Source organism: Achroia grisella, unplaced genomic scaffold (genome assembly GCF_030625045.1).
Source record: "Achroia grisella isolate CSIRO2021 unplaced genomic scaffold, CSIRO_AGI_Agris_v1 utg1174, whole genome shotgun sequence".
In the NCBI taxonomy this organism is placed as follows: domain Eukaryota; kingdom Metazoa; phylum Arthropoda; class Insecta; order Lepidoptera; family Pyralidae; genus Achroia; species Achroia grisella.
The window spans coordinates 3,366,545-3,427,492 of NW_026712590.1; the positions used below are offsets into that span (position 1 = coordinate 3,366,545).

General features: G+C 33.0%; 1 long non-coding RNA gene across 1 annotated transcript; it reads left to right on the forward strand.

The window, feature by feature from the left end:
• Positions 1–34,116: 34,116 nt before the first annotated feature.
• On the forward strand, positions 34,117–37,230 carry LOC131852147 (uncharacterized). Its single transcript, XR_009357911.1, has 3 exons — positions 34,117–34,247; positions 36,538–36,617; positions 37,041–37,230. It is a non-coding gene; the product is annotated as an uncharacterized LOC131852147 (long non-coding RNA).
• The last annotated feature ends 23,718 nt before the right edge of the window (positions 37,231–60,948 follow it).

Consider the following 60,948-nt stretch of genomic DNA (forward strand, 5'->3'; position numbering starts at 1 on the left):
TCCTGGTTTTTTCAATTTAACATTGGTAACCCTAAAATTGTATAAATAATTGTTTAGTATTATACAACAATTATTTAGAAATATATTGTTTTTTACTAACATATTCTTCTTTTGTGATAGGCCCGCCATGTTTTTTATCTTACGTCTTGTAACTGGTACACGAGTTCGTCTGGATATTTATAACTTTGTAAGTTTTGTAGTATATATACATTGTAATATTAACATAATATATAGTTTATGTCACTCATGAATAACGTACCTTTTAGAATATGTGTGAATTTTAAGGATATAATTTGATCAAGAATGTGTTTGGGTTTACCATTACAAACATAAATTAATCTTTCCTTTTTATAACTATAATAAAGTTTTACAAATAAACCTAACCTAAAATATACAGTGTGTAAATTTGGGTACTGACGCGGTCTTTAAAGTAATATTGGTTAAACAAACATGAAAAACACTACTAGATATATTGTTAATAATTCAAGGATTTTATAAAAATATTCCAATCCCTTCAATAGTATGTAAGTAACTAAGTAAAGTACAGGTATGTAAAGGTGCTGTTCAAAGTCATCGTATTTCTAAGCAGTTTTTTATAATGAGCACAGGTGATAAGTCTTTACTCTGTATATATTATCATCTATACTCATAGTAAATAATTATCTTCCTAATTACATAAATGAATATACATTTATCTCATAGATATGAAATTAAAAGTGATTCGATAAGTAAAATAGCTTTAATTATACTAATTTAGACATTAAGAGTTCAATAATAAATATACAATCTTTTAATATCGCTTTATAACTGACACATGAATGTGTCATTTGTATTTATACATTATAAAAATAAAAAAGTAAAAATAATGTCCAAATTTAAAAATAGCAGTGATTACTTGCTCAGTGAACAACACGACAAGCAACCGAGAAAAAAACTAATTTAAAAATCCAACCCACGCACTGACAAGCGACAGGACAGTGAAATTTAAAAATGGAAATGTTTCAAAAATCGAACAGTTACATAACGCTGTGACGTCGGTACGGTACACGCGCGAAGTTCCTCGCGCTTTCCACACGTTTCCGCCCGCTTTCCCGGGGGCGGTGACCGCTCGTGGCGCGCTAACGTACGGGCGCGGTCCCTATTGCGTATTTTGTATCATGCCTTTGCCTGCATATTTTAGTATTTTGTACAACATAAAAAAAAATAGTTACATCACAATTATTAAATTTGTTTTTTTCTTCCTTTGGCAAGATGGTTTTTGTGGCCTTTTATGCAACTAACAAACAGGAATCGGAACGGGATAATGTAAAGGAACGGGTTAAATTATGGGTGCACTAGAAATTAGTGATCATATTTTAAAGTTTTATGTTATTATGGAAAATAATAATTTTACATATGTTTATAATATAGTAACAATATTATATCTGTATTCTAAAACTTATCTGTAATGTGACTTCTCATTATGTATAATTATTTAAGAATTAATAAAAAGAGGGCGTTATTTTTTATTTAAACATGTGACGTGATATAGTTACATTATATTTCAGACATTTATATAGATAAAGATATACAACATTTTACGAATTTTTTCAACGGTTATTGACCCAAACTAAATCTTTTATAACTATATTTCTGTTTCTAAAACATTACATGCCAACAGTAATAACACCTCATTCTTAACTCATTGCACAGATTAAAAAAATATATCATATGTACATAAAAAGTAATAATTACATAAAATGGCCACACTTGTGTACAAATATGGTATCAACAATTACAACATCCAGTCGACTAATCAATTAAATGGGACGAAATCGGCGGCAGTTAGGCAACACCAAATTAGGAGCGCTCGTAACTTTTTTAGGATGCCTAGGTCTTTCACCCACAGTGATGTCATACATAGAGCAAGTAAAGCTACGCTTTATAAATGCTGGCAACGTTCTTTGGAGATAGGAGCCAAATTTTAATCATTACAACCACTTGTAATTTTTTTTCATTAAATAGGAGATTGTTTATGGTAGGGATTGATGACTCCATTGCGATTGAAATGTCAGGATAATTTCTGTTTTATTTGCCACTATGAACTAACAGATCTGGAATGACAAAGTAATGACCTATTTAAAAAAATATTTTTATGTAACTGGAATCACAAGGTGATGATGGTAAGTGGCAGCCAAAACCTATATGGGTGCTGAACAAAATTTTATCAAGTAACCCCGGAATGGCATCGCATCTCTAGTACCTCAAGATGCATAGCCATTCCGGACCTTAATTTGTTTTGATTGAAAATTAATTTTAAGTCCCATTTAAGTTTCTGGCAATATTCGACAGTATAATGATAAAAAAGTATCGTATACAAATGATAAAAGGATGTCTAATATTATGAATGAATAACTTACCTTTGAAGTTTATATGATAATAATAGATAAAGTATAATTCAATGAAAGTATCACTATTTGTACTAGAAATGTAAAGTGTCATAAATTATTATTTAGGTATGTAATTTGATGAAATAGACCAATGTTCTCTCTTACTCAGTAAGGCAACTAAATTGGGAACACTCCGCCGTAACTTTTTTAGGATGCTAGTTCTTTCACCCGGCATGATGTCACAGCTAAATTGAATCGTAATTGTTCCGTACTAAATACGTCGGATTTTGATTTTTTTTTAATAAAATAAATAATTTTAAATTGACCATCCATAAACAATATAGAGTTAGTATGTTCCAATATTGTTCCTTGACCTTTCTTAAGTTCCACAACCTAAAAAAACCTTTTAAATAATAAGAGTACTTATTGAACTTTTATGAATAAAAAATTCCATCTTTTTTATGTAACATATACATAAAAAAGATGGAATTTTATTAACTAACACAATGCTATAAAAATAACTACTACCATACTAAATAATAAACAAATCTTTGTACCTATTTAGTTTACATCACATAGTATTAGTAATAAAATGTATGTGGGCTAATTAATTAAATGGAAAAAAATACAATTAAAAGGGGATAACAAAATGTTGCGACATCGATAAAAACCATATAAAAAAAATACGTTACACAATACAGACATAAAAACTGTTTGCTCAACTGAAGAGTTCCGTGCTCGAACTAAAAAAAATTATCAACAAATACGTTCAAATTTCAAGGTCATTACGATAATTATTTCTATTGGAAATATATTATTATGATGCAACACTTATTGTAATAGGAGACTACGGGAACAAAGCCCAAGAACTAAAGAAGAGTTTTTTATGTTATTAGCTAGCAAGCTGCCGTCCCGGTTGATGTTAACTAGTATTCGTCACCTATATATGATCATATATAACAACCATTCATATGATTATATGAAGCACTACGGCTTACCAAGAAAGTCTTTGCAGAAAATCGTATGCATGAGAACTTCTGTTCACCCAAATAGCTTTCATTATAAACTACATATACCTTAATACTCATGAATGAATACTCAGGAGGGTTACCTTAACTCTAAGTAACCAAGAAGCTGATGGAAGACTACCAATTATCATCAACTTGTTTGAAATTCCATATATATAAGAATATGTATATATGACGACCTAACAATTTCACATACTGCTTTACCTTCCTATGATCGCAGGCTACTAAGCAAGTAATCACTACGTTATTGGCGCATCCCATCTCCGTTGAATAATATTTATATTTATTTATATATAAATGCCTGGCTGTTAGTATATATATATATGAATATATAATATAAAAAAGTATTTTGTTTTAATATGTATCACTTATTAGTATCTAAATTACAAGTATTATTTAACTTGAGGCTGTATGAGTTATCTATAGTTGTTTATTTTTTACAGCGGCCAATATCCTCATTTCCATACACCGCGCGGATCTAAATCTTCGCGCCATAAATCTAATTTTTAATAGCAATTTCTACCGTGATCATATCGCGTTGGTGATGTGGCTGTAACTGGGTCTTGGAATCACGCACACTATGAGCAATTAACCTTATAACCGAACTCATAAAATATAGTCTTACAATGTATTACCAGTGTTACCATTTCCTGCATTAAGCTAACATTTTGGAGATTAGTAATAGTCAAACCTCCGTTATATTCGACCTACTTGAAAAATGAGTTCTCTATACGAATGTTTATTTATATGTAACGTGATATCCTTAGTGAGTTTTCACCAATACAGTACCCAAAAGTCCATTGATTTTTATATGACGATCTCAGCGGTTTATATCTCTCCTACTAATAGTAGTGGGTTCACTCTCCACATAATATATATAAATGTTTATAATCTTGTGCATATTTCTATATAAATTAAAAAAATACATTTTTGTCTAACACCTAAAGTACATGCTCTGGATAAATTTAATTCTGTTGTTTATGTACAATTCATCTAATATATAACATACTACAGGCTCTAATTAATTTAGAACTAGTATATACTTAACAATACCATAATTTTGTTTTATACGAAATTTAAGTACAAATCTATTCACAAAATAAAGTAAAGAATAAACTAGTGTCCAAACACACATGAAAAAAAAATATTCCTAATAATGGTGGTTAGTACTAATGTATATTATTAGGTTGGTAATAGTGTAAATAAACCTAGTTTCCAGCCAACTATTCCGGGTTCAATCCCCCGTGTAGCACATTTTTAAAGGTCAATGTTCGGTTGGAAAACTCACCTAGGCAGTTAAGGCGATTACACATCCATTTGCCACCTTAAATTTGTTAGTATTCTTCTTATTCGATACATTCTTGATAGAACAGTTGTGATCATTATGTAGTGGAGTGAGAGGCATGATTTTATATGTAAGTCAAAGTCTATTGTGTTATTTTTTTCTTATATATGTATAATATTATTTTCTTACACGTATATACTAGTTTATAACATATTGTTTGTAATATTTGTGATACAAATAAAGACCTTATGTATCTACTATGTCATCGAATTCACGACAACTCGCCAATTCTCCATACTGGCTGCCATTCTGGTACGCTCGTGGAATTGACCGCCTACTGCTGCTTTGATTTGGTCGGTACATTGTATAGGTGATAGCCCACAGGGTCTATTACCGTTAACAACGAGGTGTAGGTCTGGGTTCACAACATTTTTGTAATTTCACTACAATATCTCACCTCCGTACCGAAATAACTTACGAAGTAAGAGGCTTGGCAACTGAAATGAATGATACAAATATTTCATATAAAATCTACCTAAACCAAGTCTATGTATTTAATAGGTCAATCTAGCAATAGAACAATAATATATATGAATGAATAACTTTTTATTTAAAGATTTTTTTTATAATTATGGTTATACTCAACGTATTAAAACAGACTACTTGGCCTTAACCCATGGTCCACCCTTAACACGAATAAAGCACAACGCACCCAATAACATTTGCGTCACAGCGACCTCGCAACACAACACGGATGTAACAGACCGTTGCCCGTTCGATTCCCGATTTAGCCACGATCTGTTCCATCACCCGTCATATTAGTAGAAATTTATTGTATGCAAAGCGTAAAAGACGAGTAAGTACAGATCAATGGATAAATACAAATACCAGAAGTTTAGGCGTACAAAAATAAACTACAAACCGAAAACTGACGGCCTCATTGGTCTAGCGGTCTAGCCTTACCTACTTCTGGTGGTCATGGGTTCGATTCCTAGCACGGTACAAACATTTCTATTCCTGAGTATGATTGTTAGTATTTATCTCGGTGTTTTCGATGTATTTACAAAAAAAAGTTATCTAAGTAATTCCGTCAGTATAATTCAAGTACCTATAACAGAAGCTCTTCTTAGTTTGGGACTAGATGGTGCTAATTATAACAAAAATATTTCCATTTTTCCATTATCCTTATTTCCTTTTTGAAGTGTGTATTTAAAATATTAGACACAATTCTACGTAATCGGAAATCAAATTATTATATTTCTCGGTAACAAATCTTTTAAATTTTGATATAAAAGGAACGGGGGAAACGACAAAGGTTAAGGGTCACCCATTAGGACGTTGACTTTCCGAATATTATTATATATTTTCATAGCTGGTAACCCGGAAAAATTAGATTCCAAAGAGAATAAATTTACTTTTTCATTATACACATTTCGTTATCTAACAAAAAGATCAGAAGAGAGAAAAAAGTTAATTAAACATCAATGAAGCAATTCTTATTTTGCGTTTATTAAGAATTCAAAAAAGGAACATGGTCTAATTTAATAAAGGAAAAATAAATGGACAATTAAAAAAAATAAGATTATATTAATATGTGAAATATAAGATTGTATTAGTATGTACCAGTTTTTAAGAAAATTGCGGACGAGGGTGTGTGAACTTTCTATATACTACCATAGTTTGCTAATTTTAATTTTTTGCGTAAAATATAAATAATTCAATAAAAAAAACATTACACACACTACTATATATTTGATATACCAATAACAATTAATAAACAAAAGAATATATGTACTCTTTTGTTTAACTGTTGCTGGTTCGAAGATCTTTTTGTATTTTTTAATATGGTCTGATCTCAACCACTGGGCGACCATCAGTAGCATATGCGCAGTAGTTTCTACCACAGTACATAAACACTACTACTTTCTGTATCTCCCACAGATAAGAATATTAATAAGTTTTATAACTGTAAGCATATACTTTGTTTGCCAGGTTTTTAACCTAACGAAATTAGATACTGTTATGTCAGATAAAATATACACCGAAAAAAGTTGATAAAAATAGCATTCCAATTGAAGATAATTTACGCTTAAAGGAAATTGATAGAGACGGGAAAAAGTGGCTATCGAACAATATGCGATCTCAGACCAACCTACTACGTCAGGTCTACGTGGCTCTTCCGAAAAACTATCGTGGTTACTTTCTGGTGAATTCACTAGGATTCTAACTACATAATTAACTAAGCTACCTGATCTTACTTTATATTCAACGTATAAATCTCCACTGATACCTCCAGCGCATGCAGTTAGCGCAAGCGCCTGTAGCCTTCCATTCATCATCATCTGCGTCTTCTTTATCCCATTTATTTGTGGTCTGCATAATATGTTATTCCCTTTCATTCATCCCTGTCCCCAGTCATCTCCTTATTTACTCCCTTTCTTACCACATCTTTCATACAGTTCATCCATCTCTTTTTCGACCTTCCACTGCTCTTATAACCATTCACATTCATGTGTAACACCTTTATCGTTTTAAATAAAAAATATTATATTTTCCGAGTAGACAAAATTATTACACATCTGTTAAACGGTTTTTTAATAGAACAAAGCATTCATCACAATCATCAAAAGAATTAACAGAATGAAAGTCAACATACATACATACTTTGCGGCACTATAAGATTTATTGAGTCTGTCAGTTATTTTGGCCGTGCGTCAGTACACAAGTGTAATTTTGCGTCCATTCGTTTTGTTAGGAAAACATTTCCTTGACTTTTTTCTTCGCATAGTATAAAATAAAGTCGCCATAGCTGTCTGTAAAAGATATAAGCAAATGCTTATATCTTTTAAATTACGTAACGGATTTTAATATAGTTTTCAGCCATATATAGAGTCATTCAGGATGTAGGTTTAATAATACAGAACAAACCAGAATAAGCAATCAATCAAAAGAATCCGTGTGAAGCAGGAACGGATTGTTATTGTAAATATTCTGATAAAATTAACTGTCACGTCAATTCTTGTAAGGAGTTTGATTTCACTGCAATTAGGTGACGGTTACCACTTACCATCAGGTGGACCGATAGCTTGTTTTTTCCAGACACCAAAAAGTTTTATTATTCCACGCACCAAAAAAAATTATATTCTGTAAAATAGAACATTACAATTCCCCCAATAATTTTTTCATCAAACCGTAACACACAAACAAATAATTCGACAGTTTTTGCCTTGTTACGATTTATTATTTTACTATATTATTATATGTGTACTTACTACTTATAGAGGTATGCACCGAATATGACAGAAAGTTTATAGTTAATATTATCCTGTTGATTCATAAACAGTATGAATTAAGGTCATATTATTTCTAATTAGTTATTTATTTGGAAACAAATCTTATTTCACGTATTGTTTATAGGGAAAATTTTATAGTTTACCTTATAATAAATAATTAAATAATATTCAACAACTCACAAAGTATCTAATCCCAAACTACTTAGTAGTGTTACTATAGATATTAAATAACTGGCAGAAATACTTAAATATATATAAGACTAAACACATATTCGTACACCAGCCCCTCGATCACCGACGTCATGCAGTTTCTTTCTTTATTACTCGATAAGTTTTTTAACGTAATGTTAAATTTTTGCCCATAGGTCTAAATCCAGTTCCTCGGGGGTTGTTGCCCCCGAAGTTGATGCCGGGGCAAAGGGGCTCGCCCCGAGGCACCTGCACCCTGTTAGGGGGATGCTGACGACCCGGTTCTGTCTTTAAAACTAGTGTACTGTATGTATTTAATTAATTTCTACTTATGACGGCCTGAGCACAAAAAAGAGTGGTAATACAAGATGTTACTACATCTTGTATTCCGACTCCTAAACATCTCTCCTCTAAAATATATAATATATTTTGCAAATGGAGTCCTACGTAATTAAAAATGTTAATTTATATTATATACCTATATTAGAAAACTTAAATATCATAAATTTTCATTAAAAATATATCATATCGAACTTATGTATTGTCCACATTAATTGTAGCATTTGTAACAATTAAATAAACGATTTATCTATCAATCTATAGTCAATAAATATTAAACGAAAGTAAATATCTAAACGATTCCATAATTAGGATTATTGACATATATTAAATTAATAATCATTGTATGTAGGTATATTGAATTAATAATACAAAAGTAGAAAGGCATAATTTAAGAAGTTGTCATATAAAAAATATGTCATCACTGTTTAAAGTTTAGTAAATGTTATTCTAAAGCAACTAATGTAGTTAACATTACGGAAATGGACGCATACTGTCAGTTAGTCTTACAGCGTAACAACTTTGTAAACAGCGACCCAGTAGTTTCATGACTGACAAATTGCTAAATTAGCTGTCATCCAAGTCAACCTGCTCTGTGCTGTCACTCACGAAGTCCTGAAGAAAATAGATTAGAATAGACATTTCAGTGTTTTGGTGGTTACCGGGCGTTGACCCGGGTACGGCCGCCGACCTTGCGGCCGCGACCTTGTCGGGCCAACGACACCCGTATTTTCGGCCGTTTTTCTCTAAGGAAAATTTTCTACCGACCAGTTAGGCTGACCTATCGCGGTCCCCGCTGACGACACAACTTAAGGGAACGCAGGAGACAGGACAAGACGGTACAGGTGTCAAATACACTGGTCAAATGCGAGGGCAATGATTTCTTGTACCTACCTCACACCCACACGCAATAGACAATGTATAAATGAGCTAGAATATACGTCGTCTGTTTTCGGGTTTGTTTTGTATACTGTAGGAAATGTACCTGACGTGAAGGTTGTTAGGGCAACTGCCCTTTTGTTTATGATAAAATGTCTTTGTCTAGTAATACGCTAATCCAATAACAGATTTATAAATATTTGTCTATTTTGTGATTAAAATGTTAATCTACACTGTAATGACTGTAATACTATGACTTTGTTTTATATTATGTGAAGAAGCATATACTAATGAAAGATTTTAGAAAATTCTCATAACAAATAAATGGAATCGCAGCGTATGCCTACATACATACATAAATCAATAATTACAATTCTGCCGCGCTGGCCAATTGGTAGATACCCATCTACCAATTGGCCAGCGCGGCAATCTTACCACTACTTTTTTTTGTCTGATGCCCTACCTGATGGTAAACGGTGACTATCGTCTATATACATTAACATCTCTACTACCCTCGCCCGTGATACCTCGTCTGTAACTATTCCGGAGGACTAAGATGTTATGCCTGTACTTTTCTGCTTAATAATATACAAACCGACACACAGCATACAAAGCAAGCTGCTTGGCGGCCGAAATAGAAGACTTCTTCTTTTGTGTTCACGATAAACCTAAATATGTTCAGACCAGAACTTGGCAACCTCAATGGTAAATTAAGTCGCTTGTTCAGATGTTTTTCGTTTAAGACACTAGACACAAAGAGCACAACAGGGGTGTATGGGGTTGTTAATATCGCGGATTGATAACCCCATTGTAAGTAATATACTATGTTAGATTTACCACGCGGTTTCCTTTGGACCATCGTCACCTCAACCTCACCTCATGCTCATCTTATCATACTCCACTGATGCCCCGCCAGCGTATACCGTTAGCGCGGGCAAGTGCACCATTCCATTTAAAAAACTGGAGATGTAATAGGTAAGTCTGAGGTGCCCTTTTGTTTTCAGTACTTTGTTATCAGCCCTAATGGGCAACACAATACTTTTTGTAGCATCATCATTTCAGCAAATTATTCGCTTGTCTATCTTGATGCAAGACATTGCGTACTATGTTTGCGACATGATTCCAGCACCATATTGCCCAAGTGAGCCTTGAATTGTGATTGTCGCTAGAAACTAGTTGAGTTCGCGACATAACTGTTGCAGACTGCTAAATAGCATAGACTAACAAAAAAGTCATAGTTCTAAGTTAAGACATTTCCCGCGCTTTTTGTTTTTTTTTTTAATTTATTTTGTAGGCAAAAGAATCGTTTTTAAATCTGCTTAATTGTATTGGGATGAGAAATAGTTTATGATAAAATTATTACATTTTAATATTACATGAAGGTATTCAATTTAAACTTAAACTCTTTTAAATAAATAATCATTAGCGCGGACGAGAATTGTTATAAATATGGAATTATGACAAGATTTTTTTTTTATAATAATGTCATAATTTTTATATACTCTATTTATAATATTAATATAATAGAAACTATGCAGAAATGTTGCAAGTACTTTATAATACCAAGTTCGTAGTGTTTTATAAAACTGTAGACTAATAACTTTTTAAGATTTAATAAAACTAAGTTCATTATCTAAACCTATTTACAACGATAATAACTATATGAATAATAATTTAACATGTAGGTATATGTACTACATATGCTTTCATAATAAATTACGTTGCCACTTATCATATACTCTGGTTTCAATGTAACGACGCAATATCACTTGTAAATTAAAAAGTCGCAATTGTCCGATCTACCCACGTTGTATGTGTACGTGAAAACTGAAACTCACACACGTTTCAGCCTATCTGTACGTTGTATGTGTGCGTAAAGTCTATAATCGTTGTAGGCAGACGCGTCGCGACGCTCGTCAAAGTGTGCGTGTTGTTAGCGGTCGACGACCTGCGAATTTTCGGCTGTTTGGCTTAGGTATTGCACAATTACTAAAAGACCAATCTAATTAGAACTCCCCTTTGCTAACATACACGTACGTTGATTATAAAGGGCAAATGCCTATATGTATGGTCGGTTAGATTAGTCCATACCATGTCAATTAGCTCGGTTCATGTGATATACTGCCGTTGATGCTATGTTGTCAATTAATGCTATTTTCATTGATATATAAAACTTGGTAGATAACGTTTTATTTTAGAAACGAATTTGTGTTGGGTCGTCGAACTTTTTCGTACGTTACATTTATATTACGTAATTAACTACAGATAAAAAACATGTGTTTAAAATTATCTGTACTTTCATTATATATATGAATAAATACTTGGTAGTTAAAATCTCAAATATCGTCTACGTAGGCATCTTTCTCTCATCTGTTTCAGGCCCAAAGCAGCTTGCTTTGTAAGGTATTTCAGAATAAGGCAAAAAATTATAAGCTGTAGAAGACTGACATCTTAGTTGTCCGGAATGGCAATGCATGAGTTATCACTTTGACATGACATTTAAAGTTACCACTTAAGAATGTTTGTAAACTATAATGCGCCGCTTACTAATCTCTCAGTTTGCCTTATGATTGACTGGTAGAGAACGCCCTTAAGTGCTAAGTTCGCCCTATTTTTTTTTATTTTATTTAATTAACACAATATAAACTTATAGCTACATAACTGCCAACACGTTTATATTTTAAAACTATTTATACTACTTAAAATTATACGATGATAAAAATATTCTTATTTTAATAATTATGGAAGGCAAGGCTTCTGTATAAACGTCAGCATCTTGGACCTTACTAAAAATAAATTTAATAATTGCAATGCTCTCATAGTGGGAGAATTGCTAGCGTGGCTTGTGCGTACCGACGCGGTCTATGTATAATTATTTATGCACTAAAGTATAAATAAATAAATAAAATATTATGTTGTCCCTGGGGCTTTTCATCTAAGTATATAACCAACCATCGAGTGGGCAATTATTTATTTATTTAAAACTTTATTGACCAATAAATTATAGTACAAAAGGCAGACTTACTGCTATAGGCATTCTCTACCAGTCAACCTTCGAGAAGTGCAGAAATACTCGATGGTGGCTTAACATTGATTATATAAATTACATTACATATATACAAACATTAAACTAAACACAACATACATACAATATATAATATATCGTCGATTGATTAGAAAAATGTCATTTTTCAAAATTAGAAGCTACTTTTGCCCCCTTTTATATAAGTCAATTAAATTAACCACGCGGTCTTAATCAGTATCTAAATACTTTTAAAATTATATATAATACTTCTGTGTAAATTTAAATTTTAAAAGGAAAAAAATATTTAAATAAATTTACAACTTTAAATGCTTGTCTTGTAAAAAATGTACTTTTTGAATACTGCTATTTTTTTATTTAACCGACGATGTATACACTATTATACATATACAATTAACTTGTTTGCTATATCAGTCACATTAAAAAAGAATAGAAATAAAAAGTAAAACCCTAAATTGAATAATCTTGAAACAAATTCCGAAGTACTCATGACCAGCATATTAGCTCATATTTCATGATCATTGAATGACCTAATTGATATTTTAATCGATTTATTCGGTTTACTCTTTAACCGATTGAGTTTTAATAAACGGTACAAATTGATTGGTTCGAAATCGGTATCGAGATTATATTTAAAGGTGACCTACAGTTACTATATTTTTGCACATTACAAAACCTGTCAAATAAGAATTAAAAAAGTGCAGTTGTATATTTTAAATTACTTTATATGTTTTTATTTTGAAATCGGTATCAAGATTATACTTAGGTGACCTACAGTTATTATATTTTTGCAAATTAACAAAACCTATCAAAAAAGAAATAAAAAAGTCCAGTTGTATATTTTAAATTACTTTATATGTTTTTATTTGAACAAAATTTTTTAGGAAACCTATCGAACTCAGTTCTGAACGGAGGTCTGGCATGGAGATTGTATTAGTAAGACTAGACCACATACCATATCAGATAGACCACAACGTAGTCCCCATTGGAATCCATCGTTTTTAATTCGTAGTGAATTCGTCACGATGAGCCGTAATGTAACCTAACCTCACTGTTACCTTATCATCCCCACTGGTGTCCTCTCAGAGAATACCGTTAGCGCAGGCGGATGCACCAAAATATTCTCATACATAAAAGTAAAAATTAATTATTATAACTTCATGCATAATATTACAAATTGATAAACTGAAGTGATATCACTCGTACTATTGAAAAATATTTGTTCAAGTGTGACAATTATGTGAGTTTGTTATATATACACAATATCTATATATCTAGTGTAATAGGTCACGTGTTGTAATTTTTTATATTAATACTAGCTGGCCCGGAAAACATTGTTTTGCCATATAAATTAATATTGCTATTAAAATATAGGGGTTGGTAATAGAAGGGTGAAAATTTTATTATATGGTTGTCTGTATTAAGAATACATACAACCATATACATACATTTTCACCCTTACCACATATATATATACTAATAATGAAACCCAAACAAACCCTAATAATGAAAAAGAAATTTACGAAATAATAAAAAAAAGTTTTTTGGAATGAGGCCACCCACGTGAGCACCCAAAGGGGTGATTCTCAGACCTACTGAATATACACTTCAAATTTCATCAAAATCGGTCAAGCCGTTTAGGAGTGTAAACACGAAACCTGTGACACGAGAATTTTATATATTAGATAAAATGGCTTTATGTCAAACCAACTTGCGGTTACTACCTACCAGAGGTAGACTGAAAACAGTCGTTTCCTTGGTACCTCACTCTCACCTATTTCAGCCGCCAAACAGCTAATTTTGTATGCCGTTTTTCAGTTCTAGGGTCTGATTAGGCATAGGCGCTCGTAGGTACGCCGTGTGGTATTTGGTGGGTAAAAACCCCATACAACGCCTCGTCCTCTCTCCGGCGGGGTGATGGTCTTTAGATTTTCCACAGATTATAAAAATAAAGGGTCTGACTACGCAGTCAAATTAAGTATAAACGGCATGAGCGGAGTCCTTTGGAATAGCAACATATCACGTGTATCACATGATAAAGTGATGTCTGCAGTGATATACATGTATATAGGAGACGGCTACAACTTACAATTAGGTTATCGACCTGTTCGTCATACAATTATACATTTAATTTAATTAAAATGACAAATAGGCTGACTCATAATATATAAAACTCACAAAGTTATGATTTAATGGACATCTGAAGCCAGACATAGCATTATTGTACAGTAACTTTAGTTAGGAATTATATGTAAAGTAGCATACTAAATTAAATATATCTGTAATTAAATATATAATACATATAAATAGCCTACTAAAACACTGCAAAAAATAGAGTAATTGAGTTACTCTAGAAATTAGAATCCATTTTTTTTTCATTTATACTAAATGTGCAATCAAGTATACGCCCTATCTGATGTTAATGGTTACCGCAGCCTATGGAACCTAAAACACCAGGTGTGTAACGTGCGCGTTGCCAGCCTATAAGAAGCCTATTCTTCTTGAAAAACCTCTTGTTAAAACCTCGGCAGGTAAACTAAGTTCATTCCACAACTTTATTACTAAATATTTTTTTATTATACTCAGATGAACAATAGTCATAAGTCACAAAAGTCAAATAAGCAATAACCAAACTATTTTAGCCACTATTACAACTGTCTAGTCGTTATTTTTCAGTAAAAAGTAATAAATATTTTGATGTTATTTTGGTATTTTAAATTCAGTCTTTATTTATTATGAAGTACCAGCTGACCCGCGTGACTTCGTCTGCATCACACTTATTATTATATATCGCCCATTTTCCATAATTTCTTTTTAAATTATAGTCTATGTGTTATTTTGATGTAGCTAAGCTATGTTACTGTAAAGTTTCATCAAAATCCGGTCAGTAGTTTTTACATGAAAGAGTAACAAACATCCATCCATACTAACAAACTTTCGCATTTATAATATTAGTGTTGTGTGAGCTAAAACAAAGAGATCCCTGATTTTGTTACACGTGTACATTAACATAAGAAAGTGGAAGGTTAACGAATCCTTTGATTATCTGTTATATGATAGTGTAACGACCTCGCAGACGTCGGGGGCGAAAGTGTAATAATTAATTCTGTATTATTATTTGCCAATGATATATTTTTTATTAAACCATACTTTATCAAAGTTATCTACTGGAGTACTTTTGCCTGACATATTTCAAGGACAAGTTAAAGGAACTAAGAGAATATATTAATTAAGCATTTTATTAATAATAATAATAATAATAATAAAGAAATATATTAATTTTAGATGCTATCTATCTTATATACTTACAATTTAAAAGCTAAAAGCTAAAACATACTAGTAACGCTGACATTTTATATGATTGTAGATGATTTTGAGGGCAGAGAAGGGCCTAAAAGATATAGCTGAAATATGTAAAAGACGAAATAGCTAGAAAGGCGAGGCTTAACAACATTAGATCTGCAATTGTCAATAGTAACGGATATAGATCTCTATATAGGAACTTATTTTAAGAGTCTCGTGAAGCTGGCAGTTCAAATTGTTGGAGGTACATATAAACGAGGAATGGTATAATATTTGCTCGCAAAAACCAAATCAAGCTAGACATAGTCATAACTAAGATTTTTGACAGTGAAGTGGTTGGGAAGACGTAAAGATTGTTAGTAAGACATAATGTCATCATAAGCCGACCGCAAATCATATGAGATAAGAATTTAAGGTGAAATTACTAAAGTACGGTGGCATGAAATCTTATAAACAAATAAATGACACCTCAGTGCTCTGGATTGGTAACATATGAGGTATTACGGTAGTCATAAGATGACTTGATATCCGTACTGCTCATGCGATTGCTAGTCCCCGTTTACCATCAAGGGAAAAGTCACCTTGTTTACCATTCCAGTCATATTAATAAACATCTAACTGTACCCAGAACATCAACAATCTATCTACTACCCTATTTATCTATCTAACCGATCTAACTACCCTATTCGGGGTGATTTACTCGGGTAGTTTACCTGGATAGGATATAATTGATAGGGACAGTCATAAGAGTAGATCTATATACCTTTTATTTTCTTTAATTTGGATGATGCTGTTTTATCATCTCATAATTATAATAACAGTTGTATAAAGTTTCTTATACTAATAAATAATATACCTATTAAAATAGATATTTCCCATTGTCCCAGTTTCCCATGGGTTAATTTATAATTGAATTCCGAATGGACGAAGTTAATATTATACTTCACAATTCAAATAGAAAATGAGCAGTTTATCGCTACTTCGACCGCGCATAACTCTATATTTCCTGTTCCCGTGGGAATTTCGGGAAATCGTATTTTGCATAGACGATAAAAAGAACATGTGTTAGAAATTTAAGTGATTGCCACTAATCATGGCGGAAAATAGAATATTCTTTATTAAAATAATTTAAAATTTACGCACTTTTGAGTAGTCATATTTGTTTTTTTAATCTACCATTCATTCGGAAAATTATCTCATCGCAAGAAGAAGCTTGCATGAAATATAGATCAGTCAAGACAACTATCTTTGTTTAAAGAGCCGAGCCTCTTTATTACAGTTGTAATATTAGATTACCACGTCTATTACCTAAAAATGTATGCGTATCTACTATGTACATAATACAATACATGATGCATGATGGAAAATAGAAATCTTACTTATTTATCAAAAGAACCTAAAATTTACCCACTTTTGAATAGTCATACTTGTTTTTTTAATCTACCACTCATTCGGAAAGTTACCTCATCATAAGAAGAACGAGCAAGAAGCTAGCTTGAAAAATAGATCAGTCAGGACAACTATCTTTATAGAGCCGAGCCTCTTTATTACAGCTGTAATATTATATTACAACGTCTATTACCTAAAAATGTATGCGTATCTACTATGTACATAATACAAAATACATGGAGGGTCGTTAAACCCACAGTTTACATATTGCTACTCATCTCAGATCATTGAACTCGACCCAAAATAAAACACAGCTACCTACTTTACGTAACTATGTATTGTCAGTTTGTGTGACGATGACTTCATATAATGGCCACTTACAGCATGACTTATTGGTTTTAATACTCCTTTTATATGCTATAACGAGAATACGAGACTGCTACGAGAATACTACGCTTGGATTTTCTTTAAGGGATCAAATCTATAAAGAAGTAATTCACCAGAGAACTACGATCGCCGGATCACATAGCTCTACCATTTTGTAAGGCAGTGGGCTGGTCAGTGGTCATATCTGTCTGAAATTGAAATTTTATTGCAACAGCGTTAATAGTTCACATCCCTTATAATAAGAATGATAAAATAAATCTCCTTTAGATTTTTTAGACGGCTTCCGTGGTCTAGCGGTTTGGTACACCGCTTTACTTCCGATGGTCGCGGGTTCGTTACCTCGCACGGTACAAACATTTGTATTCATGAGTATGATTGTTTGAATTGGTCTGGGTGTTTTCTATCAATATATGTATATAGAAAAAATAACTAAGTATATTTATGAATTGCCCAGTACCCATATCACAAGTTCTCCTTAGCTTGGGACTAGATGGCGCTGTGTGAATTGTCCAGTGTTATTTATATTATATTACGTTGTTATTCCTAGTGATAATGTGTGGTACACAACTTTCCACATCTCCTCATAAATGAGTGTTCCTTTCAACAAATAACAACCGTAGGACAGTGTTCCTGCCTCAAATCTTTCCATTACTAAAACCTATATAAGGTAATGGGTAAAACATTTCAATAAACCGCTAAACCGACCGTTAAATTATGAATAATAAATTGAATCATCCGGTATGTTTCCGTGATTATAACCTAGTTTAGTTCACTGATTATTTTATGTAATAAATGTAAACGTACCGATGACGCGAATTATCTCATGATGCATAGGTATATTTAAATCAATTAAATCATCACATAATGATTCATGGAAATCTAGATCATAATTTAATTAATATATATATAATCATGTTCAAAGATGATGACGACGACCTCGGTGGTTTAGCGGTCTAGCACACCGCTTTACGTCCGATGGTCGCGGGTTCGATTCCTCGCACGGCACAAACATTTGTAATCATGAGTATGATTGTTTGTATCGGTCTGGGTTTTTTCTATGTATAATATGTATGTATTTACGAAAAAAAAATATTTGGATCAGTTATCTAGTACCCATAACACAAGCTTTAGCTAGCTTAATTTGGGTCGCTGCTGTGCGTGTGCGGCGCTGTGTGAATTGTTCTGAGATTATTATTATTATTATTAAAGATCATCTTAAATAAGCTTGGATTCATTAAATAAATGCCATTTAAAAACAAAATTTAGTAAATCAATTGGTTTGAATAAAAAAAAGATAGATGTAAAATATTGAATTAAATAAATTTCTATGCTGAACTGGACGGAATGGAAAAATATAAATACAATAAATTTAATGTTTATAAGCGGTTACAATGATTTGATTTATTGTAAGAAGTCGACAAACGACTTTTACAACAGATCAAATCAAATAACCTCCGTTTTACCTATTTCAGCCGCCAAGCAGCTTGTTTTGTATGCCATTTCGGTTATAGAGCCAAATTTGGAAACGAAATTGCAGGATAAGAGGCGTGCCCTTTTAGTCCTAACCTTAGGTTCAATTTGATTAGGCAGCGAATTTACAGGATATGAGATATGCTGTCCCAGTGTCTAACCTTGAGTCTATTGTATTGTATCAATGAATACTAATGTATTGTAACAAACTTTCTTAATATTTTGTAGTTTTATTCCAATCAGTTTATATACAAACAATATAGTTGTACGGATAAGAAGTCGGTTCAGCTAGTAATAATTATGTTTTAATTTTTATTTATTTATTTATTTTTGTTTCATTCAAGCTACATGGGCCATATTGTAAATACCTTATAGACTAACGTACCTACGAAATAATAATCTATACTTACAAATAAAATTAGAGTATATTTTTGTAATATTGAATAACCGTTTTTTACTACATACATATGAATATATTTATAATAATAATAATAATAATAATATGATTTATTTATTTCTCCTCACAAACATGATAGCAACAATACATGTAGTATTCTTTATAGTAAAATACTTAAATTTATTATTTGAATCGATTTACTGTGAGGAGCTGGTGTCTGAAACCTGGTGTATAAATACGGTACCTACACCAAAATAACATTTTTTACAATTTTTGTCTGTCTGTCTGTTTGATCCGGCTAATCTCTGAAATGGCTGGACCGATTTAGACAGGACTTTTTTGCCAGATAGCTGATGTAATAAGGAGTAACTTGGGTTACTTTTATTTTAGAAAAACAAAGTTAAATTTCACGCGGATGAAGCCGCGGTAATAGCTAGTAAAATATAAACACAAATTGTCTCTGTGGCCACGGCTTTTTGATAGGTTTTTAATAAATCCCACAAATGTATCATTGACAACAACTGTTAAAATATTACTGGTACATAACAATAGAGCAAATATCATTGAAATGATCACGAATAACGTTACCACTGAAATTGAAACCATCAGTAACACAGATCTGAATTTTGTACTTCCGTTAACTGGCATTATTGCAAATTTATTGTCTGTTACATATAACTGTTTTTTTATATACATTTTTCGAAAATATAATACTAAGGCAGGACTGAACTGTACTCGGTTATTATCACGCAGCGCCATCTAGTTCCAAGCCAAGTAGAGGTCTAGTTGTGTCTAGGTCAGCTGATTCAAATACTTTTTTTTAATACATAATGTACATAGGAAACAACCAGATCAATACAAACAATCATAGTTGGGAATACAATTATTTGTACCATGCAGAGACCACCGAGGGAGTCAAATTTGAAATTATAAATCAATATTCAGTACAAACCTAATTGCTACCTGGGATATATAACGTAAAGTCTCCTTTTTCTATATATTTCTTAAAAATCAAAATCAAATGAAAATCTTTATTCATATAGATAGTATATATGTAGATAGACTGTTATGATATGTTAAATCTACCGTCAGTTCGGTATGCTTTTAGGGTGTGAAGAACTGACAAGAAAATCAGCTCGTATTCTTTTTCTTTTCAACATATTTGAAAAGAAAAAGAACATTATATTATGTAACGTCCAAAGGCTCTGGAATCTTCCAGATTTTAGGATCAGCACTGAATATTATGTGTGCCTGTATTTTCATTCGAATTAGAGAGTCCCACAAATCTAGCTTTTATATAATGTTCCAATTCAAGGTTATTAATTAGTGAGATAATTTTAATTATTCTAGATCATTTGTAATGCTGTATCCATCATCCCAGGGGAGAAACGGATTGTTAGCAATGTGGACTAGTGGTTCCATTGCTAGCAATGTACCTTATCAGGTTGCCCCCCACGCGGTTCTCCCTGGAAACCATCGTTATAAATTCCCTGTGAATTTGTCACAATGGGCTAAATGACCTGACTTTATATTCATTCTATCACCCTCCACTGGTCCCCGCCAGCGTAAACCATTGGCGCAGGGTGCACCAATCCATTATCATCCTCTTAAGAATAAATAAGAAAAACCGTCATCCATCCCAAGTGCGACTGTTCATTAGTTAGACCGAAGGAATATTTTCTAATCGAATTTCATACAAAAAAAAATTGTTATTGTAATATGATCATCTCAATCGCATAACACACTGAGGAATTTTCTGTACGTATGTCCCGTTGTTATAAAGTAACGTTATTATGACAGTATGTTTATACAAAAAGGCCTTTGACTCGTAGGCGTTAGGTCATATACCTTGTTTCTGTTCATTACTATATCGACATATAACGGACCAATATTAGAATGAGTACAGTATCTTCCGAGTCCAAAATATTGTTTTATAAAACTATTGTAATGCCGGGACTGTAGCTGTCATTTACAATTCCACCCTCCACCCAATGAAGATGGAAGCGAGTGCAGATAGTAGTCCCCCCGGACGGATGTTTGTAGTGGCTGAAAACCAACTCCTGAGAGATGTGACTTATTAATCTGAGGGCACCGCTAGGGCTTCATACCTCGGTACAGGGCGTTCTAATTTCGATACCCATTCGACATGAGACGAACGATAAATGTAGAAAAAAATTTATTCGGAAATCTATATATAAGACTAACTGACCGGCAAACGTTCTTTTGCCTTAAAATAAAAAAAAAAATTAGGAGTGGACTACCCCTAACATTTAGGGGGATGAAAAATAGATGTTAGCCGATTCTCAGACCTACTCAATACGCTCACAAAATTTCATGAGAATCGGTCAAGCCGTTTCGGAGGAGTATGGGAACGAAAACTGTGACACGAGAATTTTATATATAAGATTATACTGAATTTGTAAATATTTTATAATAGTTTTTAGTTGACAATGATGGAACGGTCAATCCATCTACATTTACAGTATACCAATTAAATTATTTTATTTCAGTAAAATTCAAATGATAAACAATTAACTATATGAAGTAGACTATAATAAAAGAACGGTAATAAAAAAATAATCCACAAATTAAACATATTTATTGTATTCCAAGAACATTAGCATTTTAAGCCTTGTTATCAAAACAATAGGTTAGGTTCCGAGAATTAATTATTACATAAACAATTTGGATAGCAAAACAAAAAGCAGATAAATTTCATATTAATTCTCCAATCCTTGCGCACAATCGCCCAATTAAGGAGATAAGCCGAAACGATTGAAAAATCTAGCGAAGTGGGAGACAATTACAATTTATGGAATTTTTCTCTAGATTATTAACAATATTCAATATTGTTAGCGAATTTTCCATAATCTCATCCCGTGGAATCACTGATGAGAAAAGTACATAAGTTACTTGTAGAGTTGCCACATATTTTTTCAGCCTATAAGGGACAAACGCTTAAATAGACATTTTAGTTTTTTACCCGGGTCAAATTATCAAAAAACAAATTGTCTAGCGTAGATCGATCGATTTAGTAATAAAAAACGGAGCACAATTGGAATACGGGACAGAGTCAATCCCGCCGGGACATTTTAAACTAAGCCTAAAATACGAAATATGGGACGTCTGGCAATGCTAGTTACTTGTAACAGTCTTATAATAACGGTTTGCTAACTATCAACAATGAACAATCGCGTCACTGATATAAGTACCTAATACGAAGCACATTGAACTTTATTTTCCTAATTTTCGCTATCGAAGAATTTTCCAGAAACCGATTCATGTACCTGTAACAGGTACATCACTATCGTATCATCGATAATATGATGCTATTATCGAATGACGTCACATTGCCGAAAACACTATCCACCGCGAGCACGTGGTCGCGTGAAGGTCGCCCGGTCTTTGACTTGTTGCGTAATACACAATGAGTCTAACATATCTAGCCAGTTATGCTAGCCTGGTACGTGCGTGCAAAAATTGAGAATCATAGCGAATTTTCCAGTCCTTTTTTGTTACTTACTTACGCTATTAGTTACTTACAGATAAGTGTTACTTAATCGAAAATATGCATGACGTAGTTTTGGAATTTAAAATTAAGTAAAATTTTAAGTTAAGTTTTCAAATGTTGTAAATATTACTCAAACTCATATATTTTACTTAAAACTTGTCAACGCTAAAAAATCAATAAAATATCTGATCTATGGACCTAGTCATATTGATACATGAGTATAGACTTAACTTCATCATATCCAAGAATATTAATGATATTTAAAGTAAAGAGACTGAGTTTCTGCATTGCTCTATTACTAACCATAGAGAGAGGTATTTGCTAAGAAAATACATCTTAAAATTCGAAACGATATCTCTAGTGAGAACAAATAATATACTTACCACAGATCAAATAAACATTACATATTAAGAGTTCACACTGTATTTACAAAAAACGAAACGTAATCTGAAAATTTATAACCACCTGTATTGTTGAATGTTATTAAAAAACAGTTCTATGTAAAAACTGTTTTGTTTAAAATAACAAATTGGTTTTAAAGACGGAACTTTCAACATTATACAACTAGTATTTATTATCCACAAGTTAGTTAACCTGTCATACCTTATTACATACACACTATTGCAGATATTTTTTTTAACAATACATATCCTATGACCATCTTCGTCATTTAATTGACATTTTAACATTAACAACATACCCGGCTTCGCAAGGCTTATATGTATTATATATATATAAACATTCCTTTCGAATCACTCTATCTATTACTTAAAACTGCATTAAAATCCGTCATGCAGTTTAAGAGATCTAAGTGAACAGATAGCGGAAGTGACTTCCTCTTATTCTGTTTAAAGATATACACTGCTTCTATATCTTTAAATAGAATAAGAGGAAGATATGGAATCTTAAAAATACGGATGCATAATTTTATAGAAAAAAAAATATGTTGTTGTGCGGCGGAGCTGTTCTTGCTTCATAGTGGCCAAAACGTCAACACGATATATTCTCCCCAAACCCGGTGTTTGACCTGATCATGACCGCGGCTGAGGTCGCGAGGACGTTGACGCATAACATCCAATCTAGAATCATCTAATATATCACATGCAAAGTGATGTAAATACGTATTGCCTCAGACGCTTGCCCAATTGTACCAGTGTATCATAAATTGAAAAAAAAATTGGTGTCTGTACTTGCCGTGTCCGTCAATGAAATCATTGGACTGAGGACATAACACATACAGCTATATATGTCACGTAATGTCCAACGAATTACGTGCAGCGGTTTCAAAAGTTTGCAGCACCTGTTTGTTCCCTATAAAAATCTCGGTTTCCTAGAATGCATATGACAAAATATTATTCAGGCAATTTTAATCGATTTCAAAAAAGGATTTTCCGTGTCTGATAATAAAATCACATATTAATTTATTATGTTCGTAACCTCAAAAGATTAGGAACCAAAATTCTGCTATTATTAGCATGTGTCAGACCACAAATTACTACGACTACCTAAACTATGAATCTATGACTCGTAATCTGGTCGTCAAACTGTCAACACGGCTTCCAAACTGTACCAATACAAATTAAGTATTGAAATAGTCTTCCGCAAAATAACACCTTTCTTCTGACACATACAATCATTAAAAAAACTTACAGAACAGCTAAATCAATCACCTAAGATAATCTAGTAACGGTAGTAGAAAAAACTGATGGCACCTACTGACTCGAGCTCGTGACTACGGCTAGTGCAACCCAGTCGAAACTTTGAGAGAAGTAAATCCTTTATTTACTATAAATTACTCGCGTTAACAATATAATACCACTTAAATCGGTAAAAAATGTTAAAAGGAAATATCTATTGTTATATAAAAAATATAATACAATATACCTAATTTTACAACTTTACAATGTCTATATTTACATAGGTGATAATGATACATTGCAGTGCGTATTGTGTGAATTTATTACATCACCCGAACCCATTGTTCCCTTCCACCGCACGGTGGCATGACATCAATAACCTTTAGATCCAATAAGTCGTATTTTTATTGTTATTATGAGTATTAAATACGGTAAGTAGCTACGTGATTTTACTATGAAATCATATTAAACCTATTCAAAACAAAATAATAATAAATATTGTGCACAGAGAGACCCGTCTCGACGTCGTACCGTCGACCCGTCTACGGACAGTTGCATTACAAATCTTTAAATTAGTTGGCTTGTTCTATGCCGATTGCTATTGCTGAAAACTGCATTAAATTAAAACCCGTTACGTAATTCAAAAGTTAGAAGCGAACTGACAGCAGTGGCGCCATTGTTTTATACTATGTAAAGATAATTGCAATTTCAATTAAAAAAAACCTATGTAATGAAATGGACTTCTGTAAAACAACACCTAATTCAATAGTATATAATAAAAAACGTCTTTTGCGTAGACGTGTACACTGGAATATATTACTAATATTACAGATAACATAATTGCTAATATAATAAACGAGAAAGTTTATGAGTATGGATGAATGATGTCCAACTCCGTTCAATGGTTTTTGCAGTGAAAGAGTATTCACTGAAAACCATTGAGTAGATTTTGATGAAACTTTACAGTAATATAGCTTATACGTCAGAATAACACATAGGCTATAATTTAAAAATATATTATGTAAATTGGGCGAAATATAATGACAAATGTCAAGGAAGTGTGATGCAGACAAAATTGCGCGAATCATCTAGTCTAGTATAAAGTTATCTATAAAGCCCTTTTACTAAGTATGTTTGCTATTTTTGGTCTCTTATTTAAATTATAGACAGCTGAAATCTATCTCAATTTTCAGGCATGACATAAATCACATGTTAACTGGGTATAAAAACAAAGTTGTAATTAGACCGGATATCAATGTCTTCAGACGGTTATTGTAGCCGACAATTAGTCGGTAGCAACGACCCGGGTGTCGGCCGCTGCCGGGTGTGGATACACGTGGATCGAATCATGGAAAATAACCGTTTTCTCACAAAAGATAACTATTCTTACTTACGTGGAGATTAAAAAATCGTCTTGCTTATCTCTATCCCACCAATTTCAGCTGCCGAGAAGATTGCTTCTTAAGCTGTATTTTAGTTGTGAAATTAATAATAAGACTGTCTAAGACTGTCTACTGACTGAATAAGAGGTCTGACATCTTAGTTCTTTAGTTCTTTGGAATGACAATGCATCAGACATTTGACGGCCTCATTCGTCAACTTCCGATCAACTCGGGTTCGTTCATCGCACGATACAAATATTTGTATTCATGAGTATGATTGTTTGTATTGGTCTGGATGTTTTCTATGTATAATATGTATGTATTTACAATATTTAAGTATTTCTATCATTTATCCAGTACCTGTGAGATATATAGATAGATAAAACTTGTATTTGCGTTAAAGAGTGTACACAAAGCACAGTAATATATAACACAATATATCTTAGCTTAGACTAGATGGCGCTGTGTTTATTGCCCAGAATTATTGTGAAATTACAGAATTATCTGTTGCGATACTATACTTTTTATATTTCAATTTATTACTTTTTGTAATTTATTATTTCACAAACATGAATACTAGAAAAAACTGAACGCAAGCACATCTATGTCTTCCGGAATAATAACGCACGAGTGGTCGCGGGCGTCATATGATAGTGCGATGTATGTATGTATATCATAAACCATTACAAATAATAATTGAAATACCTATTATAGTATTAAACATACAAATACAATAACCAACAAAATTAATCATTCGAAGCAGAAACATTTTGTACTACCTTATTTGAGGAAGTCCAATGACCCGGCCCAACACGCCGCGCCGGCACCTGTCTGGAAAACTTTGAAATGGGAAAATTTCGCGAAAATCTGTTGGGGTAAAGGAACGGAATTCTTCTAATCATTTTATATATTACTATCTAAATTACAGTATTGGTTACAAAATTACATATAAGATTCAGTCGACTTTTCTGTATTGTATTTTTTTTTATTTATCTTATCGGAAAATTTCTAGATAACTAGCTATTACTCGCAACTTCGTCGATTTTTTTGATATAGTAAATAAAACTATCTTTCTGTCAACATGGACATAAGCATGTCCATTCTATCTTCGCGTTAAATTTAATTAAAATCTGTTCATCCGTTTAGGGTTGAAAAACTATCAAATAGAAGAAGTATTTTTTTACTTTTCCATTTATAATATTAGTGCATATAAGATACAAATCAAATCAAATCAGAAATCATTTATTCATGTAGAAGATTTTAGCCGCTTATGAACGTAATTTTTTTGTATTTATACTGAACTGAACTGGACAATAGTTTCCCTACCGTCCAGTTCAGTATACAGATTCAATTGAGACTGGCAAGAAACTGAATTTCTTATAAATGTAAGAAGAATAGTTTATTAATTAGTTACGTACGTTATAACAGTTATAACAGTTTACGATACCTAACTTATGTACTTAGAATGCGTTAAGTACATAAGTTCGGTATCGCAGTTTATTTATTGTTATTAACGGTTTATGGTTCTGTTTTATTCGTGAGTTATAATGTTTGTAATAATTGTATTGTACGGGAATCAAAACTATGACCTAGTGATTAGTACGCTAAAACGTTACACCCCCAAAACCGTGAGTTCCATTATTTATCTTACGTCAAATTCTCTGATGATAATTTACTGACGGTGGTGTTATTTTTTTTTTTAATTTTAATTTATTTTGAATACAATGTTATATTTTATTATAAACATTACTAACTTTAAGCAATATTTTTTATTTGTAACATGCAATATACTAATCTTGAATATATTGCAAAACAGTGTGTATTACAACACTTTTTCCTCTCACATCTGACAAGTTCATCTATATGTGTTGCATATTTTATATAACATGTTACTTCAGGTTTTTAACACTACAGTGACTTGTAAAAAATCTCTTTGTCTGTTTGTTTGTTGGAACATGGCCATGATGATGCAATATGTTGCAATTTTTTCTTAGAAAACACACTGACGCAGTAACTAAAGGTAAGTATCCACTACGTGAAATTATAGCCCTTCGGATTGCCGTTGATAACGTATTGATAAATAATGTTATATGACAAAGAAATAAGCTTTTTGTATAATAAAATTATTTATTGGGTATAAATGTTATTTATTTACAATCTGTATTTTAATCATCATCTCAACCGTGAAGACGTCCACTGCTGGACATCGGCTTCCCCCAAAGATCTCCACGACGATCGGTCCTGCGCTGCTCGCATCCATCGCCTTCCGGAGATCTTGACCAGATCTTCGGTCCACTAATTTCAGTACTCTCATATTAATATTAAAAATAGAAAAGTGTCTGTCTTATTGTTACCTTTTCAAGGCTAAATGGCTGATTGTATCATAATTAAATTTGGCGTGAGGATGAATTGTATCTATTGTCTCAATAAAAACAGGCAAAGTAACGTTCAACAGCTAGTAAAATATATTTATTTGTTTACATCATCTAAAGTCTACTAAAGTAGGGTTGCCAATCCCAAATGACAATTCAATTTAAAAACTGGACAAAGTAATACAGTAGTGATAGTTAATTTAATATGTATTTAAAAACAAATGAAATTCAAGTAAATATAGGTAATTATCATATTTTTAATAAAAAAAATTTAATGTAGACTAAAATCCTAGTATGCTGCTTAAAAACTAATCAGGACGTCCCAAAACCCTATATAAATTATATGTCCTGGGAAAACGGAATGATTGGTAACTCTAGACAAAAGGCAATTTTCTCTGTTCAATTGCTATTATATATTCTATGATAGGCCCCCTAGTATGCCATAAATTGTCGCTGTAGCCATACCGTGAATACATACCCTTATAGTTCAAAAAACGACCTTGGTGTTGGTTCAGAACTGCGCAATTACGTGACCGACGCGCGTCGGCCGGGTCGTTGATTCAATAAAATTGTGATTCAATATTTTGTTTTTTCATTATAAACCAGTAATCTAATTTTCCTTAGTTTTTAGTGATTGCATGAAATATATCCGGTAATTCCAGTTTTTTGGCATATCATGCGGTGTTGCAATTGGAAAAACCTATGAATTACACTGAGGGTGGTAAAAACACCTACTATTTTTATGAAAATTATTAAATGGTGCACCTAACTGTACTGATAGTATTCTCTGGTAGAGCACTAGTGAATGATGATAAATTGAGGAAGAAGTCAGGGTACGATGGTCTAATTGTAGTAGCAAAATCAATAGATGATTATGATGGATTAGATAATGATGAAAAAGGACATCAAAACGACCTCCACGTGCTGAAGTTTTTAATGCGAAAAATGAGGTATAAACATTTGTATTCATGTGTATGATTGTTTGAATCGATCTGAGTGTTTGCTATATATTATGTATGTATTTACAAAAAATCTAAGTATTCATATCAGAATAACACAAGCTCTGCTTACTGTGGGACTACATGGCGCTGCGTTAATTGTCCTGGGTTATTTATTATTTACCATGACCTCATCCTCTTTAAATTAGCACATTAAAAAAATTACAAAAAGTTGTCCACCTCATTTATAGAAATAATCGTTGCCTTTTATTATAATCACAGACGTCACAAAATATAAATATCGGGTAATCTCTCATGTATAAATGGACATTTATAATTCGTCGTTTATTTAGTGGACGCGGACGAAGTCTGTTTGTCCCGCTTTCACGTCAAAACTGCTGAACTAATTTAAATAAAATTTAGTACACATATAGTCTAGTGCCTGAAAAAGGACATAGGCTAATTTTTAATGCGAAAAAAGGATTGTAAGGGATCGAAAGGGGAGATGAAAATATGTATGGAAGTATCGCCATTTCAAAATGTAGAAGAATCTTATTTTTTGGGCTGTTGAATAAATAGAAGTAATCATGACATTCAAAGTTTATAAAAAAATTACCCTTAAATAGGGGATGAAATGGACATCTCTCTTTCGTCGTTTATTTTACACGGACGAAGTCGCGCGCACAGCTTATTTCTATATATATACATATATATATCTTATACATTCATTCATTAAAATTCAGTTTCTGAAAGTGACTCAATCAAAAATGGGAATTCGTGCGAGGGGCGGCGATGACGTCATCGACTGACTAATGCTTTCTCCATGACGTGCTTGTATTTTAGTTAGTAAGCAACTTTAGTCATCAAGTATTGATTATTTATATATAGTTAATTACGTTTAAGAATAGACATGGACTTTTACTTTATACAAATGAAGGCAGTGTTCATGTTGGAGATACGTCTTAGTTATCATTTAGCATTTCTTCAGTTCTTCCATAATCTTTTTAATCTTTAATCTTTTTTTATTTTTGTTGATCTAGCGATTTGTCACACCGTATTACTTCCGAAGGTCGCGAGTTCGATTCACGGTACGAACATTTGTATTCATGAATCCGATTGTTTGTATCGGTCTGGCTGTTTTCTATGTATATTTTATTATTTTTATATTTTCTATGTATGTTAGCTGGTATCTACGTATTCATGAGTTGTTTAATACACTTAACATAAGCTCTGCTTAGCTTGGTACTACTAGATGGCTGGGCGAATTAACCTGAGATATTAATTTGATCTCATAGCATTTGGACGAAAAGCTTTAAATTAATAAAAAAAAATACGTTGTTGGGGAGTGTTATGGATTTCTCAGTTGGTTATTATGGTGATTGTAATAAAACTAGGTAATTGTGGATAAATGAAAATAATTTGCTTCCGTATATTGTGAAAAGATGAATTTCATTGAAGAAGCAAAAGAAGAACAGTGACAGAAACATTTAAAAGTATATGGCTATAAAAAAGTATTAACAAGGAGGTTTTAATCTCCAACATACGTGAAATGCAATAATGTTAAAAAATATCCACTGTGAATAAATGTTTACGACTTTGAAATAATCATTGGTCAGGGTTAAAAAAACCAGAGTTATCAAGGCAGGTGGACTTTAGACACAAAAACCAGAACCCATCCCCCGGGGCGTCCATGAGGATTTTCCCCAAGTTAAAAAAAGTAGGATAGACTTTCCTTGTAAATAACCACCATTGACTATTAACTGTGTATCTAAGATTAAATCATACGGTAGAACCTACTTATATACAAACGGAAAACTACAAACCAACTGTATTTTTGAAATCAATTTTTATATATTGACCGTATTTTGTTATTATTTATTAAAATCTATTTATACAAATTAATAGTTTGTTTTGTGGACAACAGTCATAAATATAAATGTATTTTCATATTTTGAAATTAAAAATAATATGATTAAAAATAAAACACAAAAAGAAATAGGTTTCAACTCAAGCAAGTTATTATACAACAATTATGACCTCTAAAAGAGGTTATACGTAATTTTGTAAACATTTTATTATGTATAGACACATATTTTCTAATAATAGTTTAATATTTATATTTAAAAGCTTTATATTTATATTTTAACAACGGTTACCACACTGCCTTACTTCGGATGGTCTCAGGTTTGAGTCCTTTTTTTTTATTGAGAGGTTTAGGCAATGTCAGATGCTTTAGAGCTGTAGCACTGCGACCTACATAGATCTACTATGCTCGCCCTTATTCAAAATTAGATACCTAGACCTGTCGAGGACAGGAATTGAAGGTTATTCCTTACATGATATACAAATTAACATTGGTATTAATGAGTATGATTGTTTGTATCGGTCTAGGTGTTTTTCTATGTAATTAGAAAAAAATATATATCAAAATGTTTCTAACAAAATACTTAGTGTAGGACTAGATGGTGCTGAACAAATTGTGATGAATTATTATTATTACATAGGTAGTTATTTTTATCTTATAAGTATTTTTTTTTTGTTTATCCATTACAACCATTCAAAAATCACATCTATAGCCTATATAATATGTATTAATAAGGTATAATAAAATTTGTATTAATTTTTAAAATATTTAATCCTTACATTATACTATGTAACGAAGTCGCTTCTGCTGTCTGTTCGTTTAGATCTTTAAAACTACGCAACGAAGGTTTCAGCAACAGAAGAATGATTCAAAAGTATATGTGTAATATATGTACACCCGAGCAAAGCCGGGCAGGTAGCTAGTCATTACATAGTATAAAACAAAATAGCTGTCGCTGCGCTGTCTGTCCCTATGTATGCTTAAACCTTTAAAATAACGCAACGGATTTTGAAACGGTTTTTTTTAAATAGATAGAATGATTCGAGAGGAAGATTTATATATACATATAATACATGTACACCCGTGCGAAGCCGGGGCGAGTAGCTAGTATAATATAAAGAATAAATAAACTCATACTTTATTTTAGTAACAGATGATAATTATCAGTACAGGTATGTATATCGTGACGTCATTCGGTTTGATGACGTCAAGAATAGAAATAAAAAGTCGAGTCCGCGAATGCGCTGACGCGACATTACCGGCTTTACCCTGACGTCAGTACCATTACTGATAATGTCAACTTTTTTCTGTGAGTCACCTTGAGTCACGTGACATAAGGTCCAATTATCTATAACATGACATCTATACAAATAAATGTAATTTTAATGTCTGTTTGTATTCCAAATTTATAGCTTTACACTAAATGCATATGAATATACAGTACATACACCAAGAGATAATTGTAATTTTTTCTCTGTCTGTTTTATCTTTATCTCTGAAATGGGTGGACCAATTTAAACAATTTTAATACATTTATTTCAGAAATTTATTTATTTTAATAGAAAAAGATAAAGTTCACGCATCCGAAGTCTCTCTTCTTCACTCTACTTTATTTATTTATGCTTTGTGTGCCCCAATTGGCTCGTTTCTCCCTTTTTCCAATGAAAATAATAAAACTGTTTGATAATAATATAATTTTTAGAATTAGCATATACTAATATTATCCTACCTATAATATAACGCAATTTAGTGCAACGCTAAGCAGTGCTTGTGTTATGGGTACTAGACAACTAAAAATTTTTTGTAAATACATGTATAATAAATATAAATAAATAACCCTGGGCAATTAACATAGCATCATCTAGTCCCACTGTAACCTTGTGTAATACTAGACAATTGATATAAATACTTAGATTTTTTTGTAAATCATATATAATATACATGACGACCTCGGTGGTGGTTCGATTCCTCGCACGTCACAAACATTTGTATTCAGGAGTATGATTGTTTGTATTGGTCTGGGTGTTTTCTAAGTATAAAATATATGTATTTACAAAAAAAATATCTATGTATATGTATCAGTTATCCAGTACCCATAACACAAGCTTTAGCTAACTTAACTTGGGTCTAGATGGCACTGTGTGAATTGTCCTGAGATTATTATTATTATTATAGAAAATACCCAGATCGATACAAAGTGTTACTCATACTCACAATACAAATGTTTACACCGTATAGATACAAATAGAAAGATAATTTCAATATTTTTAAAATAATGCAAAATTAAAAAAAAATCTCAGGCAACTAGTCAGTATATTGCATAGGTGGTGAATGGTAATGATTGATTGATTTCCATCCTACACTTATATAACAACAAAACAAACTAAATCGCACGAACACATATCTTTGTAGTTGGCAGTCGTGTGTAGGAAGCGAACTTTTGCATAACAACCAATTATCGGGCCTTGAACCTCGGAAATATGACCACGCGAGGAAACGAACCTGCTACCGTTCACGTAATTGATATAATTGATCGTGTACAGAAATAAAATAAATAAATGAATACCCTGGAAAATTAACATAGCGTCATCTAGTCCCACAGTAAACAGAGCCTGTGTTATGGGTACTAGACAACTGATAAAATACTTTATAAAAATATTTCCATAATTCTGACATATACATATTTATAAATAGGTATTTATTTGAGCAATAAAATGTGACACAAAAGGCAAAGTTAATATTGATAGTATTATTCCTTGCCATTTAACTTTTAAGAATTGAAATATAGAGTAAAAAAAAATCCCTGACCATAAACCATGAATGCCAACTCAAGTTCATCGCCCTCATATTATCTAACACCGTTTTTCTCAGTGTATTTTCGCATCCGTATCCGGTCAGAAAGTGTAAACATTTTCGCAGTTTCACCAAACAGAGGGCGCGCGGATCGCATGAGCAAGTGATCGGCGCATGCGCGAAAGTGACACTACACGCATGCCGCATAGATAACTAGCGGATGTTTGACGGCACATAGGCCTATAGTATAAACATTTTTTTAAATATATTTGTATATGGCTAACTATACTTCTAAAAGAACAGTATTATGTGAGCAACAAACAAATATCTTACGCATTGCACGTGTATCCGTTGTTTGAAATAATCATCATAAACATTGGTATGAAAACTACAAAATGCTAATATATATTAGGTATTGGATTCTGTAAACGAATTCTCATGTAGAAATAGAAATAATCTTTATTAAAATAACGAATTTTCAAACTAGGATTAGTATACCGGAGATTACCCCAAACATCCAAACTCACAAACTTTATATTTTTATAATAACAGTAAAGATGTAAAACAACGCTTTTATTCCATTACAATCATTCTGACAAGGTGATCGACCGAATGTCCAAAGAAGGTCGACGTTTGATTCCGAAAAAACGGTTTGCGTAGTTTACGGTTTTTATACTGAATTACTTAACGACTGATGAAGTGAAGACTGGAGTAATTCATTTATTGAATTGTACGGGCGCATTACATCTGAGTCCCCAAGAATAGCAAAACATGAGAGTACACATGCGTCCATGATGTTTCAAAAGCATCACATGATGTCTGTTGTGCTCTATATATACGAGTAAATAGGTTATGATTAGCATATTCATCCTCAGGGTCGACCTAATATAGTTTGATAAAATTATAAACTGGAGGAATTCATTTATGGATACTACGGGGGCATTACATAGTCCTCAAGAATGGCAAACATGAGAGTACAGCGCGTCCATGACGTTTCAAAGGCCACTTGATGAAGTAGGTAATGTCTGTCGTGTTATACATAGATAGGCTACGATTGTCATATTCCATCCTCAGGGTCTACCTGACATAGTACGTTTCTTGCTCAATCTTTTTGACTGAATTCGTTTTCGGTATGGTCAGTTATTTTCAGTAGTTTCAATGGCAGCAATTTGTTCCCTCTTTGGCTCCTACGATATCCTGGAAACAAAAATAAGTGGTCATAAATAAGTATCAACTTGTTTCCTATTACATATAATACAATAATAATAACAAATAATTATTATGTGTTCCAAATTCCTTTAAGATTTTTTATTTATGGGCAACAACATTAGCGGCAAGTTATTTTTGTTTAGTAATTGTCTGTTGGTCTATTCGATTATGCACACTAATATCAAAAATGGCTTGACCGATTAGATTACAGTTTTCACTAATTATTGGGGTAAGCTTCACTTAAAATATAGCGTCTGTTTTATTCCAATAAATTTACATAGAGAAATAATAACAAACTATTCGTTCTGAACTCCAACAACTCAGCAAATAACATAAAAAAATAACACACAAAGCAAAAGTTATAAAAAAATGTTATTCCATTTTTGAACTAAAAAAATACCCTACTTTCATCCATCTCTCTTTGTTATACCACATACCTATATTACACGACTGCGCCTGCGCAGCGGCCGACGACCCGGCTGACGTAATGTCAGACCTTTCTTTGTTTATCGCAAATTGTAAACAAATTGTTACATGTAACAATCATGTAATTAATCTCCCACTATAGAGTATATATGTATAGTATATTATAATAATAATATTAATAACAACAATATCTCGGGACAATTCACACACTGTCATCTAGTACCAAGGTAAGCAGAGCTTGTGTTATGGATAGATACTAGACAACTGACATAAATATTTAAATTTTTATTTTAAAAATACCTAGAAAACATAGAAAACACCCAGACCGATACAAACTATCATACTCAAAAATACAAATATTTGTACCGTTCGAGAAATCGAACCCGCAAACATCGGACGTAAATGTGCTAAACCGCTAGATGTCGAGGTCGCCATTATAGTACTTACACGCATTTTAAATACCATGTATAGAACTATGTAGGTTTTGTACAAAGTCAAACAAAAAGTCAGTACAACCTCTGTTTCAAAAAATTCTGCCGCTTGTTTTGCTGTGAAAGCAGTATTTCGTTTGAAGGATGAGATATGCCAGTGAAATTACATGGTACAGAGACATGACCTCAGTTCTGGATGGAATGGCTAGTATAGTACACATATGTTGCCATTTTGAAGCCTTAAATAATGAAAAAAAAAAACAATATATGAGTGGTACCACCAACATATAAGTGGTCAGATCACATGGTACTGTTCATGTATAGCCGATGGTTGCCACTTTATACCATTCCAGTAATGCAATTTGATATAAAGATAAACTGTACTATGAAGTCGAATATAGATTATCTTATAATCTAGAAGGGGAAAATAGGCTATGAAATATAAAGAACAGACAAAGTCGCGAGTTACAGTATATGATGAAATTAATAGCAATACGCTAAAAATAAAACCTACTACATATTTTCCTCTTCATAATGCCTAAATGTGCGTCAGTTATATGTCTAAAACTTATATAATATATACCTTATTTTTTTCCGATTTAGGTAAACTCTCATCTGTCAAGGTTATCTCATAAGGATTCAAATAAAGAGGCGTGAAGAACCGCAGGTCAGCGACCCTTCACGTAAGCGAAATGATTATGTAATATTCTGCGCCTTGAACGTTGAGCTTGGTAATGCAATGCATTTACCTACACTGATTTCATTTTTTATCTAGAAATGTATACCTTATGTTTATCGCAAATAAATTTGATTCGAATTAAAACTCAATATTTCTTTGTCCGTTTGTTCACTTATTACCTTTTTCTTGCCAGAATGATATATGAATATGAATAAAGAAAAAAGAAAAAAGAGGTAATACATTTTTAGATTCATAAATATAAACAATTTACCCACGACTTTGTTTACGAAAATTTTATAAAAATTTAATAAAATAATAGTAGTAGTTACTTCAGTCAGTTACGTCAAATGTTACAACTGTAGTGTTTCTGCGAAATCTGGAAATGTTTGATGTGTCACACACACTCAAGTCAATGTGTGATTTATAGATCCATCAAGAAATTATAGCACAAACAGTAAATGATCTAAGTATTGGTCAGATCAACAAGGAACCAATCCATATAAAGCGAAGCGAGTCACCGACCCTGATGCAAGAGAAATGCTTATGTAATCCGCCCGAGCCTTGAACTGTGATCTCACCAGATCACTCGCTAGCTGTTTCATACGGTCTGTGAATGTGGGGAGATAGGATTGTTAGTAATGTTTAAAAGATGCAAATAAATTTTATTATTATTAAAAAAAACATTAAATCATGACTAGGGCCCTCACTGGACACTGCAAATTGAATAAACATAGCGAATTCAGACCTTAGCTTAACAACAATCATAGATTTGACCAAACAAAAGAGGAAACACCACTAAACATCCTAAATGAAATATCTTCTTTGGAAAATATATATACTGTAAATAATTTGTGCTAAAAACCATCGCTCCTAAAAATATCCTTCAATTCTTGTCCCTCACGGGTCTAGGTAGCGAACTTTGAAAAAGGGCGACAATGGATATTTGCAGATAGCAGTGTTACAGGTCTTAGTACCAGAAAATAGCCCAAAACCCCAATAAAAAAATATATATTTGTTTCTCATAGTGCAATGAGCTCTACCAGTATTACACATTAATAGTGATTAATTAAATGTAAATAGTTCTAGAAGACAGTCCCTTGGCTTGGCTGTATAAGTTGCGGTTCTTTGCACTATCGGTGAAAGTGGTTTGTTTGAGTTTTCTAAAAGGTTTCTTATATTACCTACGGTTATCCAACAATACCGGTGAGTACTTAATATCCTAATATTTATTTTGACAACAGATACAAATTTACTTTCAAACACTTGCAAACACTTATTATCTTAAGTACTTAACTATAAAATGCACTTTTAAAAATATTTGGGAATATACCGAACTTATAAGTAAGATTTATTAGATAAGCAATAGGATCTGCTAGAAGAAATCTGCACTGCTAAAATATTGTTGTTACATTTTAAACTATTTTACAAATCTATAATTATTATTTCATATTTTTACGAAAAGTTTATACGTAAGTATAGACAAATGTACACTACATTACCTATATTTCTCGTATGTTTTTTTCTATTGGGAATGGTAAACAGGCTGCCCACCTGGTGGAGTGGTAACTATTGTCTATAACAATAAACAGTACAAAATGTTATAATACCACTCATACATTGCCATTCTTGAGGACTAAATTCTTAGGCCTATAGTACTGCCATATCATTTGCTTTGAAACAATTGCATCTTAGAAATCAAACTACTAGCAGAAGAATTACGTACGATAGAGGCAGACGATATTGTACAGTTTCCTATTCTATCTCAGGACAATTTACACAGCGCCATCTAGATCCAAACTAAGCAGAGCTTGTGTTGTGGGTACTAAACAACTGACAGAGTTTTCTCTCGCGTACACTTAGATTGTGGAATGCCTGACAAAGTTTTCTCGCGAGAGTACACCATAGGGATTTCCAAGAAGGGTATGTTAAGGTTTCTCATAAGATCATAACCATTATCATCAGATAGGCCATATGGCTGTTTGCCACCAATATATACATAGTTGTATAAATAAAATATTCACAGAAAACAGCCAAACCGATACAAAATATCATACTCATAAATACAAATGTATTTACCATGCGAGAAATCGAACCCGCGACCATCGGAAGCTAAATGGTGCGCTAAACTGCTATACCACCGAGGCCATGATCAAATAGGACCTTTCGGCCTATGCACATCATATTTTTCCTACACTAGTTTTAAATATAACCTTGTCATAATTATCATAAGGTCTACATTATAAACCCATAAATTACGAGTTTAATTAATATCAATTCACATAGATAATTTGTTTCCTTGGAACTGGATACCAACGTATAATCACTGCGGTAGTTTCCTATGCGATAATTGGTACAGATCGCGTTGCGTTGCGTTGCATTTTCCTCGCTGCAGGTTCCGAGGTTCAAGGCCCGCCGGCTTACGTAAATGTTTCCTTATCGCTTTTCACCTTACATCACTTGACTGTTAAGGTGTAATAGTGTAATTCATTCTGGTATCAAACGTCATTATCATTATTATATACTTCATTAGTGAACTTTGTTGTTCGGACATTTTTAAATATATTAGACACTAGCTTTTGCCCGCGGCTTCGCTCGCGGTAATTTATCCCCTTTGGGGTGGAATTTATCAAAATCCTTTCTTAGGGGATGCCTAAGTCATAGTAGCTTTATGCATGCTTATAGTCTCAGCCCGATCAGTTTAAAATTGACAAAGTTTCATACAAAGTTTCATCCCCTATTTTATCCCCTTGGGGGTAGAATTAATAAAAATCCTTTCTTAGCGGATGCCTACGTCGTAACATCTACCTGCATGCCAAATTTCAGCCCGATCCGTCCAGTAGTTTGAGCTGTGTGTTGATAGATCACTACGTCAGTCACCTTTGAGTTATATAGGTATATTTAAAATATATCTTATTCTTCTTCAACGGTAAGGAAAAAAATATTGAAACGAAAAACTTGACTTGATAAATGATTTTTTATTTGATTTGATTAATATACTATTTTAATGCCATGTTGCTATTTAAAGATTGAAACTGATTTAACACAAATAATAATATAATAAGATAAAAGGTTACCAGTAACAAGTGAGTTTCTTGCCAAGTCTTCTCAACTGTACTTCAGTTTTACCACACTTACACGTAGGGGTAGTGATAAAAATTATTTTCAATACCACATTAGTGTAACGCATTTAATATATGACATATGTATATTCATTAAAACAAAAATACAACGGAAAGTAAAGATCAATGTAATAGTATTATATTCAAATTTGGTAATAAGTTTAATGGAATAAACGGAATGTGACACCCATGATTCTACTCTTGCGTTGCCCGCATAAATAGTATCACGGTCATATGATAATGTGATGTACATAGATGTTAAAAGGATCATCTTGATTGGCATTCCATATTAAAAAAAAACTAGAAATAAGGACCTTGTAAATCAGTAACCAAAATAATGTGTCCTACTGTACCTGACTTATCACCTATTCTAATTCGATTACTAAATAATGTCGCATAGTGTACCAGGCTGCGCACGCGTCACCGTTACATTACTTCCCCAAGTTATGTAACAGGAAAGGGGGGGTGTACTGATCGAGTGAAAGTGCGACGAGGTCGACGACCCCCGCGCGGCGAATGTCAATGCGAACGGTGCGTGTGCGCAACGAGGGGGGAGTGGGGGAAGGTCGGGGGAGGGAGACGCGGGAAATTGGGTTACGCAATAAGAGTGAAGTGGAAAATGATCGGGAAACGAAAGTAGCTGCTTTTTTTAAACTAGCAACGAGTCTATCGTGGTTTATTTATTGGTATTATCACTTGATTTATAGATATAAAGACCTAGAATTTATTATTATATAGTTTGCATTCCACCATGGGAATTAGGTAAAAAGCGTTTTGAATGATTGAAAATTCTTACTATGCCTACTCTTTATGTTCATGTTTTACTGACAGATTTAATTAAAAACAAACACCTATAGCAATCTGCGGGGAATATGCATCAACGTTTGTAAACAAGGAGAATGGGTCTACATAAAGTAATAATTCCTACACTAAATATAGTGATACACTGTCCAAGCAAAGCGGTGAAACTTTACAATAAATTGCCGAAAAAACTTAAAAATATTAAATAAATTAAGTTGGTTTACCAAAAAAATTAAATCACTGCTATTAGAGAAATGCCTGTACTCAATCGACGATTTGTAAAATTATTTTATTATTAATGACATTTCTTATGGCAACTTGAAAATCTATTGTTAATATCACTACATTCAAACTCAATGTATAAAATAATCTATAATAAAATAATAAATCATATAAAATAATAACGCTATAAAAATATAGGGGTTGGTAATAGAAATTACTATTAAATTTCTGTAAAAAAATCTAGAAGTTTTGCCCCAATCAATTAAAATAAAATGTAGTCTACTATATGTCATCAGCTAACTATATTGTATATTGTATGTTTGGACGGACGACATTTTACACTATTTGAAGAAATCTTTTATATTATATTACAGTTTTAAAGACACATCAATCTAGGAAGGCAATTAAAATATTGTTAACTGTAATAATAAAATAGCAACATTTTGCACACATGCTCACATTTTCTAACACCTATATCTATGTTTTCATTCATAATTTATGAGCCGCGTTCATGTCACACTCTTGTATGGACTTCAAATTTTAATCATAAATATACTTCCATAAGGAAATCACGTAAGTCTATTTTGACCTTAAAATGCCGTCGAAATGGAAGAATGCAAATCATTTAACATCGATTACAGAAATATTCACCTAAGTCTCAAAAAATCTGGTGAAAATAGAGCGTAACAAAGACAAATAAGTAGGTACAGCCGAGATACTTCTTTTGGCAGTGATGATGTTGCAAATGGATGACATAATATGCAAAGCTATACACAAAATATATAATTTATAATAGAGTTGCGGCAATAATCGTTATTTTTCTATTTGAGGTTTTTTTACCCTACCTCTTTAACTGATCGGCCGTCAAATCATAATTTACACCCTTTATGGTTATCATCATCTTACACGAGTCCATAATTTCTTAGTACCCAAAGACATAACACTACTGAGAAAAAAAAATGAAACGTTTACTCATATTTTAAAATCAATCTACATTTATATTCTAGTTATTTACTTGATATGTTGTCGTCTTCTATTGCAGATTTAGTGCAGATTCTGGCAGTTTATTATAAAAATGAAACGTTTACTCTTTTATCTATATTTATATTCCATGCCTTCTCGGCCTCTTTGACAGGAGTGCTCGCTGGGCGCATAAAAGATAATAACTGGGACAGACAGAACAACTGATTGATTAATACAACAAAAACGACAGACGATTAGGAATTTTCGGAAATACATTTTAATATTAAAAAACAGCGTGCTCTTAAATTCATATCAATATCCAACAATCTCCAGACAGTTTACCTTCTTTTAAACATTATCTTTTTTTATTTATTACGATGATAGCAAACAAGCATACGTGCTGTCTGAAGGTAAACTGTTACCGTAAGGTGTTGCCGTCTGAAACACAAGAGTTGTCACGTGCAAGTCGCCGACCCTTATGAAACCTTAATATAATATACCCTTCTTGGAAAACTCCATGCTGTAGTCTCTCGACAAAACCTCGGCAGGCAGTTCATTCCACAATGTAAGTGAACACGGGAGGATGCACTGTCCGAGACTACTTAGGTTCCAGCGTATAGGTATGTTGTTTGTCACAAAAAAATATACTATTTATCCACATTTTATAGCAATTTTGTTTGCCAGCTTTCTGCACACGATTACGAGTTGTCGGAACACCTGAAGTGTCACGTGAGTCTTTAAGAAACCTCAAGAAATCCTTCTTGAAATGTATCTACTTATACTGCAATTCAAAATGTTTTAAAATACAATCCCATATATATATGATATAGTTTATATCGAGAATTAGTCAGCGACTTTACATTCGTATCATGCCTACATACCTACACACTTCTAAACAGTTTTTATCTACACTTCACAGTTATTTGGGACATAGTAACCCATATCTGTAGCGTCGGTGAAAGTTGTAAGTTGATTTTGTAAACAAAACGATTTCCTTCTGCATCGCTAAATGTTACGTTGAGGTTGCGTTTCGGTCGTCACCGAACATTATGTATTACTTTCTTCTCTGACCTTAATCCACGGCTTTGGCTAAACAACATTATAATGTGACATACATACGGATGTTTGAAATGTTAAAAATAGAAAATTTAGGTTAGTTTGTTTGTGTTTGCATGCAATAATTTGGTCTGTACCTCATCATGATAATAGCTTTTCTCGTGCCTGCTCTGTACAGGTCTATCATCAGAAGAGGGGCATTTAACGTACGTAGGTAGGTGGCGTGGTATATAATAAAATAATAAAGGCTTTTGCTACTTCTTGGGGATAAAAAGAGAGTGATGAAATGTTGTATTCTAACTCATTTTCTCCACTGCATTTTATTAAAATTTAAGAGAATAGAGAATTTATAGATTTAAAATAATAACGTACTATACGTTAACGTATGGTACGAATTATTATTTTAAAATAAATTTAATAAGTATTAAAAATATATTTTATTAATAAATATATTATTATTTTGTCCCATTAAAAATATCTGCTTAAATCATTGCAATCATTGTACTATAATCAATATAGTCATTAGTATACAATATTACATAAGTACATTTTCATCAATAGAACCAGACCTCTTTTAAGACTTCAAAAATTTGGTATAAAAAATACTTATTTTTCTTATAATACAATATTATTGTCGGTTAATTAATTAAGTAAACCAAACCTAAACTTTTACTTAAAGTGAGACGCAGAGATTATAAACACGTATAAGTATATAATAAGAGCTATTCAAGATAATTAATTTAATCCCCACTGAATAGATGAGTGTACCGAACAATCTCGAAACGAGGTGACCGCGATGCCGCGCGGTGAAATGCACGCGAAAGTGACCCCAAACATGAATACTAGCTTTATAACGGTACACGACGCTCTGTACAGGCGTTGTGCATGTAGCCAATTAAATCTATGAGTTTCAGTGCCATACCAAACCATATTTTTATATATAAAAATAACATGTCACGTAGTTTGTCCGCGATGGACTCCTAAGCTACTGAACCGATTGCAAATTTGATTTACACATTGTGTGCAATTTGATCCAACTTTAGATACTAGTCCCAATATTATTTTATTCAAGAATCTTAGTCACAGCAAGGCGTGGCTGGGTCTACTAGTATTTTTATATATAGACTTGAGGTGCATTTCACACAAAGACGTCTGCGTGGGTACCTCAGCCTCACCTATTTCAGCCGCCAAGCAGTTTGCTTTGTAAGTTGCAATGGTTGTAGGGTACAGATTAAGCAGTAAAATTACAGGATAAGATGCAAGACATCTTGGTCCTCTGGAATGGCAACGCATGAGTGGTATCATAATAACGTGATGCAGTAGTGTAGTTCATATAGGCGACGGTTACCACCTGCCATGAGGTGCAACGACAGCTTATCTGCCATTCTTCTTATATACATCAATATATATATTTAGCTGTTTTGCCGCAACTTTGTCTGCAAAAACTTTCATCCCCGATTTCACCCCCTTACTTTTATACAAATTCTTCAGCAAAGGCCAGTTTCCTTTATATGGGAATTAGTTGTTAGTGTCCGAAGAAGTCACTTCTCCTTACCAAGACCTACAACAGACTAGCTATTGAGAAAAAGATCCAGAAAAAGTCTAAACAAAGGATTTTCCCACCTCATGGGTTTTTAAAATATGTAAACGTTTAGTTAATTTTATTGAAAAAAGAATAAAAATACATTTTACGACATCTTGGCAATCAAATAAAGCCAAAAATAGTATTTCTTCAGTGTCTACATTAAGAAAACTATATTTTTTTATAAAAAACTGCTCTATTTGTAAACACTTCCAATTAAACTCAGTGAAGTACAGCGTAAAATTTGTAAGCATCTATTATAAATAAACCACAGATATTGAGATATCAAATCGGCGCGCTCATACCGTTATAATATAATAGAAACATAATCCAAGATGGCGTCTATGTCTCAATTAAAGAAAGTGTCACAGGCAAGCGCGCAACACGTAACGTCAGTAACTGACCCTGTTACTCGCCACCTTTCGCCTGACTTTCACCGATCGTCTGACCTACATTTGTGTGCAACATAAACCACCGTTTTGTTATGTTGGCATTACCATTAATGACCGTGAACTGCCCACGAGTTTTAACTTTTGGGCGTGACAGTTATTATTTTTAATCTGTGCCTATAATTCAATGTCAGTATTTTCGCGGCCTTGGAATATAATTCATTGTTTCGATACCATAATAACATAATAATAAATATAAGCATTGAAATAATTTATATTATTTAATTACTACTATTCACGACTTAAAAACTATTATGATATTATTAGTAAGTGCAATTACTAAATTGCAAGGCCTCACATCGTTCTTTGACGAGTCAAAAATTCTAACAATTAGGGTTTAAATTTGTGATATACGAAACTAGCTATTATCAGTGACTTCGTCTGCTTTTTTGACAACCTGTTCTTCATAACATGTCGTATAACAGACAAACAGGTTCACACTTTGGCGTTTATAATATTCTTAGGGATTGATGGAATACATACAATTAAAATTAGAATTAATTAAAGTATTTCAATATAGTACTCATTAATTTTCTACAGAATAATCCAAAGTAACCGAGTATTGCCAGGCAATCGACTAGTGACTGGTAACTGCATATAAATATACGCAGACTTATACAAACAATAATATCTAATAACCCATAATAACTTAGAACAATTCACACAACGCCATCTAGTCCCAAGCTAAGCACCACTTGTATAACGTTTGTTTGATGTAAGAATCGAACCCACAACTATGAGAAATAAGTCTATGTAAAGATATACCAGCTAGATCCCCCATCCAATTCAAATGGGGATCGAAATTACGAAGGCCTGAGCCGAGGTCCGAACCCTAAGTGGTGCCCACAGACTGAAGTCGCATCCGTCAGGCGGGAGTTGGCCTTCAGCCGCTCCACAAGTCCTTCCGCGTGTTTAGAGTGCCATCTATACTCGCCCCCTATAATCCGGTGAAACTGTAAAATCTAACTGCGACCAAGAGTAGTCCAAAAAATAAATATATATATGTAGATTATGAATATTATATTACATGCCGGATCTATGTAATATTACAGATATCCAAAACAAGATGGTAACGAGATAGGCTCGTCCCAACGGGCGTCCCAGTTCCACGTCCCGTTAGTGGGAGAAAGTGTTCGACGTGCGTTGCATTGCCTATGCAAATTATGCAATTATGTTTCTGAACGTGCCGCCTAGCACCTCGCTAGCGTCTCATCATCGGTGTCTACCAATGATACCAGATTAGAGATTCTCCCTCAAATATGGGGGATTTTGGGCCACTAACGAAATGATAATGGAATTATGCATCCGCCTACACTGACGGTATACTGACGGGATATATATCATTGTAGGACGATAAGATGACCAAAAACTCAGATTAGTTATCCCATCATAGCGAATTCATCAGGAATTAACTATGATGGTTTCCAGCGGGAACTGCTTTGAATATAGTCACAGGTATTCACCCCATTCCATTGCAAATAATCCTTAGCTCCCCAATAATGAGAGAAAATCCTAAAAGGGTAAAAGTAGGGATTGTAGGGATGAAATTTTTAATCAAGGTATTTAAAACGTGCATGCAGGCCACTAAATTTAAGAACTCAAGCCTTCTGGCTAAAATCAACAAGAATTGTGCAATAGATAACTTTAAAAAGAGATATAATCATTCAAAAGTTTTTTTATACAATTGTCTCTCTTTTGTGAATTTTACTTTAAAACCAAAAATAATTTTGGACGGACAAAATTTGGTGGATATGTCAACAATGATCTGGTAACATTGCCAGCGTCTGATCACGGCCGTCAACAGAATCAGCGGAGATTTGTTTGCAGGAACACGTAGCGTGTAGCATCGAATACTCATTTCAAGGTTTTAAAGATTTATAAGCTTATGCTGATATTGAATAATTTGTATTGTAATAAAACAATAGTTGTGCAGGGTTATTAACCCTGGAGTTAGGGTTGCGGAAGATTGCTTGCGCATTCCCTTAACTAACAAAAGGTTAAGAGAAGGAACACCTAGGGGTTTGTAGCCGGTAAGAGTCCAGCAGTATCGCGGGGTCATTTAAAACGTACATTATTATAATCTTTATATTTAAATTAATAGAGTCTGCTATCGAATAAAATTACATATTAGAAACATCATTTAAATTCATTTCTGCACAAGTGTGTATTGCTAGCAAAGAATTGATGATTGATGTTTCGCTCCGTTTTTTGTAATGATATAATGGAAATCATAACGTGTCATATAATAATAATAGAAACATTTATTCAGCATTACGTCAATATGCTTATTTGCAATAATATTAGGTACTAGGCTGAATGTGGCTGACTATATAAATATATGTTATATATAAAAGTGAGCCGTCTGTTAAACATTATCATTTAAATTCAGCATACCTAAGTACGCTATATCTATTTTCTATGTACATTAAAAAGGAGAATTTTTCAATGGACATGATTTTTGATTAGGTTATTTTCTGACTCAAAATATCTCTTACGAGGTAGACCTCGCATAAAGTCGCTTGTAGAGTTATAGATGCCTTACGTTTTTTGCAGCAGCTTGCTTTGTAAATATAGGTTGGTTATAGGATGAGACAAGGTAGAGAAATTATAGAACAGAGGTAGATATAAGAGGCTTGTCATCTCCGTCACATAATATCATAATATCAAATACTTCGTATATATAAAAGACGATTACCACTTAACATCATGTACGCAATCAGATTGTTTGCAATTACAGTTACATAAAAAAATCGTTAAGTGTAATATTATCTAATTACTTTAACAACATAACAGTCATATATCATTTGAAATATATCATCTAAATACAAGAGTAGATATTAAAATTTATTATAATCTTGAAAACAATCTTTTTAGAACATTTACATTAAAGTAACGATCAGATCAGAATCAAATAAAAAGAGCACGACTATTAAAATTACATCATTTCTCCTCGCGATGTACAGTTATGCGACTCCGATACAGAGAAGCAGAACGCAGCTTTCGAACGTCTAACAAGAATGATCTAACGTGACAAAGCGAAAAAATGATGCCACCCGCCATATTCGTGTAATGGCGGCCACAAAAAAACTAACGGAATAAAATACCTAACAGCCGAGCGGAGAAAGGCTTTCGATTGTCCCACATTTCACCGCACGCGAATTGACAGCGGCAACGCGGGAAATTCTAACATTCTATTTTCAAATCTTATAGCTACAGCGGAAATGTCAAAGTCGTTTGGCGGGAAATTTGACGTATGCACCAATTTGAAATAGGAAGGTAGCTAGCGATGTCTATGCGCAACAGCATAATGCGTAACGTCTCGTTCTAACCCCTGCATTAGGTGCATTGTCTTGCTCACGTCGCGACATTGAAAAAGAAAGCACTAGATTTTTTACCGCCATTTTACTTGAGAGTATGTCGAAGAAAGCTGAAATGCATGTGTGTAATATTAGAAACGTTTCATACACCAGTTGCATCGCATTAGTGGTCGTTGCATAAGAAAATTGCATTTCCCCAGCGCTCGTTCTATGCGACACATTGTAATTGATTGATTTTCACCGATATGAATTTTTACTACGATCCTACATACTATGATAAATTCAACACAATAGATATAATAGATACCTTACCGTTTGTTACCTTATAAAAGACTTTATACTTATATATGTATATTATTTTACCTTACCAAATGCCTTAAAAATAATATTAACATTATATTTAATTCAAAACATCATCGCAGGTTTAACTCTTGTTGATTATAATACTGACTACTGAATTTGAATCATTTATATTAATTTGTCTACCATTTGTTTTATAAGAATATGAAGAAAAATTATTAATTTAAATACTAGGTATTTCAATTAATAATTAATATTCTTTAATAACAATTACGTTATATAAATGTCTCAAAATATGCAACCAACTTGCGAACATATAACTTTTACACCTATAAAATGGGATTGTTTATGGTTATGATAAAATTAATAAGGGATTAATAAATCTGGCAGTAATTCATATGTATTATAGAAATTAAATCATCAAATATAGAAATCAGATTAGTACTGATTTCCATGATGTGATAGTTCGCATAACATTTAGGGTTTTTTTCTTAATCTTTATTTAATTAGCTAATACATACTCTTATTGTACTGCCACAGAGTTTCAAAGAACAGTAACAAATTGTGTGGAATTACATTATTGGTTAGTAGTTATTCTTAGATAGTAATTATCAGTTATTATTATTATTACTTTTTATAGTTGCTTTCATTGGAATGGGTTCATTGTTTTTTTTTATTAGTAGTCATGCGTTGCCGTTCCAGATGTCATGTATACGTGCCCTGTAATTTTACTACGTTACGTGAAATTAGAATATATGGTCGTTGATATTAGATACATAATAATAATAATAATAATCTGAGAACAGCCCACACAGCGCCATCTAGTCCCAAGTTAAGCTATCAAAGCTTGTGTTACGGGTACTAGATAACAGATATAAATACATACAATTTTTTTTTTCGTAAATACATACATAATATATATAGAAAACACCCAGACCAATACAAACAATCGTACTCATGAATATAAATGTTTGTGCAGTGCGAGGAATCGAACACGCGACCATCGGAAGTATGCGATGTGCTACACCACTAATCAAGGCCATCATGCAGAGTACAAAGTCTACAAAGAAAATGTCAAAAATCCCAACTAGTGTGATGGTATTAGGTAAGTACCTACTGCCTATAGAAGGAAAATTTTGTAGAGTCGTCTGCGTGGGCACCTTTGTGATACTCAGTTGTACATAATACCTTATTCCTTAGGAATGGTGGTTACATTATGTAATGTGAAGTAGGTTTGTTAATTTAAGTTCATAAAACAATACCGTAAGTACCTACTATTAGACCGATAAACCAAAAAATATGGGACTGCTGCTCTATGGTATTCAATATAATAATAATTGTGTACAATACCATTATTATATTATTTCACTATATATTATATATACATGTATATATTATTAATACGTGAAGCAAAAACTTTGTACCCCTTTTTAATCAAATTGCGCGAATGGAGGAGTAGAAAATTTCGCGCACTTTTAGTTTATATATAGAAGGTAGAACGTATATTTTTTTATATTAAATCAATAAAAACTATTATACTACTATATATATACACTATCATTTATTTGACACACACACACATATATCTGTATACTCTTGTTGATTGTTAAACTTTGTGGTCAAATTTAAAATAGATTAATATTGTTTGTCTTTAATATTATTTGTCTATAGTCTTACTAAATGTTAAATTAATTATGGTCGAATTTCAACCACTGGGCGAGCACTGGTAAATATAAAATGGCAACATCAGTATCGTGAACTTGACCGCCACGATAGCAACAAAGCCTGAACTAGCAACACAATCGCGCGGACTTTCTTCTCTGCACGTCGCGTCGTGAGCCAAAAGTGTCACGCGGCCCCGAAACTCGCTCCAGTTACCGCCGATTGTGTATCTGTACACAAGATGGCGGCCGGCGCCATTTCACTGTGTATAATAATAATTAATAATAAATTTGACAATTTACCCAGCATTATCTAATCCCAAGCTAGGGAGAAGGGAATTGTTAGTAATGTGGACTAATGATGCCATTGCTACCAGGTTGAGTACAAGCAGTTCCCCTTGGAAACTATCATGATAAATTCCTGGTGAATATGCCTCACTCCACTGGTGCCACGCCAGCGTAAACTGTTAGCGCAAACGGGTGCAACATTCCGTTCTCATCCATAAAAACCATAGTGGTTCATCATCATCATCTGCTTCTTCCTTATCCATTTAAAATGTTTTTCGCTTCCATTTATAGTTGTTATTTACTTCCTTTCTTACCATATCATCTCTCACACAGTCCATCCATCTCTTTTTCGGTCTTCCTCCAAAACCATAGTGGTTAATTCCTGGTAATTAGTCAATATGGGCTGACTGACCTCATGCTCATCTTATCATCCTCTACTAGTACCCCGCCAGCGTAAACCGTTAGTGCAGACGGGTGTATTCCATTATGATTAATTAAAAAAAAGTCTCAAGCTAAGCTGAGCTTGGTTACTTGGAACTAAACAATTATAAAAAATATACAGAAAGAAAATATTTATAGAAATACTTAAATTTTATTTCCACTCTTACAGTTACATTTCTCTTTATAAATACATAATAATAATGATGTTTGCAGCAGCGCGGATAGATGGTTTTGAAGCCATAATGCGAAATAGAACTGCATCACTGATGTGTAGAATTTGGGGGAGCGCAAACAGCCTCCTAAACACCATATCCAATATGTCGGATTGTCCACTTCAGGGGCACTGGATATCGCTGCATTGCTGCGGACCCAGGGCTTCTGGACGTGGACAAAGACATAAATATAAATATATGAATTAAATGTATAAAATTGTAATATACTAACATAGTTTATATTGTTTACTAACATAATATGGATGGATAAATATCCGCAATAAATGGAATAATAATAACCCAGAAAATTCATTTTAAGTAGCGCTTGTGTATGGGTATTAGACAACTGATATGAATACATTTTATTTTTAAATATATACATAATATACATAGAAAACACCCAGATCGATACAAACTATACTCATACATAGTCATACTCATGAATACAAATGTTTGTAGCGTGCGAGGTATCGAACCCGCGACCATCGGAAGTAAAGCGCTATGTTAACCGCTAGACCACTGATACCACCGATGCCATAAAAAGAAAACTACAGGTAACGAACTATACGTATTCGTTTTCAACATTTAGTTCTCTGTTTTTATTACAATTAAACGATTAATTTGTTAAAATCATCTGTCACTAGACAGTCAGTTATAGTTCTTGAGAATTACCTAATAATGTCAAACCGCAATACTCGATAATACGTTATGTATTTCATTGTACGAGGAAAATATTTGTTAAATCAAAACAATGAAAGGAATGAGTAATTTTCCTAGTGTACAAATCAGAATCTGTTGCCTCCATGTATGCCTACATTCACCTGTTTTTTTGTTCTGTATATATTATAATCTATACTAATAAATAAAATTGAAGTGTCCGTTTGTAATACCAAATTAATAGTATTTCAGTATATGGAAAAACATTTGGCACTTACATCAAATAATAAATTAAAAATTGTCTGTGTGGCCGTTCATGATGCCACAGATTATATAATGGTACTAATCTCTGAAACGGCTGGACCGATTTTGACGGCACTTTCACTCGCAGATAGCTAATGTACCTTTTATTATAGATTTTTTTAAACATGTACCTTGCGGGCGAAGTCGCAGGTAACAGCTAGTCTATAACAAACAAATACTGATAACTTATAGCTGTCTGTACATTGAAGAATTAGAATTTTTGTCTGTTTGTGTTTGACCGCGCCAATCTCAAAAATGACTCAACCGATTTAAGTCCAATATTCAATATTATATTTTAATTAGCTTCACTTACAGATATGTGTTTTATTTTATTTGTATCATAAATTACTAACATAATTTATAATTTGTTTACTGACATAATATAGATGGAATCCGAAACAAACAAATAAATAAATATTCCAATAGGTTTATAAACAAAAGAGTTATACCTACAAGTACAAAGTCGCGGGATCAGCTTGTATTTAATACAGTGTTAAGGTAACTTGGGATTTTCCATCGACGTGAACAAACTCGTTTATTTCTTTTATTTGATTATAAAATATATATATAATAATATTGTAATCAGTAAAGCTTTGTTTTTTTTTGCATATATATTTGTTTGTAGTTCATTAATTAAAAAATAAATGAACTGCCATTTTGTTGGAATTTTCATTAATCTTTCTATATGTAATTGAAATGGCAAACCATTTGAGCGCACATCTGATGGTAAGTGGTTACTGTCGCCTATATACTTTAACAACACTACACACATAACGTTATCTATTTTAAATATATAATACAAAATGTATTTATACAAACAATCACACTCATGAATACAAATGCTTGAAGAATTAAACCCGCGTCCATCGGAACTAAAGAGGAGTGCAAAACCGCTATACCACCGAGGCCGTCAATAGTGATAGAGCATTATAATGATGTATACCTCCACGGGAATCTCCCAGGAAACCACCCTGATAAATTCCTGGTGACTGGTGAATTGGTAACAATAGGCTAACTAATGAGCTAAATAATATCCTCTACTGACGGGACACCAGTGGAGGATGATAAGTTAGTGTAAACCGTTAGCGCTGGCGGGTGCACCATTCCATTATCATCCATAAAAAAACATTTTCAGTTAATTCCAGGTAATTCATCACCAAAGACAGTCCGACCTGCCCTCATGCTTATTTTATTACCTCAGCCAGCCATGGACATACACACCGCTTTACGTCCGATGGTCGTGGGTTCGATTCCTCGCACGGCACAAACATTTGTATTCACGAGTATGATTGTTTGTATCGGTCTGGGTGTTTTCTATGTATATTATGTATGTATTTACGAAAAAAAAAATTATCTATGTACTTGTATCAGTTATCTAGTACCCGTAACACAAGCTTTAGATAGCTTAACTTGGGACTAGATGGCGCTGTGTGAAATGTCCTGAGATTATTATTATTATCATCCATAAAAAACCATAGTGGTTAATTCCTGGTAATTCGTCACCATAGATAACCTGCCCTGATTCATACTCATCTTATCCTCCACTAGTACCAATCCAGCGTAAACCGTTAGCGCAGGCGGGTATACCATTCTATTATCATCCATTAAAAAAACTACCTCTTTAAACAAGCAATGATAGTGGTACATACACCCACATGTGTTACGACAAGGTACATACACGACTACCTTTATAATATTACCATGTTGACTCAGATTATGCGTCCCCGTTAGTGGGTAACTGTACGTCATAGATTGAGTGTGAGGCTATTGTTTGTTTTGAGTGTACCGCTTTGTGTAGGTGCTGATTGCTTGCTCCCGTATGTATAGGAGGTACTAAATACTATTCCAATATTTGCTAACTCAACATTGTGCGTCAACTTTTAAGATTGCTACTATGCTCTTACTTTTTTTTAATGGATGGTCATGGCATGGTGTTCTCGACTGCGTAACGGTATACGCTGGCGGGGCACCAGTAGAGGAGGATAAGATGAACATAAGATCAGGTCATAACGAACCTAACGAGCTAACGCGCATCGTGACAAATTCAACAGGAATTAACGATAATGGTTTCCAGGAGGAACCGTGTAGAGGTCAAGCTAACATGCTATTGCTAGCCATGGACTCATCAGTCTCCATTACTAATAATCCCCTTCTCCCGCTGATGATTTTAAGACGATATTGTTAGAGGGTAAATCAGGGGGATTTGGGGTTGTTAGTAATGGGAAATAGTGGTCTTATTGCTAGCATTGTACCATCTCTGGTTTACCTCCTAGCACTTTCCTTCGAAAAGTTTGTGGTTAATTCGGAAAATAAGGATATAATGGAGCAGTCCAGTGCTGGGAATTGGTGGTCGTCGCTAATACAACTAAAACCACAAATAAAATCACTGGATATACTAAACTCCCCATGGAACTCCTCTTGCTTTGGTACTTTTGAAGATTGACATTAAACTGTGTATTCATTTCATACTGAAACTAAAATAGAAAGAAGCTGAGAATTATTAGTAATTCTAATAATCCTCTTTCTATTTTTATTTGCGTTGCATTTGTGGTCTATTTTCGAGTAATGTACCATATCAGGTCTTCGACGAGAAACCATCGTAGCAAATTACTGGTGAATTCCCCATAATGACTTCTTTGTTCTGTGGGGCTAACTGACTTGACTTCTCATCTTGTCATCCTACACTGATCTTCTGCCAGCATATACCATTAGGGCAGGCGATCATCATTCATTGTTCAGATAAAGAAAACGACACGAAACTCTGCTTCAAACATAAAAACAACATTAATTCTTAATTTTAACATAAATCAGTCAATAGCGTAAATAAAACTACATAATAAATAATTGCTGCATCCGACGTAACAGCCAATAAGTAGGTACCTGCAGAGGAGATAATTTCTCGAGTCGGAATCAGAAAGCGCGGCGAACTTACACCAGTCGCATACTCTCTACCATACCACCCATTTCTTCTACTTTATTAATTCATCATATTTCCATCGACGCTTTATAATAGCTACTCTTCAATGTTGTCACTCGAAAGGAGCAATGGAAACATTAGTAAATGATACGTACAATCAGGTTAACGAAGCTGGATCGAGCCGATTGCGGCGAAAACGCTGTCGAGTCAATGTAGGTCACTGCCGCGCGTATAACGGCCTGCGCTCGATGTCCGCCCGCGTAACGTTACGTGTGGGAAATTATTTGAATTTGGAACGCCACTTTTTTTCACTTCTTTTATCAGGCTGCCAGTTGCCATTGTTCTTTTACATTTATTGTGTTCGCGCTGGTCTAGTTTGTGGTGATTACATTGGTGATGCTAAACGTTTACCGTTAGGGCATTATAGATTTGTTTGAATTACGAACACGCTGCGCTGGTTACAATATAATAGCGATAATAGTAACAGAACAGAGTGGCAGTTACTGTTATTGTCATCTCTTTCTATGAAAGATTTTAATTTTAAATTAAGAATAAATCATTGTTTTTTTATTTGTTTTTTTGATTATATTACCTTTGGTACATTAACATTGCCATAACAAGAATAAAAATTAGCACAGCACTTTATGTCATTTCCCAAAGAAAGGAGCTAACTTTAATAGTACGTATCTCTGTTGCTATCAAAAATAACAATTTCATAAAATGTAGAGTAGATGTACAAAAAACAATATTACTATAAGCAATACAAAGAGTTAAAAATAATGAAAAATATCCATAACTCCTACTTCACAAGCAGTTGTGTAAAAACATATAATAAAATATAATGTGATAATAATAATTAAAAAGTAGATCAATAATAATTATAAGTCAACACAAATCATACAGCGCCATCTATACTTAATCAAAGCAAGTATTTAGTCTTTCGTTTCAATGGCAACTAAATGTATCTACCCCAGAATATTACGACGACTATTGCGCATTCGGCTGCATTTTTTAGATCTTCTTTGTGCAGGATGATGGGCACAAAGGATAGGAGAATAGGTGGGCCATAGTCTGGGAGCCATAGCGTCCCTTGAAGCGACACCCAATTTTAGCTAGTTATACCTGCAGCGGTCCACCTGAATTCTCAGATTATGGGTATTAAACAACTACTAGAAATTATAATAATACTGCTGGTATTGTCATCTAATATCAACATGGTAATAGCAAAGCACCCACTTAAAGCCAATGCTAACTTTCCCTAGGTTTAGATCCTCTGTTTAGTAGTACATCTAAGCCAGACACAAATACTTGATACTTTCAATTAAATGTTATAAACCTATACAAAAATGTAACTAATCTTTATCTGCACGTGGAAGATATACGACGCACCTGTGGTCTAGCGATTTAGCACGCCTTACTTCCGATGGTTGCGAGTTCAATTTCTAGCACAGTACAAATATTTGTATTCATAAATACGACTGTTTGTATCGGTCTGGATGGTCTAATTCAATGTTTATTAAGTAAGTATTTATAAAAAAAAAATTAAATTATCCATAATACAAGATGCTTAGCTTAGGTCTAAATGATGCTGTGTGACTTGTCCTATTATATTATTATTATTGTAAGTAAGTAAAACTATTATTGGGATACTTTGTCAACATATTAGAACATGTACCAAACCTCTCTATAAATCATCGTGATTAACTCTTAGTGAATTAATTACTATCCGCAATCGGCAAACTAACCTAACTTCATGCTGGTCCTCCACTACTCTACCATCAACGTACCTACACCGTTAGCGCAGGAAATTCAATATTCCATATGCTTTCATACCATAGAGTCTATAATAGGAAAGCATATGGAATAGTGGCGAGGCGGTCTATAAAATCTATTCCATAGACTTTAAAAAACGTCTCACCTATTGCAGCCGCCAAAAGCTTGTAATCTGTCTTGCCTTAAAGTTGAAAAATCAGTAAAATTACGGTCTTCTGGCATTTATTACTCGTATGAGGATTGCCACACAATAATATACATAGTGCTATTCAAGTATAAAGACAATGGTTGCCATCAGATGAGTCGTCAGCTTACCATTCAGTATATATATAAAAAAATCCTTAAACAAGTATCAAGACTAGTGAATAGTGTATGCAATGCACCGACTATGCCTATATACAGCTTTCACTGCAGTGGCGCGGAGCCCGCATCGCTCTAACGCTAGTTGCTATTTCTATTTTTTTATAAAATTGGAATGGCAGACAAGCTGACGACCGCCCTGGTGGTAAGCTGTAACCTTGGCTTATATGACGGTAGGGGTTTGTCAGTAAAGAGGATAGTAGCGCTACTGCTAGCAATATACCATGTCAAGTCCGCCTCCACGCGGTCCCAACTGGAAACCAACGTGATTAATTTTGGCTAATATCGCCACGAGGGGCCGGCCTGACTACATGCTCATCCTGTCATCCTTCACTGTTGCCCCGCCAGCGTATACCGTTAGCGCAGGCAGGTGCATCATCACATTATCATCATTAAAAAAATTGTGGACTATATACGTGATAGATAAGAGATTAATTACATCTTAGTACAATGAAATAGCAACCTATGAACCTCTCATCAGGGTTTCACATGATAACGTCCGTAATGCTGTTCACATATATAGGTAACGGTTACCAGTTACCATTGGGTTGGTCGTCAGCATGGTAGCCAATCCAATTACAATTATTTAGGATTTTTGTAACAATATGAATTTGACTTCTATTGTGTCGAAGAATTAAAACAAATATGATTCTATATTTAGCAGTATCCTGTCGTAGATGCTTATATACCTACATTTACAGATTGTTACTATTGTTAATAATGTAAAAAATATTAATTCTACTCATTCACTAATTTCGAAAAATGGACAAAGATTCAAATTATAGTGTTTCTATAAAGTATTACTTATGGTACTTATTTTCATCTAAAACTGTATCTGAATTTAATTCTTAATTAGTTAATAAACATTGATAAATATCTACTATACTTATCAACAGAATGACTAATTAAGAATCCCTTTTAGTTTATTTGAAGAACATTACTCAGTAATTCCTCAGCGGTCGGTTAAAAAGAATGCAATTTCCTATACATCAACAGGAAATTTTCCGGTCGTGTAATGTTACAGAAAAGTTTTACAAGCCACTTTCCGCGCTCATAACTGCCATTGGCATTGCGTGTTTATACGCAACATCCACACACGTACACGCGCACGCGCCGTTAAGGTGGGGAATGACAGCGAACTGCTATTAATATTATTCAAACGATTTAAAAAAAAAGGTATTGATATTATATAAACGACTTCAAAAAATAGAGGTGTAATATTATTCAAAACAACTTCAAAAAACAAAGGCATTATTATTATTCAAAACGCCTTCAAAAAACAAAGGTATTGATATGTATTATTAAAATGACTTCAAAAAACAAAGGTATTAATATTATTCAAACGACTTCAAACAAAATAGTACGTTTTCAATTCGATGTTTTTTTTTCTAATAAAAACAGATTACCATACAAAATAATAGTAATACAATTTTCAAAGCGTCATCTAGTCGTAAGCTAATTAGAGCTTGCAATATATATACTAGACAAATGATAGTGATACTTAAATAAATATATATAATACTATCACATCTTTTTTTATTCTTTACCTACTCTTTTCTTTCTATATATAACAGATATTCAAATAAAATAATAATTATACCCAAAACAATATCAGTAGTACCAAAAGTAACCCTGAATATTAAAACTTATAATCTTTAGCTCTATATTTAATAGTATAGACGTGTCAAAAAGTATTCATGACTTTTTTCTTTGCTACGAATTTGCAACCTCCTTTCTTCCTGCTCTATGTAATTACTCATGCTATATAACATGTTTATATACTATAATTGACCTTCTCTGAATCATCACCTTCCAATACAAGAGTCAACCGTACACTTAACACACAAAGACAAACAGTGAATCGCGCGAAAGTATGACGTGTCCCCCTCATAACACACACTGTCATAAAATTGCGTATTTACATAGAAGCACACATACGCAGTTGTGAATGCACACGTTACATAGATAGTGTAATATATATGCATGTGTGAGTAAAGAAAGGTGTTTTACTAGGTGAAATGGGAACATTTAGTTGTGTGTTCGGACGAGTTAAACGGAATAGGCAATTAAGCACGCGTCCGACGTCACAATTACGGGTTTTATTTAATTTTGCATGTTAATTAGGGAGGGGAATAGTCATCGTTTACGGAAAAATTACATTATTATTCAATAAAAAAAATCCTCAATTTTCATACAGATTGTCACCTCACATTCGTAATATTAATATAGTAATCAATAATCTCTTCATACATAATATTGTCATTGAACTTCTTTATAAGTTAAATTCTATTAGTTCATTAGTAATAATATTATTGACTATATCTTCTATATAAGTAACCCGTAGTGGCATCAGTTATTTCGACAAATACCTTGAATGGTATACAGAGTGCAGTTGTACAATCTGATTAACATTGGCTTACATCACTCCTTCTTTAATTGGGTTATTTACTATCGATACTGTTTTTTTTTAAATAAAGTTCAGTTAAAAAAAAGTGTTGTGTATGTAGCAGTACATTTGTGGCAGAAGTAATAAACAGTATACCTACTGTGCAATAAATATTTATCATATTTATTACCCAGCATTTTCAGTATAATTATTTTTGATTTCAAATAAAATATGACAGTTCATTATTTATGACTCTTAAATAATGACATAACTTAACATAGTAAGTCTAACTTAATAGATAATTCATTGTTACTATTTAAATAAAAAACATTGTTTTAATTTATCCACAGAGTAATTAATACATTTTATAAGAGTTGCCATCATATTGAAACGTTAGTTTCGTTTTCAAAAGGGATGCCAACTCTTAATAATAATTATGTAAAACAGTATATTGAATCTATACTGTTTTAAATTTGACTACTTTTTATATGTATAGGTAATTAGTAAAACTCTAGTGTGTCAACAGCCATGATCACAGGGAAACTGACCTAAGTTTACTTGTGATCATGGCATGTCAGTCATCATGAAACACTGCCGAAATTTCGGGAACTCAATAAATAAAATCAATAAAGTGATAAGATCACGTGATTTTTATTAATTATACATATAAATTGAATATATTTAATTGTTTAAAAGAGAGTGATAAAGCCGTATCGCACAAGCAATCTCTTCCAGACAAGCTTTAGATACTGGAGACAGAAAGTTTTAGATGGCGCAAGAATGGTCTAGAGAAATAAAAAAGTGTCATATAATATATTATAGATGGTAATGTAATATGATTCCACTCAATGAAGTGTATACTAGATATCTCGTCCGGCCCTTTCACTGAGAGAAAACCTTGAAAAGTAGGTCCAGTCGTGCTATCCCTTTGTCTGTGGACGTTCACAGTAAATAGAAATTTATTTAAAATTTACACATAATTGTCTTTTTAACAATTAACATTTTAGTCGCATTGTTATATGCGATAAGATATAAATCATATTATTTGCACCAAATAAAAACAGACTGAATTAAGCTCAGGATAGAAAGAAATTTGCCCAGCACTGGGACCCAAATCGCCTATTTATAAATGTAAGAAATTAAATAAGTTATAGTGAAAAGAGATTATATTTGATCACTACAAAGATTTCTTCCTTTTCTTGTTGGAAATATTTTTTTTATTATAATGAAAAATACAATCCATTTCCACTTGACCATATGCATACCTATGTATATACAAATAAAAAATACAATAAATATTTTTTAATTGTAATGAATATTGTTAACAACAGAAAGAATTGTTAGAGAAACACCTGTGTAACTTAAGTTAGGTACAACGACTACGAAATATCCAATTAACATCAATACCGTAAATACCGCGCCCGCACCGGTAAACGGTATATTATATCTACGGATAGCATAATATAAACAAAACTTACATAAACCAGCGTGACCCAGAACTTGAGAGAAAGGTCTAGTACAAGTCTCC